Raw genomic sequence first — 62,575 nt, forward strand, 5'->3', positions numbered from 1 at the left:
CGGTTGGATAGTAATCCGTTAAAGTGCTTAAGTAATCTTTTAAGCGTCGTAAATAATATTTTTAGCGACACAATTTATTCTGCAAAGTGTCAGGAATATTTCCTCATGTTTTGGCACTTTATTAGTTAGCTAGAAGCTAGTATGTTGATAAAAGTGCTGTGTTTCGTGCTTAGAGTACGTTTTAGGCACATCCAATCATTACATCTTATTCCTAGAGACGCAGTTATCAACCCTTGTATCCCTACACACACTATGGGTGTAGTAAAATATTTCTGGCTCATATAGGCCTTTAGAGGCAGTGTCTGCCTGATGCTGGCTTTATCAGCATGTTCAATAGGTTATCCGTTCAAATGCTACTGTGCTTTTGTGCATCATGTTTGTCACTAGAGTTCAGTAAGTAAATAATGTAGTGACGGAAATCAAAGTATGATGCAGATATGTACAAGTATCAACAGTCAAGTAGCAGTTCATCAGCATTCAGTTAAGCACAGTAATTAAGCAACAATTAATAGTTAATTAAGTCGTACGGATACCTGGTTTAGTGAGGGTTGTCACATTCTCCCCCGTTAGAAAAATTTCGTCCCGAAATTTTAAGTTCTGCTTGTAGAAGCAGGGTTCTCAGGAAATAAGTGGGGGTATTTCTCTTTCATTCGGTCCTCACGCTCCCAGGTGAATTCAGGACCATGTCTAGCATTCCAACGAACTTTGACGAGCTTGACACTGCTCCGGCGGGTCTTGTTACTTTCCAATCCGTGACCTCAACAGGTTCTTCAACGAAGTGGAGCGTGTCATCAACATGAATTTCGTCGGTAGGAATGGCAACGTTATCTTGTGTTGGACTTTTCTTCAGATTGGATACATGAAATGTATCGTGAACACCATTTAGTTCGGCAGGTAGGTCCAACTTGTATGCTACTAACCCGATTCTCTCCAAGATCTTGAATGGTCCAATGTACCTCGGGTTCAACTTTCCACGTTTCCCAAAGCGTGCCACACCCTTCCAGGGTGATACCTTCAACAAAACCATCTCACCAACCTCAAACTCTAGAGGTTTCCTGCTTCGATCCGCGTAGGCTTTCTGCCTGTCACGAGCCCGCTGATACGGTCCGGATTTGCGCATCTTATCTGTGGTTTCCTGTACCATTTCAGGACCAACCAATTGTCTATCACCTGCGTCAGCCCAACAAAGCGGCGATCTGCACTTGCGCCCATATAAAGCTTCAAACGGCGCGGCACCAATACTGGTGTGGTAGCTGTTGTTGTATGAAAACTCAACCAGGGGTAAATGCTTATCCCAGCTACCGCCCAAATCCATCACACATGCTCTCAGCATGTCTTCTAACGTCTGAATCGTCCGCTCACTTTGACCGTCGGTCTGCGGGTGAAAAGCTTGCTCAGATTCAACTTGAGCCAAAGCTTCCTGGAAGGATTGCCATATCCTTGACACGAACCTTCCGTCTCTATCAAGAGATAATCGAGAGAGGTACTCCATGGCGTCGTAACAATCTCTTTCATGTAAATTTCGGCCAGTTTACTCGTATATCCTTTCTCGGGATAGGTAGGAAGGTGCTTGACTTCGTTAACGGTCCCACTATTACCCAAATAGTGTCAATGGCCTCTTGGCGTTCTTGGCAACTTCGTAATAAAATCCATGAGATTTGTTCCCACTTCCACTTGGGAATCTCTGGTTGTGCAGAAGTCCTGAAGGCTTCTGGTATTCCGCCTTAACCTTGGCGGCACATGTTAAACATTGCTCACATAAACTGCAACATCGCCTTTCATCCTAGGCCACCAATAATAATCTTTAAGATCCTGGTACATCTTATCCGCTCCAGGGTGGATAGAGTACCGTGACTTGTGAGCTTCATCGAAATAAACCTTCCTTAAACCCCACCAAACAAAGGAACCCAAATCCTGTTCTCAAAAACACAACGTTCCTTCCCTTGTTTTGGTACCAATAACTTCTCCATTCCCACGGAAGATACTCTTCTTCAAGGTTTCTTTCCTTGAGAGCTTCTTTCTGCGCTGCACGAATGCGCAAAAGAAAGATCGTTCTGAATAATCATTCCAAAGCCCTAACCCTTATGGGCTTGATTCTCTCCTTACGACTTAGGGCATTCGGCGACCACATTCCGCCTTCCCTGGGTGATACTTTAATCTCGCAGTCGTAGTCGTCAACAGCTCTACCCATCGTCTTGCCTCATGTTCAACTCCTTCTGGTTGAATTATGTGCTGGAGGCTCTTGTGATCTGTGAAGATTGTGCACTTCGTACCATAAAGGTAGTGTCTCCAGATCTTCAAAGCGAAAACCACTGCGCCTAGCTCCAAATCATGCGTGGTATTAGTTTCTTTTCGTGCACTTTCAGTTGGCGTGACGCGTAGCAATTAACCTTTGACGTTGCATCAACACACAACCCAATCCTTGACGTGAAGCGTCGCAATATACCACAAAATCATCAGTAACCTTCTGGTTCAGAGCTAAGATTGGCGCGTTACAAAGCTTATCCCTTCAATATCTGAAACTGCTTCCTCCTGTTTGATCCCCAATCAAACTTCTTATCCTTCTGCGTGAGGACTGTCAATGGTTGGAGCGATCTTTGAAAAGTTCTCGATGAACCTTCGATAATAGCCAGCCAAACCCAAGAGATTGCGAATCTCGGTTGGCGTCTTTGGCGTTTCCCAATCCTTGAATCGCCTCGATCTTGGTTGGATCCACGTGGATTCCATCTCCGTTTACCACGTGCCCAAGGAATTGCATTCCCTTAGCCAAAACTCGCACTTAGAGAATTTGGCGTACAACTGTTTCTTTCTTAGCAGCTCCCAAAATGGCTCTAAATGCTGCTCGTGCTCAGCCTTCGTCTTTGAATAAATCAAAATATCATCGATGAATACAATCACGAACTTATCCAAGTACGGCTTGCAAACTCGATTCATCAAATCCATGAACACTGCAGGTGCGTTGTCAGACCAACGGCATAACGAGAAACTCGTAGTGTCCATATCGAGTTCTGAAGGCTGTCTTTGGGATACTCTCCTCCTGTATCCGTAGCTGATGGTATCCAGATCGAAGATCGATCTTTGAATAGAAGCTTGAACCGTTGAAGTTGGTTCAAAGCAGATCATCGATTCTTGGCAGGGGATACCTATTCTTGATCGTCAGCTTGTTTCAACTCTCCTGTAGTCAATGCACATACGGAAACTACCGTCCTTCTTCTTCACAAACAAAACTGGAGCTCCCCAAGGCGAGAAAGCTTGGTCGGATAAATCCCTTGTTCTAACAACTCCTTGAAGTTGTGTCGACAGTTCCTTGCATCTCAGACGGAGCAAGTCTATAAGGTGCCCTTAGCCACAGGCGCGCGCCTGGAACTAAGTCTATGCGAAACTCCACTTGCCTTTGAGGCGGGCAATCCAGGCAAGTCTCTCAGGAAAGACTTCTGGTATTCCCTTACGACAGGGATGTCTTCGATCTTCGGGCTCAGCAGCCTTTTTATCCACAATGTGTGCTAGAAAAGCAACACATCCTTTCTGCAAACACTTTCTCGCTTTCAGGCAGCTAATCATCCTTAACGGCGTCTCACGCTTTCTCCCCATGAACAACAATGGTTCACCATCATCGGTCGGGATACGAATAATCTTCTCGTGACAAAACTATCTCGGCTTGTTACTCGATAACCAATCCATCCCTACTACCACGTCGAAGCTTCCCAACTGGACTGGTAGTAGATCCAGAGCGAACTCACGCTTCTCCCAATTCGATTACGCAACCTCGAATCACCTCGTTAGCCTCTACTAACTTCCCATTCGCTAATTCATCGAGTATGAATATCTAATTTACTAGCGGCTAACCAAGCATATTCTTAAATTCTAGCGATACGAAAGCTGTAATTCGGCACCCGGTATCAAACAAAACGGATGCATAGCGTTGGGTTACAGGGAACGTACCAGTGACAACATTGGGATCCTGGCGCGCTTCCCTTGCTTCTATGTTGAAAACTCTTCCGCGTGCTTGGTTTAATTCTGGCAATTCCTTTTGTAATGCCCAACATCACCGCAGTTAAACATCCGGGCCTCTGCCCGTTCCCACCATTGTTTCCGCTTGGTTGTTTCCCCTGATTTCGATTCATGGCGCCCGCTTGGTTAGCATGATTGGCACGGTTTCCATCACCTCCCCTGGTTTCCTTGTGGGCGTTCCCAGCACCACCACGGTTGTCCTATTCCCATATCCTCCTTGGCCTCCCCGGCCAGCAGTGCCCAACAAGTCTCCTTCAGGTGGCCAGCCTTCCCACATGCTTCACAAACCTTTAACCCACAACGACCAGAGTGATGTCGTTGGCATGAGTTGCACTTGGGTTGTGGCACCCATATATCCCTTACTTTTCTTTCTCCCACCAGCTGTATCTTGAGCTGGCGCATTCGATTCCCCTTTCTTAACCACCATCCCGGTGCCCTGCTTGAAATTTGAAAACTTCCCGTTTTTCCCACCTGACGACTCCACATGAGTCTCCTTCTTCTTGGGCTCGTTTCATCAAACTTGTTCAAACGAATTGCCTCTTCGGTGAGAGCCACACTCAAATCAATGGCTTCTGTGATAGTTGCAGGTTTGGAGGAGGTCACCATGCTGATATTTGAGGAGCCAATCCCCAAATGAAGCGTTCAATTCTCTTGAATCAGGTGTAACCATGTAGGGTACCACATGCGACAAGTCGTGGAACCTCTGAACATACTCTGCTATCTTAGAACCTTCCATTTTAGATGCCAAAACTCGGTCTCCAATCTCTGAATTTCAGCGTGAGAACATACTTCTTGCGCATGAGTTCTTTCAGCTCGGTCCACGTCAGTGCGTAAGCAGCAGCTTCGCCCAGTGTTTGGACTGTAGATTCCACCATGATAGGGCTCCATCCAAAAATAGCCCTGAGATGTAAGTGACTTGTTGATCCAACGCGCATTTGCTCATGCGAAGTACGGACTCGGTTTTCTCCAGCCCAGCGGACGAAAGCAACAAGCACCACCTGTGCCATCGAAGTTTACGGGCTTGCAGTCCAAAGAACTGTTTGTAGGTGCACCCATGCGGTGGATTGTTGTTGTTGCCCGTGTTGCCGGAGTTGCTTCCACTCATTCACTCCTTGAAGAGGCAGCATATTGAGCAATAGCAGCAGCAATGACTTGCTGTAGTTCGTCCTGAGTAGTAGGCATTTGGCTGAGGTTGACGTCTTGGCGGCATCTTCTAAGATGTATACGTCGGTCAGGCCATAGTAAGCATACGTATATAGTAATAGTAATAGCACATAACATCTCATGTTATCGATATATCACACACAACACTCCCATGTTACGATCATTATACACCACACAACATCCATGTCCCAACATCCCATGTCACAAGTATTATATACACAACATCCCATGTCCCAACATCCCATGTCACAAAATATAAATAAGCAATCAAGTGAATCAGATATGGTGAGAATACTGCGATTGCCATATATATCGAGACCACAATGTAGTAAGTGTATCAGTACATCACTGTGTCATACAATCATCAATCAATTAGGGGCTACATCACCCCTGTCCAAAAACTATATCATGTCAGTGTCAAATACATCAAGTACAATCAAATAAGTGTCAACAAAAGTCAGTATCATCAGCTGGTCTCCAAAATGCTGTGCAGTCACAATCGCTGTCGTCTCACCAACGTCTACCTATATAGCACTGATGAGCTCTAAGCGGATGGCGGGGGAGGAGGGGGAAAGTGAGGGTAAAGCAACGGCGTAACAGAAGCCAATCCTCCTCCATAGCCTGCTGAGTGCGAATAACAGAAGCAACCCTGCTGCTCTAGTGTAAAGAGACGAGCAGCAAAATCTGGGGGTAATGATCGACATGGCTGAAGAGGGGAGTGTATCTGACCATGGCATGAACATGGTGGCAGCTGAGCTCTCTCGAGCTCTTGGAGTCGCTGCGTGTGTGACTCATGCTGATGAACGAAGGACATCAAAACGTCCTCTATAGTGTGTCCAACATGAAACGAATGGTATGGGTCAGTAGGTGGCATGGCTGATGGCGTCGGCCAAAGCAAGGGCTCACTGGTGGGGTCGAATGGTGCCACATGAAATGGTGAAGTAGAGGGTGGAACAGATGACATCTGGGGCATGAAGGGAATAGACATCGGTACGTGCCCAAAAGGATGGGCTGAAGAACCCTCTCCAGGCCTCGCTGGAGGTACAAACTGAGGAACCTGAAAAGTGAAATCAACAGATCGTGTAACAGGGATCTGAGGGGGCAAAGGTGGGACGTCCTCGTCAGCAGGTATCCAACCGTGCTGAGCATCCTCATCGGGTGGATCCATGTGCTCTGCAAATAGTGCGTGCTCAGGCTCGAGTGGAATGGGATCAAATGGAGGAGCAACGACAGGGTCAACTGGTGCAATAGGATGGTCGACTGGTATATCAGCAACTAAAGGTGGATCAACAACAGGATCGATAGCAACAACATGATCACCCTCCGGATGATCGTCAACGGGGGGGTCAGCCAGAACGGGCTCAACTGGGATGCCAGCATGTACGGGGTCATGCTCGGGCATAGGATCTAGAGCAGCTGCCTGCTCAGGAGCCAAGGCAGGCTCATGGTCATCAAAAGCCATATCAAAGTCGAACTCAGGATCAATAGGGTCAACTGGATCAGCGGGTCCTCCATGGGCTGGTCCATCGGATAAACTCAATGTCGTGATCCGGGTCGAATCCCGGAGGGAAAATGGGATCAGAATCCTCTATGTCGTCATGCTCAAATGCAAAGCTCGGAATAGGTGCAGCAGAGGAAGCCTGGTCAGGATCCGAGTCGTGTGCAAAGTGCTGTGTGCTCACCTCGTGAGAAGGTGCGGATGCCACAGACTCAAAGGAGTCTGGGACCGGTGAATGTGCGGGTGAGTCCTCAGTAGGGGCGTCAGCGATCATCAGAAGATCGCCAGCGGGAAGAAGGGCTGCATCCGGAATCTCATCCTCAAAAGGCTCGTCCTCAAACAAATCGATATCGCCGTCAGCCTCGGCGTCGAGTAGCAAGTCATATGCGGGATAACAGCTAAAGGTATAGGAGCTGGTATCACAACTAGGGGTAAGTACTCAGCAGGAGGGTCATCAATAGGCTCATCAGCGCCATCGGGCAGAGCGAAGGGCTGGAAGTCATCGTCATCAGTGCTCGTGTAATCGGAGGTATGCACCTCGTGCTCTGAGGATATAATGTCGTCAGATACTATGGGTAAAGGTCCGGTGGTATCCGAATCACATACGCATAAACATGTCGCATGGCACGGGTGACTCATGATGTCAGTAACATAAACACAATTATGCACAAATAATCAGTAAATCAGGTAATCACATAAGCTACCAAATAATAATCACATAATCCTCCTAGTCCCACTAGCCTCCCAGACTGTCCTTCCTAGTCCCACTAGCCAATTTTTCCCAGCCTCCCAGACTGACTCCCTAGTCCCACTAGCAAATTCTCCCAGCCTCCCAGACTGACTCCCTAGTCCCACTAGTCAATTCTCTCAGCCTCCCAGACTGACTCCCTAGTCCCACTAGACAACTACCTCGACCCATTAGATCGAGCCTCGGCCTCCCAGACCGAGCCTCAGTCTCTCAGACCGAGCCTCAGCCTCCCAGACTGAGCCTAAAAATAATAAATAAAATGCGCTCAACATTTGTTTATAAAAAGGTTTTGGATCTGGACTTAAGTGGTATGCAGTAAAAATGTTTTCGTGAGAGCCCTAGTGATCATAGTCTAGACTCAAGAAGGAATCCTAGTTCGCTATGATCAGAGCTCTGATACCAAGCTGTCACACCCTGGCTTTGCGGAAGCGTGGTTAATTTGGTGTGACTTCTTAATACCATAGCTTAATCATAACAAGCTATATGAATTAAAATATGCAAGTTCATCCATTAAAATAAAAATAACAAAACATTGTCTTAACGGGTTAACACCCTATCAACCACAAACTTGTCCCACAAACATTACAATCCTAAACATAACATAACATAACATGATTCGAGGACTGTGACTTGTCCAGGAAAGAGTCACATTCCCCAAACCCTGGATGACCTCGGTGACTAATGCAGCGGAAAACATGCCATACCGTGCCAGATCTTTAATTCCCTGAAATACATGTAAGTTGAAAAATCAACAATAATGTTGAACGAGTTCATGCGAAAGTGAGTAAATAAACCATTGTATTTATCAAAAACCCTGGTATGTAGCAAATAAGGAAAAAGAGATCACCAATGGTTTGCAAGGCCATTGATATGTGTGAAATGCAAGTAGGAAGGCTCAAACCTAGCAAATTTATGCGTCGGGAACAAAGTCATCCCAAGGTCCGTTATGCTGGACCTGGGACTGGGCTCGCTACACCCAAATAGATCTACCGCTCCTGCCCCTCGGTCCTACCCTGAGGATTAATGACCTCAAGTTTCCACCTACCCATTCACATGATCTAAAAGTAACCCTCCTTACGCTAACCATACCATGTATAAAGTAATCATAATCATTGTAACATGTATTTCACCCCCGCAGTTTAGAAAAACTGAAAACAGTTAAGAGAAAAGGGGGACATGAACTCACAGTCAGTGCGTCGCTATACCAAGTACTCCGAATGTCAGGCAGCTGTGCAACGACCTACATGTGCTAATTCTATTAGACGGATGGCCGTGCCTTAGCTTTATAGTTTAAGTTTTGGGAAACAGTTAGACAACCGTTCCTTGTATATACTTGGTAATTAATTTCCTTCCCAAGGATGGGGGATTTAATACATGTGTATTTGTATCATATCATTAAGTCCCACTTAATATATTTTAACTTCTCATTCCAAAATATAAATATTTTTCTCAAAAATATTATATTTCTCTTCACTTAATACTTTCCAAAATAATACGTTGACAAAAATACGCGTTTATGAATATTTCCGTATAAAGCGTAAGTTACGTTTTAACGATTAAGTGGTAATAATAATTACCGATGTAAATTATATGTTCGTCGTGTAAGCGTTTGTATTATTTTGGGTTCGTCAACGTTTGTAAATATTATTTTTACTCTAAAAATAGTATTTATATATTTTCACAAAATAATCATAAACAGTGTGGTGAAAAGTATATTTATCGAATAAATATTTATCACGTTTAGTTTTTGTGAAAATCCCACCTCCGATTATTTAATAAATAAAGTCATGGCGAAATATATTTTGAAAACATCTCAAAATAGTTTAACACTTGTAAATAATTCTAAGTGTTATATTTTTAGAAAAATTTCGCCAGAGTTTCCCCTGTAACTGGAGGTGGCCACGCTTTCAAGCGTATCATTTTCTTTTACAAAATCACTTCAACAATTTCTTGATTCAATCAATCAATTTCCGACACATCAAACTAATCTCAACACACCAAACTTGCCGATTAGTATGTAAATCGCATTATTACATGAACTTGTAGTTATTCCGGAAACTATAGTGTAGATCTCCTTATATTTGGTGGATCTATGTGTAAAATAGTTTAATCTTGTAAAAACCCCGTTTTTAGAATAAATCATTCTTTACAACTTCCCGACAACTTTTATAAAAATTGTTACTTTGTCGGATCTTTCGTTTCACAAGTGTTTATACACTTGTAGTTTGTAAAAATCATATTTGTTAGTGTGTCATACGACTTTTATAAAACATGATTTTTTCGACACTTGGTTCTACGAATATACCACTTGCAGATCCGTAGATCCGCTAGTTTTAAATACTATTTTACAAGTCAAAATACTTTTACACAAGTTCATGTCTTTCGTGTGGTAGAGTTTCACCTTTTAACCCTTGTACCGATAGAAACAAGCTTATGTCAAGATCTATGATCTTAACAAAGTCGGGTTAAACGATGATCAGAGCCACCACAACGTAGATCGGGCCTCAATAATCAACATATTCAAACACTACAACTTTTACACAAGTCATGATCTTTTATCCAACAAAATTCAAGTTTTAGTAAACTTTAAAGATTCAAAAGATGGGTTTCCGCATTTTAACCGTTATAAATCATATTAACCACTTTAGATATGTTCGAGAATGAGTTTTAAACATTATACCTCTAGCTCGGGGCTAGGGAAGATTCTAGGCGAAAATGAGGTGGATAAAAGCGAAGTAATGAGGTCCTTTCACTTCCGTTTGCTTCAAGCCTCCTAATACGTAACCCGTGAAGCTTGCATATTCTTGGAATGAGTGAACAAGAGCCGACAAATGATGGATGGGGGTGGGGGGTCTTCGGCCGAGAGTGGGGAGAGCAAGAGAGAGTAGAGTGGAATTGGTGATTAAGTGTGTGTAATCTCATGTGTTATGTGAAGGTATTTATAGACAAAATCATGTTTATCGTCCAACAGATCTCGTGTCCCCTTGATATTAAACATACACCATTATAATAATCAAATGTGTACTCTCCTAGTTACAAGGAGATAGAACCGGCCCAGGGGGGGTCCTATGGTTCGATTTCAATTGTGTAGTTAGGACTTAGTTACGTTAAGTAGGTTAACTCTAGGGGTTAACTCTGTTAGTTGTATGATACGTTATAAAACGGGTGTTAGGGTAATCAGGGACCCTAACTGGCTCAGAAAAAGACCAATAATACTTTTGGCAATATTTTCATGTTCCGGGTACAGTCCGGTTGTTCGGTTGGATAGTAATCCGTTAAAGTGCTTAAGTAATCTTTTAAGCGTCGTAAATAATATTTTTAGCAACACAATTTATTCTGCAAAGTGTCAGGAATATTTTCTCATGTTTTGGCACTTTATTAGTTAGCTAGAAGCTAGTATGTTGATAAAAGTGCTGTGTTTCGTGCTTAGAGTACGTTTTAGGCACATCCAATCATTACATCTTATTCCTAGAGACGCAGTTATACAACCCTTGTATCCCTACACACACTATGGGTGTAGTAAAATATTTCTGGCTCATATAGGCCTTTAGAGGCAATGTCTGCCTGATGCTGGCTTTATCAGCATGTTCAATAGGTTATCCGTTCAAGTGCTACTGTGCTTTTGTGCATCATGTTTGTCACTAGAGTTCAGTAAGTAAATAATGTAGTGACGGAAATCAAGGTATGATGCAGATATGTACAAGTATCAACAGTCAAGTAGCAGTTCATCAGCATTTTCAGTTAAGCACAGTAATTAGGCAACAATTAATAGTTAATTAAGTCGTACGGATACCTGGTTTAGTGAGGGTTGTCACAATGTGTTGGACGAATGGTTTATTAAGGTATTTTATAATTTGTAATATCTAGGGTTTCTTTGTTCAACTGTTTGATATTGCAACTATTTTGGTTTTTCTTTTCTTCATTGATTTTTTTTTTCTGTTTTCAATTTCATCATCTTTGTTATTCAATTTTATTAGATTGTTCTTGATCAAATAAAACCAATTCACCATCAGTTTTGTTAGGTTGTTTTTCATTTATTTCAAATCTTAATCTCGCACATGTTAATCAGAATCAAGATAAATCGATTCACCATTGAATTTCAAAGGTATTGGTTTCCGTCTTTGACTTTCAATATGGTTTCATGGCCGTTGATTGTTACTGTAATGGATGCTTTCAAGTAGTGATTTTACAGAGTTCTAAAGTAGTAACCTTTTCAAATTCAAAATTGACATGTGACTTTCAATATGGTTTGTTGTGCTATCTTTGTCATGTATTCATATCGTATTTGGGACATTAAAATGATTCATCAATTTTGTGGTTTCGTTGAGTTTAGTAATGGATTCCTATCACTAAAATTTTTTTATGGTGTTATTCGATAGTATGTGTTTGAAAATTTCATGATGATTTAATGTTTGGATCTAAGCATTGGACGAAGAGCTGAAAGTAGTCTTAAAGTTGTGCACATGGGAACGTAATGAGTGGTATATATATGATGATGGAGACTTCAAAACGGACCCGTGGGACGTTTTAAAAGCTGATTCAGTGGTATATTCGTTTTGAACCATTTCACATTTTTATCCTTAATTCTCTTTAGGACCTTAAATGTACCTGTTATATTGTTGTTGTATAATAAAAGTAGTCATTTACCTATGTTTCTTTAAAAGTGCATCATTCAAATGTTTTTGTTCTTTTGCTGATTAGAAGTCTAACCCATATAATACACAAGATATTATTTGTTTTTTGATGCAGGTTATTCCTATTCAGTTTCGACATGAATACACCTTTCTACAGAGTTCTTAAGCTTTGTTCGACCAGATCCTTTCTACACATCTTTCCAGGTTGATCTCTTTTTCTTTAAAAGTTGGTTCATGTTAATTGGGTTAGATTATAAATCAGGTCATCTTAACTTCAAAACGTTTATGAAATATTATCTTTAACATGAAGGTTTGCATGAGAGAGGATGGAAAACAACAGGTTAGCATAGATATGACATTTTCCCCTATTCTGCTATGGTAGTGATGACGTGTCTCTTTTTATTTACACATTAGCATCAGATTTCCTTTTTTGCGTGTCTTTTGATCTTTCATCGAAATTGTTCATGTGCTTTGCTTCTGTAGTTCCATGAGCTACACTTTCGCCGAATTACGGTAGGTTTCTCATTTTGTGTCTCTGATTATTCATGCCTTTGTATATTTTATGGAGCCTCAACAGTCAACCCAGATTGGTGTGTTATATTGGTTGAGGGTTTAGTGTCCTGCAATTTCCTTTACATGTTTTTTTAACGACAAATTTGGATCACTGACGGACCGCTGAAGTATCATCGTGCCACCAGCGGAACCACCCGATCATATCCATCTCCACTAGGCATAATACCTATACACCAATTCAGGAGGAAACCCAATAAATATGGGAAAACCCCCTTGTGGGAATCGAACCCAGGACCTATTGGTCCAAAGCCTTATCCCACCCCCAAGATGCCACTAGGCTATAAAGCCATGGGCATTTGCTTTACATGTTGATGGCCTGTGTATTACATTTAGGGTCCAAATTGATAGTACTTATGGTTGTGGATTCATATGATAAAAACTGTCACTATTTGTGGCTGAACATTTATTAGAAATCAATTACAAAAACAATGTTTCATTTTATACCATTCTTATTTGATTCATGTTGCTTCTTTGAGTTGTTTAAAAAGCTTTTCTGATGATTATGGGTGCTTTGTTGTAACATCCCGAAAATATAAAACTTTATAATAATACATATAGTTTAAATAAATCAGAAATTACTCATCTAGAAATGTAGTAACTTGGTTAACTAACATGTCTAGAATTAGCCTACAATGGGGTTAAAACAACAAAAAATTGTTATGTTAAATAAATGGAGGGGCCAATCTATTAAAAATTAGAACTAGAATTACTAAAATAGTAAAAATAAACCAAACACCCCATTCAAGAGGTGTTTGGTCGATCAACAAGCAGGGGCGACAAGAGGGTTCTTCACCCAAACCCTAACTTGCAAGAAAATCACAAATTGAAGCCTTAAATCGGTTAGAAATCGAAATCCAAGCATAAAATCGTGATCACCTCGTCAAAGGGATCTTAAGGTATGTCAAATTAGGTCATTTAGATGCAACTCAAATTCTTACTCATGATTGAAATTGAATGTTAAGCTTAAATTGGTGATAGTAAACATGAAATTTGTGAGTAAGATGAGGTTGGGGAACAAACCCTAGATAAATCCTTGTCAAATCTTTGCATGATGGTTGTATGGATCAAAATCACTATAGTGGGTGATTACTATGTTAGTAGAACTTGATAAACACTAGGATTTAGGTTTTTACCTAGTGTAATTTGAAATTTTGAAACAATCTATAGGATTGTTGATGCTAATAATATGTGTATGTTGTAAAAATTGAGTGAATTGGAATGATAGATACAAGTTATGAAATTAAATTAGATCATGTAAAAAGTTGACCCGCTAGGTGTTCGATGAAACGCCTAAATTAGGGTCAAAATGTTAAAGGTTTGGTAAAACGCAGATTTGAATGTGTTAATTAAATGATGCGTTAAAGCTTAAGAAAGAGTTCTAAACTTGTTGTAAATTGAACTCTTTAGGCAAGGATTCCGGGACGTCGAGCGGACACGCCGGAGGAGATACACGCGGAAAAGGAGTGCTTTAAAGGTACGTGACTTTAGTCTCGTTGCATTTATGTAATAACGTTTAGTTTTAATGTCTAAATGATGTCGGATTGTAATTGATGCGTTGATGTATCGTTAAAGTGGCGAAGTTCACTAGATCATCAAACGGGTCAAAATAAACACTAGAGATTCGGTTTGGTATGATAATAAAGTGATGGCTTTCACTAGATAACCAAACGGGTCAAAATGTTGCTTGAAAACGGATCACATGGGCAGAGACTTAAAAGTCTCATATTTTGCAAGGTGATAGATAGTAATGCATCGATAAATTGGTTATGACATTTTAAGCCATGAACCCGGTATATCGGGTCAAACAATAGAAGTTGATAGAAGGTGTCGTTTGAAACGGGATGCTTGAATTCCGAGAAAACAAGTGTTTAGTTCAAAGAATACGCGAAGTCATGGTATGGCGTGTATACTCCAAGGTCATAAGCCCGTGAAGTTGGGTAACTATGTCTAATGTGTCCTAGGGATGGAATTATGGGATCATGTATCTTGATAATGGGTTGTAGATATTGAAACAAAGAAATTATGAGCCGAACGTCGGTATCTCGGTTTTCGAGATGTATAATTTATATGGTTGGGTCCGTAATCTTATTGCAGACTCGTAGGTGAAAGAATCGACGAAATCGGACTAACGAGTAAAAAGTTATAAACTTTTAAAGTTGAAAAATGGTTGAGAGGCAAGAATGCAGAACCCACCGTAACTTACGGCTCCACCGTAAGTTACGGTGGACATCAAAAGCATACGGTGTGAACCTCCTGATTTACGGTAGAACAAAGGACATTCCAGGTTCACCGTAACTTACGGTGACACCGTAAGTTACGGTGGAACCCAGGAAAATTATGTTTTGTTTGATGCTTTGTGTTATTAAGTTTCGTTTATACGTAATGTATTATTGTCAAAACCAATATTTTAGTGTTTGACCTTAGGTATGGATGAGTTTCCCTCGGATGGTGATCAAGCATGTTGTCAAGAACCGAACACGCGTTTTGAAGCTTCCGCACTAAATATAACCATGTCTAGAACTTTATTATGTTGTAAACACGTTGTTAATCATGTTTTAAATCCCTTAAAATAGCGATTAGTTACTAGTAAGGGTTAACTTTTAACTTGTTCAGCACTATTGTACAAGGTTTGGTAATTCAATGTTTTTGTATGATCCTTAAAGGATGGAAACTTTTTATAAACTCTTATTTGTACCTTAACTAACATAATTACTAATTACATTCCGTCCAAATACTAAGGGTGTTACAAGTTGGTAATCAGAGCTTAAGGTTGTCAACAAAAGTGTTCGGTTCAAGCTTGATCGATCGTCCGGTAAGAATTAACTTATTATGTTAACAAATTATGTCTTATATATGAATGAGAAGGAAATTAAAGTGCATGGGAAGAGTGTGTTAACACACTTAAACCCGGGAAGTGCACCAAATTTAAACGGTTAAAGCAAGTTGAGAACTTGACTAAACCAAAACAAAAGAAGCAATGTTATAAACGAAATGTTTAACGTTTAAATGTAAACATTTCAGTTTCAAAGATGACGGATAAGGGAAATGACGAAGCGGTGCCAAGAGTCACCGAACAAATGAGAGAAGTGATTGCTGAAGAGGTAGGAAAAGCAATCGAGAACAGCTTGTCGGGTTTCATCGATAAAATCCAAAACACGGTGTTATCAGTGGTGGATGAAAGAATAAAGAAATTGGAGGATAATGCCAATTTAGCTAAGGAGAAGTTGGGAGAGCGTAAGGGTTGCTCGTACAAGGAATTTATGGCATGTAAACCACCACTCTATCACGGAGAAGTGGATCCGATGGTGTGCCAAAGATGGTTGAGTGATCTTGAAGGGGTGTTCGAGAGAACCCACTGTGATACAAGTGACTTCGTAGCTTATGGCACGGGTCAACTGAGGGGCCAAGCAAAAGACTGGTGGGATAATAAGAAAAAGGAGATTGGTAGCGAAGAGGCGAAGGCGATGACATGGGACGAGTTTAAGGTACCATTCCTTAAACATCACAGTCCTAAAGCGGTTATCAATCGGATCAAGGAAGAATTTATCCAACTTAGACAGAAGGGTGAGTCTATTGATAAGATCACGGGAACCTTTCTTGACAAACTAAGGTTTTGCGATGAGTTGGTGACAACCGAAGAACAAAAAGTGTATTATTATTATTATAATATGCTAAGCGTGAAATATCGGGAGTTCATGACTCCCTCAAAATACGAAACCCTCACTGAAATCATCAACGCCGCTCGAGAAAGAGAAATAGAGTTAAAGAAGCAAATTGAAAGGGGTGAAAGAAGGGCACAAGAGGTAAATCCAAGCCCTATGAAAAAGGCACGCATGACTGACTCATCAAAGAAACAAGAAGGAAAGAGCAGTACGCCAAGTTGTAAAGTGTGCGGAAAGGGACACAAGGGTGAGTGTCGATTTAAGGACAAGCCGTGTCCTATTTGTGGGAAGACAGGGCACACGGCTGCATTGTGCCCGGGGAAAGTTTCGGTATGCTACAAATGTTATCAGCCGGGTCACAAGAAATCCGAGTGCCCGGAATTGTCTGGAAAGAAGGAAGACAAGAGTGCGCACACCGAAGCACCAAAAGCAAAAGCTAGATCTTTCTAGTTAACGGCAGTGGAGGCGAAAACGGAGCCCGATGTGGTCTCAGGTATATTTGCCATAAATTCAATTCCTGCACATGTGTTATTTGATACGGGTGCGAATAAGTCCTTTATTTCACATGGACTTATTCGACATCATTCCTTTGTACTAACAAAATTACCTATGCCATTAGAGGTAGAAATAGGTGACAACAAAAACTTCCTTGTATGTGATATATGTCGAGGTTGTAAGATAAGCATAGATGATGAGGAATACCCGATAGATTTAATTCCTATGTCCATGGGAGAATTCCAAGTAGTGGTCGGAATGGATTGGCTATCCCGACATAATGTGAAAGTCATGTGTTTCCGCAAGGAGATAAAACTAACATCTCCAAGTGGGAAATCGATTATCATACGTGGCGAGAAAGAAGGAAAACCTGTTATGTGCTCAATGATAAAAGCTTACAAGCTCATGAAGCACAGATGTAGAGCATTCATGATATACGCAAATGAACTAAACAAAGGGTCGCTAAAGATTGAAGACGTGCCGGTAGTACGCGAATACGCCGATGTGTTCCCGGAAGACCTACCGGGAATACCGCCGGAACGGGAGGTAGAGTTCGGGATCGAATTGATTCCGGGCGCGAAACCCGTGGCCAAGGCGCCGTATCGGCTTGCACCCTCAGAATTGCAAGAGTTAATGTCTCAAATTCAAGATCTCCTCGACAAAGGCTTTATTCGCCCAAGTGTGTCACCGTGGGGCGCACCGGTGTTGTTTGTTAAGAAAAAGGATGGGAGTATGCGTATGTGCATCGATTACCGCGAGTTGAACAAACTCACGGTGAAAAATCGATATCCACTTCCAAGAATTGACGACTTGTTCGATCAATTGCAAGGTGCTAAATGGTTCTCCAAGATCGACCTTAGATCGGGGTACCACCAGTTGAGAGTCAAGGAGGAAGATATACCGAAGACGGCTTTCCGTACGCGGTACAGACACTACGAATTCCTGGTAATGTCCTTTGGGTTAACAAATGCGCCCGAAGCTTTCATGGATCTCATGAACCGGGTCTGCAAGTCTATGTTAGATAAGTCGGTAATAGTGTTTATTGACGACATTTTAATATACTCAAAGGACGAAGCGGAACACGCAAGACATTTGTACGAAGTCTTGGAGACGCTCAGAAAAGAAAAGTTGTATGCAAAATTTTCAAAATGTGCCTTCTGGTTGCGAGAGGTGCAATTTCTCGGGCACGTCATTAATGCAAACGGGGTGTTAGTAGACTCGTCAAAAATAGAAGCCGTGGCGAAATGGAATCCACCGAAGAATCCTTCGGAAATCAGAAGCTTTTTGGGGCTTGCGGGTTATTACCGGAGGTTCATACAAGATTTCTCCAAAATTGCCATGCCACTGACCAAACTAACCCGCAAGGAGGAGAAGTTTATTTGGGGCGAGAACCAAGAAAAAGCGTTTCAAACGCTTAAGGAAAAATTGACACAAGCACCGGTGTTGTCATTACCGGATGGAACGGATGATATGATAGTTTACTCGGATGCCTCGCATTCGGGGCTTGGTTGCGTTCTGATGCAACGAGGCAAGGTTATAGCCTATGCCTCAAGGCAGCTGAAAACTCATGAAAAGAGATATCCTACTCATGACCTCGAGTTAGCGGCAGTGGTGTTCGCCTTGAAAATATGGAGGCATTATCTGTACAGGGTAAAGTTCACTATTTTTACCGACCACAAAAGCTTAAAGTATTTCTTCGATCAGAAGGAATTAAATATGAGGCAAAGGCGGTGGTTGGAGACTGTCAAGGACTTTGATTGTGATATACATTACCATCCCGAGAAGGCTAATGTAGTAGCGGACGCGTTAAGCCGAAAGACAGATTATGCGCCTATTCGAGTCCGATCGATGCAACTAATTGTGACATCGGGATTGCTCGACCAAATTCGGAAATCTCAAAGTGAAGCAATAAAAGAAGAGAATGTGAAAAAGGAAAGAATGGTAGGGCAGTTAAAAGACTTGGAGGACGGCAACCAAGGATTAAAAACTCGATTTGGGAAAATTTGGGTTCCAAATACATGTGGAGCCAAAGCACTTTTACTTGACGAGGCCCATAAATCTCGTTATTCGATACATCCGGGGGCGACCAAGATGTATAATGATTTAAAACAAAATTATTGGTGGCCCAGAATGAAAAGAGATATTGTGAAGTATGTAGAGAAGTGTTTGACTTGTTTACAAGTCAAAGCAGAGCATCAGAAACCATACGGCAAGTTGCAACCATTAGATATTCCAGTTTGGAAGTGGGAACAAATTACGATGGACCTGCTGACCAAACTGCCCAAGACCAGCCGCGGTTTCGACGCTATTTGGGTGGTCGTGGATAGATTGACAAAAAGTGCTCACTTCCTCCCGATCCGTGAGACTTATACATCTGAAAAGATGTCAGAAGTGTACACCAATGAGATTGTGGCGCATCACGGGGTGCCGATATCCATTGTGTCCGACAGGGATACTCGGTTCACTTCGGATTTCTGGCGTGATTTCCAAGAGCAAATGGGAACTAAGTTGTTTATTAGCAATGCCTACCACCCACAAACGGACGGGCAAAGTGAAAGAACCATACAAACGCTAGAGGATATGTTACGGGCTTGCATCATTGACTTTGGAGGTAGCTGGGATGTCCATCTACCCTTAGTTGAATTTTCATATAATAACAGCTACCACGTGAGCATAAAGATGGCACCGTACGAAATGTTATATGGTAGAAAGTGCCGAACCCCAGCGTGTTGGGGAGAAGTCGGTCCCCGCGGATTAGCTCATACCGATGTAATCCAAATTACAAACAAGAAAGTTGACTTGGTCCGAACTCATTTAAAAGCAGCTCAAGATCGACAAAAAGCATATGCTGATAAACGGAGGAGGCCAATAGAATTTCAAGTGGGCGATAAAGTAATGTTGAAAGTATCGCCGTGGAAGGGGATAATTCGGTTTAGAAAAAGAGGGAAATTGAGCCCAAGATTTATTGGGCCATTTGAAATCGTTGAACGGGTTGGAAAGGTAGCATACCGTCTCGAGCTGCCTGAGGAGTTGAGTGGAATACACAGCACATTCCACGTGTCACATCTCCGTAAATGTTTAGCGGACGAAACTGCTCGTGTCCACTACAACGATATCGAGGTGGATAACAGCCTCTACTACGCGGTAAAGCCAATTGCAATTCTAGATCGTAAAGTGAAGAGTTTGAGAAACAAAAGGATCAACCAAGTGAAGGTTAAATAGGAGCACAGGAAGGGTGTGGATACCACATGGGAATCCGAAGAAGAAATGCAGCGGCTCTACCCTACATTATTTGGTACGTAACTCGGTTTCGAGGACGAAACCCCTTTTAAGGGGGGTGGACTTGTAACATCCCGAAAATATAAAACTTTATAATAATACATATAGTTTAAATAAATGAGAAATTACTCATCTAGAAATGTAGTAACTTGGTTAACTAACATGTCTAGAATTAGCCTACAATGGGGTTAAAACAACAAAAATTGTTATGTTAAATAAATGGAGGGGCCAATCTTGTAAAAATTAGAACTAGAATTACTAAAATAGTAAAAATAAACCAAACACCCCATTCAAGAGGTGTCTGGTCGATCAACAAGCAGGGGCGACAAGAGGGTTCTTCACCCAAACCCTAACTTGCAAGAAAATCACAAATTGAAGCCTTAAATCGGTTAGAAATCGAAATCCAAGCATAAAATCGTGATCACCTCGTCAAAGGGATCTTAAGGTATGTCAAATTAGGTCATTTAGATGCAACTCAAATTCTTACTCATGATTGAAATTGAATGTTTAGCTTAAATTGGTGATAGTAAACATGAAATTTGTGAGTAAGATGAGGTTGGGGAACAAACCCTAGATAAATCCTTGTCAAATCTTTGCATGATGGTTGTATGGATCAAAATCACTATAGTGGGTGATTACTATGTTAGTAGAACTTGATAAACACTAGGATTTACGTTTTTACCTAGTGTAATTTGAGATTTTGAAACAATCTCTAGGATTGTTGATGCTAATAATATGTGTATGTTGTAAAAATTGAGTGAATTGGAATGATAGATACAAGTTATGAAATTAAATTAGATCATGTAAAAAGTTGACCCGCTAGGTGTTCGATGAAACGCCTAAATTAGGGTCAAAATGTTAAAGGTTTGGTAAAACGCAGATTTGAATGTGTTAATTAAATGATGCGTTAAAGCTTAAGAAAGAGTTCTAAACTTGTTGTAATTGAACTCTTTAGGCAAGGATTCCGGGACGTCGAGCGGACACGCCGGAGGAGATACACGCAGAAAAGGGGTGCTTTAAAGGTACGTGACTTTAGTCTCGTTGCATTTATGTAATAACGTTTAGTTTTAATGTCTAAATGATGTCAGATTGTAATTGATGCGTTGATGTATCGTTAAAGTGGCGAAGTTCACTAGATCATCAAACGGGTCAAAATAAACACTAGAGATTCGGTTTGGTATGATAATAAAGTGATGGCTTTCACTAGATAACCAAACGGGTCAAAATGTTGCTTGAAAACGGATCACATGGGTAGAGACTTAAAAGTCTCATATTTTGCAAGGTGATAGATAGTAATGCATCGATAAATTGGTTATGACATTTTAAGCCATGAACCCGGTATATCGGGTCAAACAATAGAAGTTGATAGAAGGTGTCGTTTGAAACGGGATGCTTGAATTCCGAGAAAACAAGTATTTAGTTCGAAGAATACGCGAAGTCATGGTATGGCGCGTATACTCCAAGGTCATAAGCCCGGGAAGTTGGGTAACTATGTCTAATGTGTCCTAGGGATGGAATTATGGGATCATGTATCTTGATAATGGGTTGTAGATATTGAAACAAAGAAATTATGAGCCGAACGTCGGTATCTCGGTTTTCGTGATGTATAATTTATATGGTTGGGTCCGTAATCTTATTACAGACTCGTAGGTGAAAGAATCGACGAAATCGGACTAACGAGTAAAAAGTTATAAACTTTTAAAGTTGAAAAATGGTTGAGAGGCAAGAATGCAGAACCCACTGTAACTTACGGCTCCACCGTAAGTTACGGTGGACATCAAAAGCATACGGTGTGAACCTCCTGATTTACGGTAGAACAAAGGACATTCCAGGTTCACCGTAACTTACGGTGACACCGTAAGTTACGGTGGACACCGTAAGTTACGGTGGAACCCAGGAAAATTATGTTTTGTTTGATGCTTTGTGTTGTTAAGTTTCGTTTATACGTAATGTATTATTGTCAAAACTAATATTTTAGTGTTTGACCTTAGGTATGGATGAGTTTCCCTCGGATGGTGATCAAGCATGTTGTCAGGAACCGAACACGCGTTTTGAAGCTTCCGCACTAAATACAACCATGTCTAGAACTTTATTATGTTGTAAACACGTTGTTAATCATGTTTTAAATCCCTTAAACTAGTGATTAGTTACTAGTAAGGGTTAACTTTTAACTTGTTCAGCACTATTGTACAAGGTTTGGTAATTCAATGTTTTTGTATGATCATTAAAGGATGGAAAACTTTTTATAAACTCTTATTTGTACCTTAACTAACATAATTACTAATTACATTCCGTCCAAATACTAAGGGTGTTACATTTGTTGGATGATTTCGTGTATTATTTAGCTGTAGATAAGTTATAGGGGTAAACTAAGTGTGATCTGGCCTCTTTATTTTTGTGAACAATCTGAATCATTTGCTTCATATATGAAAGCATCTATGAATAAAAAAGTTAGTCATATATATATATATATATATATATAACGTACAAATGCCCTTATCGTACATTACGTACGCTACAATCTCAGCCGTCCGATCATCTTCCCGCATTGAATTCGCATGTTTTTTTGTAACAATTTCGCATGTTGGTTTTTTAACATGCGATTTCATCAAATTATCACATGCGAAATTGTTACAAAAAAACAACATGCTATTTCATCAAAATTATCACATGCGAAATTGGTACAAAAAACAACATGCGAATTCATCAAAAATTATCACATGCGAAATTGTTATAAAAAAAACAACATGCTATTTCATCAAAATTATCACATGCGAAATTGGTACAAAAAAACAACATGCGAATTCATCAAAAATTATCACATGCGAAATTGTTATAAAAAAAAACAACATGCGATTTTAAAATGTGGGAAGATGATCTGACGGCTGAGATTGAAGCGTACGTAATGTAAGATAAGCAATATTGTACAGTACTCTTTACCTATATATATATATATATATATACCTTTAATTTGATCATCAACTGTTTGTTGAGATATTGGTTTGTATTTGTTTACATGAATGCTATTACTTTATTTAGTTAAACTCACAAGAATGTGTCTTTAGAATGAATACTTTTGTGATAGTTCGCTTATATCCGTTTATCATGACCTATTTGTATACAGGTTTCTATAATGAAGTTATGTTTGTGTTTTACTAAATGGAGTGACTACATGCGTCTTGAATGAAGTCGAACTTCTAGCAATTGTGTTGGGATAAAAGCAGTAGGACGTGCATGTATAAAAGCTCCCATTTTGTTGGGTATGTGCAATATGCGGTTGTATGCACTTGGATAACTTATGTGTCAAATGGGCCAGCTAATCTTCAAATGGGTTGCTAAAATCTTTTATTTATTAATATTGTTGCTCGAGTGCTAAAAACGTCATTGAAATTGTCACAAGAGTGGGTTAAAGACGTCATCTGTAGGTTTAAAGACGCCATCAAAATGGTCACAAGACTGGATGATTTGAGCTTCTCCTACGAAGAGTTTACAGCCGATAAGATCAGAGCAGGCACAAAAAACTTCTCAGGATACTATAGAATAACATGTTCTGATGATTTCATAAATGTGTATATGACTCAAATCAGCCACACCACAATAGTTGTCAACTTATATGGTTTTGGGATATAAGAAGTTTCCAATGAAGAATTTAATAATCAGGTAAAACTTTTAACGTTTCAATAAGCTGGCTTCAGCAAAAATTTTAGGTCGACCTACCAACTACAGTACACTTTCATTGTAGGTGAAGATGTTAGTGCGTGTACAACATCCGCATTTGGTGGCCATGCTTGGATTCTACATAGAGCTAAACTGCATCGTTTTTGAGTATATTCATCAAAGCTCCATTAGAAATATGTTTTTTCCCTAACAGTACAACCAACTTCATTTTTCATTTGGTTTTGTGATTTTCATTTGGACATAGGTTTACTACGATATACTTTTTGTAGTGTAGATTCTATGAACTAAGAAGGCGGAACCGAGTAGGAATTGGAGTGATAAGAGTTCAAGAGGTTTGGATGATTTGATTCCTGGATTTTGAAGCAGTATTTATGTGTCCAATAGCAGGTATGTAAATTTATCCAATTGTTGTTCATTTTCATAAAATAAAATCCTTTAAAGATTTTACTCAAAGAATTATGTTATTATCGTTAAACTTGGGTTCTTTAACCTGAAGCTAAAGGAACACAAAGCTATTGTGGGTCTGCTTGACCGACTCCTTACAAACATGATTTATTGTGTTTGACACCAAACACAACTACCCCACTTTAGAAATTATTGGTTAAAAAACTATGAACCCGTTAGTTTATTTAATCCACATCCTGTTAATCGACTACAGGATTTTGATAATTTTGATTGTGTTCTATATATTTTTTGTTGTAAGTAAACTAATGAATATTCTTATTTTACAAAATTGGTGCTGCTTTTTTTTGAGGTTAATAATCACATCGGGGTTCTTCATTCACACCATGTGTTTGGTAATTTGCTTAGCTGAATACCAAATCACATATTAAAAGGAACTAGATGTTATAATATGAGCTTTTTAATCAAATTTCCCCCAATTTTTATCTGAAGGCACTTCATGTATTACTGGTTGGTGGTCATGATCCCGTATCTCCTTTATCATCATCTGCAATTGGTTAGATGAAAAAGGAACTACAAGATTCCCACAACATCTACTACCACTGAATCTGATTTAAATCGCTACTTTGTTAAATTATCTTAAGACCACCCGTAGTGGGGGATTTTGGGGCGTTTTTTCCTAAAAAAAACGCCCCACAACGCCCAAGGACCGCCCTCTGGGGGAATTTTTTCAAAAAAATCCTCCTAGGCGTGCTTTTATCAATGCCTCTCTTTAAATTGTTTGGCCAATGAGATCATTCCAAATCAAATATCATTAGTTTTAAATTAAAAAAACAAGAAAATAATAATTGGGTAATCATTGATGGGGCATTATTGGGCATTATCCCACTATGTCCATTTGTGAAAAAACGCCACATAATGCCCCTTTGCTGACTGGGATAACACGTGTCACACAATGCCCATGGATGAGAGCATTATTCATGTGTACCACTTCGCATGGTGTAAGGCTTGGTTATTTCAAACCAATTTTACACTTATTATTTGTACTCAAATTCTCTCAATTTCATGGTGATACTCTACACTTTGTTCTTGCCCAAATCTTAAAAATATACCCACTTTCATTTTTTTTATAACTGAAAACTTTTTATAAGTGAAAACTATGTAAAGTATTCTTTTATTTTGTTGCAGGTGTTTGTTTAATGAACAGCCGGAGGTGGTGGAGGGAGGATGGGATGAAGGAGACAGAGAAGTTGGCGAGAGACTGGAATAACAAAATTGGCCAAAGGGTTGTGTATCAACTAAAATCAGACCTGAAACCGTAAAACAATGGGATAGTTGTTGACATGTGTGATTTGGTGTATATGTGTTTGTTTGTAGTAATTCTATTCAGTTTTGGACATGAAATTATGTCGTGTTTGATAAAGTTGATTCTATCAATATAACTCTGTTTACTCGAGTCATGAACCGGTCATGCTCATGCGGTTAGTATTAGATAATTAGTTGAATGCGCTAAGTCCTTTTAAAGTAAATAATGATCACTTTGTTTTAATGAGTTTAAATTTGTATATTAAAATAGTTATTTTTCTTATTAGACTAGTTACCTACATATACAAAAACCAAATGGGGGAATAGTGCCAGGCAGCTGCGTGGGACTCCCCCATTGGACCAACACGCTTATTGTTTTATATCCATTTTAAAATTACGTTTTTGTCCCCAGCTCAAAATAAAATTACGTTTTTGCTCCCAGCTCAAAATATAATTACGTTTTTGCCCCCAGCTCAAAATATAATTACGCTTTTTGTCCTCATCTCAAAATTACGATCTTGCCCTTAATTTCAAAATTACGACTTTGTCTGGCACTCTCCCATTGGGCCAACCAGTTTATTATTTTATATCCATTCTAAAATCACGTTTTTGTCCCTCTCTAAAATTACGGTTTTGCCCCCAACTCAAAATAAAATTACGCTTTTGTCCCTAGCTCAAAATTGCGAGTTTTTCCTCCATTCAAAATAAAATTGTGGTTTTGTCCTCAGCTTAGAATTACCTTTTCACCCCAGTTCAAAATAAATTTTTTTTGCCCCCACTTAAAAATTACGATTTTGCCCTCTGTTCAAAAATGTGATTTTTTCCCCGTTTAAAAATTGTGATTTCGCCCTCAATTCAAAATTACGTTTTTTCCCCGGTTTAAAATAAAATTATGTTTTTGCCCCCAGCTCAAAATTACGATTTTTCCTCGGTTCAAAATAAAATTGTGCTTTTGCCTCAAACTTAAAATTATGATTGTGCCCTTAGTTCAGATTTATATTACGTTGTTACCCCAAGTTAAAAATTACGCATTTGCCCCTGTGAAAATTAACAATTTTGCCCCAGGTTCAAATTTACAGTACTGCCATTACTTTAGCTTTTGTCAAATTACGATTTTATCCCAGTCAAAAAATACAACTTTCCCTTAGTTAAAAATTACAATATTGTCATTGTTTTAGTTTTTTTTATCAAAACTATAAAAGTGTTTTGTTTTAATTTGTTGACTCGATTTAATTGTTTTCCGTGTCAATGAACTGACTAACACTCGCTCATTATTCGGTCATCGCCCCGCAACGCGGGCGGGGCACCAACTAGTTTATGGTACAAACTACAAAGTATAATAAAATATGTTACCCCTCTTTCCAAGACATTGATACTTAGCTGGAGGGTGTGGTTGGAGCCCCTTAGGAGCTTTATCAAGCCACGTAGGATCTACATCAGCCATGAAGCTCCCCTTTAATTTGAAGGGTGTGGATGGAACCCCCTATTAAACAAAATTAAAAAAAATTGATTGGTTGACATGTTGTGGGCCCCACCTGAAACCTTCTAGTTTGGTGTTACCATGGTGGTGATGAAGGTATGACGCCCCCCCCCCCCCCTCTTCACTTGGAGGGTGTGGTGATGGAGCCCATATGGGCGCTATAGTGGCTGAGGTGGCGCCCCCACACCCTCCAGCCTTAGGGTGGGGGGTATGATGTGCGGGGAGTTAAGCGGGGAGGGGGAGTCATCGATCGGTGACCATACCCTCATGTTGAAGATATTCGGTGAGTGGGTGAGAGGTTACAAAAAATCGGTGTGTAATCACCGAATGTGATTGGAGAGTGATGGAGGAGAGAGAGAGAGGGGGGATAGAACAACCAATCAAAATTGAGAATCACTCAAACACCCTAGAGTGATTAACCATACCTAGTGATTGAGTGCAAAATGGGGAGTGAAATGGGGAGTTGACATGACATAATATTATTGGGTATGATTTCACTCAATCACCCTAAAATGATTAACCATACCCTCCACTAAGTAATATTCGGTTTAGCACCCCATAACGCGGGCGGCGCATAACTCTAGTTAAAAAACAAAAAACAAAATCCTTAACTCTTATATTAGTGGTGCCATAGAGAACATCGTAAAGTCTTGTTGAACTCTCGTGCTGCAATCAATACTTTTAAATAGTGTTCCTTTTCACCTTATCCATATTTACACCAAAATGGGAACTGTCTTTTGCAGCATGTCCATCCTTTATGCATGCCACATCTACATATGTTGGTCAACAAACTGACAAATTCGCAGAACATGGGGATGTTTTAAAATTTGGATTTAAAGATTGTACAATGAGTTAATTACTGTTTTAAACTAATGGACTGAAATGGTGATTCTTGACAAACCATATAGACGAAAATAGTAATTAACTCTTGTACAATAAAAGACATGAAAGAATCATATTTTGACTCTATGAGTAAATAAATCTTAAATTACTTTTTCTACATCAAATATTCCAAAATATTAAAGCTAAACGGTATGGTCTAGCTAGCGCCACCCGTCATCTCATCTTGATAGCATCGGTAACACCGGTCGAGGGACACCATCAAGGGGCGTTTCTCTCTGGTCCGCCAAGGTGACAACGACCATTACTAATGACCATGTGAGGCCCCTTTAATCCATCCAGTCAGATTTTTTTTTTCATTTTTCTTTTTAACCTTTAGTTAAACCACACCAAACTACCGGTCAGGGCCCGATATTTCAAGTGGCACGTTTTTTTATGAAAAAACTCGATATGTATATGTAAAATATTTTTTAATAGAGTACACCCATACAAACACCAACAAAGGTCCCCTTACAAAACTATTCTTATGGTTTAGATAAGTTATTAACCCATTTAGCATTAGCTTTAGACCTTTAGTGAGCCAAATACCCAATTTCGTTAAGGCCTAAGGGCACATCTTTTCGAGCTCGAATAGGGTATACAAATTCTTAGGGCCGGCCCTGGTGACTTGAAAAGAATGAAACATTTATTTTTGAAAAAAAAAACATTATAAGACTATATATTAGAAAACCTCATATTTAGGGTGAACGGGGCACCATGCGGGGAGGCATGCGGTGACCCAACTCCCCTAGAGAGAACACCGCCGCCATCAACGAGGAGAGTCAATTAGGTGAATGGAATCGGTGAGAGGTTACCGAATGAAGGAGGGAGGGAGATGGTGGGCCACCCTTTTTTCAACCAATCAAAACATTTTTTTTTTTTTGAATAAAAAAAACAAGTCCCCTAAGAGGGGAGTGCCGCCATCAAATTGAGGGTGTGAGAAGAGTTGACGTGGCGCATGCTGATTGGCCGTACGTAAGAGAGGGGACTCCCCTAAGAAGGAGTGCCCCGTTCACCCTTACAAATTTTATTGATGATTATGAAAAACTCGGCTGGCAACCATGGAAAGAGGTTGTCTACGCCTCTCCCTATGCATCATAAATTTTTCAACTGGATTGTCATTTGTCACCAACAACAAACATACAATGAAGTAATTCTAGTTTTAGTTTTTTACTTTTATTATATTGTGTTAGATTTTCGTTTTTTTTTTTTTGGTTAAATATAATTATCATGTATTAAGTTATCAAATTAATTTTTCTGTTCTCTCTTGCAATGCAACAAAACGTCAAAACGTACCTTGCTGTTGCACCTTTTGTCATTTTCTCCTACCTAACTTCTTTCCTTCTTCATATACTCATTTACTCACCTCACCTCCATTATCATACATCACCGTCTCCACCACCGGTGAACACCGTCGCCGCCGGACAACCGTGTTCTCAGCTTCCGCCTCCTCTCCGTAAGTAATACTACAAACTGCCATTCCATTAATAGAGAATAAAACTACGTACTACAATCATAAATCGAAACAACTTATTATTATTATTATTTATCTAACTTGTTTCACTTATTTCTTGCATCTCCGTCAATGCTTCAAGAACAGGCCGGGCGGGTATAGAGGAAGAACAGAATAACTTCACTGTTTCCAACACAACACAATCGAAATCAATCGTAAGTTTTTCTCCCCATTAATTTACTTATCAAATCGCAAATGTTCCATATCTTCTGTTCTGGGTTTCTTTAAATCTTCACCACTAATGGGTTTAAGTTTTTCATAAAACAAAGGAGGGAGTAGTTCATTTGGGTTTTTGGTTTCTTGAAATCTTCATGTTTATAACCCAACCCATATGGAATGTAGTAGTAGTAGAGTGTTTATACATGATGTTTTCGTATGGACGAGCAAATTGGACCCGGTACTGGTACCGAATTTACCGAACCGAGTACATTTTCGATACCGATTCGGTACCGGCTTTTGACATTTTCGGTACCGAACCGTACCGTACCGGGTATATTCGATACCGGTACCCACTTTTGAGAATTTTCGGTACCGGTACTTTCGTTTTCGGTACCGGTTCGGTACCGGTCGGTACCGGTTCGGTACCGGTCGGTACCGAGCTCATCCTTATGTTTTCGTGTATGTATTTTAGTAGAGTGTACTTCAAAATAGGGGTGTCGTTTGGGACGATCCAGCTCTGTTTTGTGGGTTCATATGAACCCACTTGATTTATAAAAAATCAGTAAGAACTTTGTATGATTTAAAAAAAAATAGTGAGAATCTATCAAAACAAACCCATTGAAACAAGTTTCCGAATCCGCCACTGCATGGGTGGAAATAAACAGGGTCTGCTCCATAGCCTTCACAAAGGGTAAGTTTTTATATAGTATATGTATGAGTCCCAAATAAATACATTTATTTCAAAACTAAATTGGTTTCATTGAAGGAACCTAAAATAAATATTGTTTAGCAAAATAGGCCAAGTTTCAAAACCAATTTAACCTTGATTTCCAACTATTAAAACCCAACAATCATCGACCTAATCATCAGCATTTAGGGGCCTAAAACCCCTAATACAGCCGCAATCATCACTCCCACTTCCCATCGCAACCTGCTTTTAATTTCTAGGCTATCGGCTATCACTAGACGAAAAAAGTAAGGGTAATCACCCGTGACGTTGGGATTGGAGGAGAGTTTATCGACGAAATTAGGACCCTTACTTCATAGTTCGCTTAGATTCTCAAAAAATTAAGGAACGGCCCTGAATAAAAATGACCCAGTAATATTGAATTATTGGTGTAGCTAATACAAATCTTGTCACATAATCATTGTTTATTTTTTCTATCTTTCAAATCAATGGGGTGGTGATCCATTGGCAAAGGCAAAACCTTTAAAACACTTAGGTTAGGAAGAGAAAAATCTTGAGTTAAATTCCCACAAACAAAAGGAGATTAAAGAAATTAGCCGTTCAAAAAAATCTATCTTCCAAGTGCCTTACTTCAAGATTATTTGTTTGAATATACAGAATTCACATGACAGATCAAGTCCCAATAATAAGCGACGTTATTTGTTTTTTTTTTTTTTTTTTTTTGAACAAAAAAAAAACAAAAAACCCTTTTTATTGCTGGTTTGTATTCCATATTCAACTATTATGTTTTTCATATATAGGTTAACATTTATTCTTTTTTCCAGGCCACATTCTAACAAAAAGGGATTTCTCCATCATCATAATACTCAGTAAATCCCATCAATAGCAAAGAAAAGGTAGGGTCTGAGGAAGGTAAGATGTAGACAATCTTACCTAAGCTGCTTCCAGTGAGACCGCCGGCTCGATTGTAGTTTTGCATCAAGCCTTGTACATAACACTCAGCAATCGGGACATTGACCGATTAGTACATGTACCCCTTTGTCTTTCAGCTATCAACGCCACCACATGATGCATGATTAACCGTCCTCAATTTTAACGGTATTTTCACGGAATTAGTAAAATAACATTAAAATTAGTGCACTTTCACTTTTGCCCCCGATGGCCCCCACATATATACATTATATGCGCATACCGCAAGCAGAGCGTTAAAAAGAGATTTTGATACTCGGTAAAAAATTATTATAAACAAAGTATTGAAACAAGAGAAAAACTCATGTGGCATTCTCCATGGCTCATATGCTTACGATCATCAATCGGATGAATGGCAAGAAGGACTTACGACTGTCACCTAATGCCATACTACATCATACTACGGAGCACGACATTCATCCTGATGATGCAGAAAAGATTATCACAACGAGTGGCCTTGAAGCATGCAAAGACAATGAACCTCTCATTATTGACGATCAAAAAGATTTTGAATATAGAAGTAATACAAGGTACACTGTCAAAAAATTTGATTCGTTTGCCGAGCTTGATATTGTAAAGGCATTGGTGGAGAACTTCGGGCAAAATGGAAAACGTTATCCAGCGTATGGAGGGTTACACCCCATGGGTCGTTTCGATGAGTATGGCGTCGCCGAGGACACGCATAAGAATTGGCCATTTAATTGGAGTTTATATAACAACCTTAGTGATTACTACACTTGAGCCACCACTAATCAAAGGCGAGTTACACCCGGTCTTAATTGCAGGAATTTACACATTGGTTGACGATCCTGAATGATTTGAGCACTTAAGCATCAAGATAAAGAATTCACGTGGTGAAGAATGGGGTAACGGGGGTTATGCGTGGGTCACCGGGGATAGTTTCCGATTTATCGCGATACCGGTGATGGATGATTGATGTGGACACGAGAGATTAGTTTGAATGGGCAGTATGCACCACCTTTTAGAAAGTTATTTATGTTGTTTTGAAATGGGTTTTGTTTCTGAATTAGAGAGTTAGGGCCTGTTTGTTTACCTCTTAATGAGACTGTTAATGGTTCAGACCTCTTACTGGTTCAGCACTTAATGGTTCAGACTGTTTGTTTCGCGAGCTGATATCTGAATGGTTCAGACATTTACCTTTAAATGGTTAAGCATTATAGTAAGTCTGAATGGTTAAGACCTCTAATCTGAATTGGTCAGACATTTGCCTTTGAACGGTTAAACATTATACTGGCTCTTAATGGTTCAGACCTATTACTGGTTCCACACTTAATGGTTCAGACCTCTTATTGGTTTATCACTTAACCATTCAGAAGTTGTCAAACAGCCCCTTAGACCAAGTTTGTAATAGCATGTTAACGTCTCTCTGTTTAAGTTTTTTATATTCGTAGTTACTCTTTGTAAGGCTATATGTCGATTGAAGTTCAAGAACGGTATCACAAACTTTGCTTAATAGGTTCTTTTAATTTTGTTAAGCATAGGTTTAGTAATAAGTGTCATGATCGTTTTAAGTTTAGAGCATTGCCAGAATTCAAGTTAACCGAAATATATCATTGAGAAGCTTTGTTGAAGTTTGACTATCTAAATCGCGTGTATCAAAGTTCAAGTTTGTAAGGTAAGAGGAAAAATAGTCTCTCCTGAGTTTTTTTTTGTCAAACGCGGGATTGAGGTTTTAGAAAATGTGGAAAAGGATATATAAATATGCAAGCTGGTAAAACTTAAAAGAATGATGTGTAAAAAAGTGGCTAAAGCTTACTACTAGACTTTTTAACACCTAATATTTTATCTTTTATTTAACTTTTTTAGTACTATTTATTTACAACACTTATTCAAATTAACTAGTTGATTTTCCGTCCGATTGTTGTGGCGGGGATCCGAGGACTACAAAAGGGGTGTCAGCAACGGCAAGCAAATACCGAATATAAAAACATAAATAAAAATGACAGGGTAAGAATAGTCACTCCGTCCTAGAAAAACTATTTTAAATAACCTAATATATAATAATAGGACCCACACGTCCTACACTTTAGAATTTCGTTTGTTTTCAGTTCAGTATTTACGGTGCTAACACGTTAAAATATGGATGAACTCGGTACCGATCCGGAAAATCATCGAAATTAAGCACCGGCACCGAAAATGCTCGGTACAATACGGTATCGTATTTGAAGGTAAAAATCAATAAATAGTGGTATGGTGCTAGACCGGTGTCGAACCAAAAGTCACGATTCTGAAAACGCCAAAAGGTGGGTACCAAATTGGTATCGAAAATGATTCGGTATAGTAAATTTGGTACCGATACGATACCGGTTTAATTACAGGATTTAATACGATTTGCTCATCAATATTCTAAATATCCAAGTTAATTTTACATGACATAATTCATTCATTACAGAAAAAAACAAAAAAGAAAGCAAAATAAGTTGTTGTGTATATAAAACCTCATTCAAACGAAATACAGTTTACTTACTGTGTGTATGAAAAGTAATCTAAACGGTGCAATTACTTGCATTGTTGTGTTGCTACAGGATTTAATGAGCTCGGTACCAACCGGTACCGAAAATACCGTTACCGAAATCCCCAAAAGTGGGTACCGGTACCGAATATATCTGGTACGGTACGGTATGGTTTAGTACTGGTACGGCACCGGTTTTTGCCCTTACGGTACGGTATTTGAGGGCAAAAACCGGTGAATACCGGTGCCGAACCGATACCAAAAATACACCGGTTTGATAAATCGGGTACCAGTACCTGATACTAATTACTCATCTGTTAGTGATGTTACTATTCATTCCATTCTAATCTATTATCTATTATATATAATAAACATGTTAAATAAGGGCTTATGTGTCAATTGATAAGAGCATGTAAAATGATGTGTCATTACCTTAGAGCTCCTCAATTCCATTTTCCCGCTCAAAATTCCGGGTTAAAATTAGTTTCTATGGATACCGCGTGTCTTGCTCCAAACCCGTTTATTGACCCGTGTATATAAGCAATCTGATAAACCTAAATAACTAAATCCCCCATTCGTCTTCCTAACCTGTCCGAGTCTTCTTCTCTTTTCCTTAATCAGAAACCCTAAATCAACCACATACAGGTCCTTCTTTTTTCCATTCAAGCTATTTGGATTCAACCATCGAATTGATATGTATTTTAATCTCAAAATGGCACTTAAAGTGAGGATTCAAGTCTAACACACGCGGAACCTTTTGGTCCAATGCAACGATTGAAAATCTTCCAGTAAGTTTTTTCGATCTATAATCTAATCCATGTATGTTTTTTCGTATAGAGATGGGTACAAACCTGAGGGTATATGATTAACCCATGTTTGTATAAACCCTAAGTCTCAAAATCGATCATCAAACCATACTTCTTTGCTTCAATAATTTACGATTTCAGAGTGTTGTGATGAAATCCTTCTTCTCTGATTGAATCATGTAGTTGTATTCCATTGCTGGATTTGCTGCTAATAATTAAAACCTAATTTCGTTATCTATTAGGGAAGTTATGGTAAACAACTTATTCATATTTGTAATTTAGGGTTTTCACAATTTTATTGAATTTAAGTTGCTTGACCACACTTATGTTACACTATTTATTAGTTGGCTTCTTCGGATTGATTGAGACTGAAATTAGTAAAAAACTAAAATGTGGATTTTGGTAGACATTTCCTTAGGTTATATACAAGTAATTGATTGAATCTATATTTTTTCAAAGTTTATTTATCTTGATTTCATTTGTTTCTATTTTGTTTTGGCATTCCTTCGATCATATTATCCATTTTTTTTATTTTTCAATGTTTGGGCAGATTGGATCACCGATGATAGCAGATTCTCTACAAACACTAATCAGTTGTTGATAAACAATGAATATTAGGGATAATAATAAAGATGAAAGGTCCGATAGAGATCTTTGAAACCGTTTATTCATACCGGCAGTTTGAAACCGTTTCTTAATATTAGTTGTATTATTATGACTTTGTAGCTTTAAGTGGTTATTGAAAGGCTAAACGTAGATTCTTTTTTTTTTCTTTAGATCAAGTCATATTGGTTCAGCACCTGTTTCTTCAAGGTTTTCATTGATCCCACTTCTTAACTGGTACTCATATCCCCTTTTATGTTTGTAACATTTTTTAGTTTATTTTTATCATTGATATAATAATAACTGATTTCTGGTTACTTGGTGTAATCAACAAGCATTAGGCTGCTTTATCAAGTCCACCTTTCTAATGCCAAGAAATCATCTGCCACAACTGAAATCAAACACAAGTTGGATAATGACAGCGGCAAGGACATTTTTAAGTTGGGGAGAAAAGATCTTCTTCCGAAAGTGAAGGGAACCAAAACAAAACAATAATTGGTGTTGGTATTTGCCTTATTTTTTAAATTTTGGGTACATAACATCTCTTCATCTAAACATTTGTTATTTAAATTATTATAGTTATGCTTAGTGTTATCTTTAGATAAAGCTATTCGTGTTCGGATGCTTGACGGTATATGTTTTATTAATTTTTAGTCTAATTCAGTTCTTCTTTGGTTTCACACTCAGTATATTGACCGATGAGAGCGTGAAAAGAGAGACCGGATTGATGCAAACGTTGTCGTATTGTTGCAGAGTACACCACTATAGTGTTGCTAACAATGGCAAACTTCAGGTAAAATATGTTGGTTGATTTTAGATACATTTGTAGTGGTAATTGGTTTAGATTTTGATTGGAATTTTAAGTTTTACTAGGGGTTTAATTTTGATTATTAAGACTGGGAGATGAAGGTGATTATGCATATACCATTACTGTGAGGTACTTTTTTTGTTTACAAGTAGTTTATTATGTGCATATTTTAGTCTCATACTAACAATGATAAAAATAGATTCGCCGATTAGCAATGGAAGTTTGTTACCTGGTGTCGACAGGACAAATCACTTCTTTGAATGGAGATTCAACTCGTATGTTATCTGGACTTTTGTATGGTTTTTGTAAAGATATAAGTATAGGGATGAGCACTTACCCGGTACCAAACCATACCAAGTATATTCGGTACCTGTACCGGTTCCCATTTACCAGTATCGGTACCAATTTTCTCCGTATTTCGGTACCGAACGGGTACCGTGCTCATCCCTATATGAGTATTCCATGATAACCTTATATTTACGAAGTTGTGTAGTATTGAGTACGCTTTGACATAGGCCCCTACCATTAAAATCCTCCTTTTTACCTGATATATTTTATTTAAAAAAATCTATTATCATAATTCGTATAAACTTATAAGCAAAATTTATAACCAAAGCCATTAGGACAAGAGCCTCTAAAGAGAACTCAGTTCATCAGAAACCTTTTGATTACATGTCCACATTTGATAGAATCTATACGAGTTTCGTATTTGGGCATACCTGGATTGTGTTTTTCTGCGTACAGATATTGATGATGACCATGAGTTGAAGTAGGGTCTTCAACAATTTTGTAAGGTAACATTATACTTTAATTTTTATGAAGTTGGAGTATTTTATGAAATTTAAACAGTAGTTACTACCATTTCAATTGGCTTTCATTTTTTTCATCTTCACTTAGATATGTTCTTCTCTTACCAGGCCAACCCATATTCACTTAGGTCGTTGGGAGGCTGTCATGAAATTCGGTTGGTCGGGTTTGGGTTTTTCAGGTATTCTCTAATTTTGGTTCGAGTAGCTTTAAATTCGGGTCGGGTTACGGGTTTTGTATAAAAATGGACACTACTCTTGACCACATTCTTATGGGTATAGGTGGCAAAACGAGCATGTTAGGTAACGGGTCAAAATAGATAAATTTTTATACTACTCAAATCATGTCAGGCTGACTTGTCAACGTTTTTTAATATATCAAAGATAATGGATAATTTCATATTTCCCCTTCAAAACTTGGTATAATATCATAATTACCCAACAAAAATCCATAATATCAAATATTCATAATTTTTAAATTTATGACATATGTCACACCCCAACCGATGGCGGAAACATCGGGATGAGACGAAATAGATTGCAAGAGACTTCATAACGCTATTTGTGTCGAGGATTTAATAATTACTTTTTTTGAATCGATTGAACTAGAATATAACAAAGTTGAATAACGACAAGTGTAAAAGAACTAAAATTTCATTTCATTAATAACGGTTTAATACAAGGCTTGGAAACAAAATACAACATGTTTGAAAATAAAATACAGTACAACAAGTATTAAAGTTTAAATGTGTTTCTAGGCAATCCTACTAGATTCCTTGCATCATCAAAATCCTGCAACATGTATTAAAAACATAGATCAATACAAAAGTACTGGCGAGCATACAAGTTTAAAAAAAAGATATGAGTATGAAAGTTTGTCTCAAATCCAACATGTCAACTTATATTCAAGTTGTAACTAGCATACATAAACAACCTAAGCATAACAAATAGCATGGATATACAAGTTGAAACTAGCATACATAAACAACCTAAGCATAACAAATAACATGGATATACAAGTTGAAACTAGCATACATAAATAGCCTAAGCATAATAAATAACATGTATGATGGATTGAGTGGTTGAATACGTTTGATTGTGTGTATTGTGAATTTTGTTAATTGATACATGTTACACCCAAAAATATATTAAAGCGTAAAAGGGTCAAGTATGCTTACTTTGATTGCGTATGCGATTTCTTGTAAGTAACACACGAGTAAGATTGGGAAATTCCAAAAGAACGAACAAGAGCGGTTAACCTAGATATGAATTACGTGAACGTCTTAGTTATTTATAAGTTAAATAAATAAATTATTTAGATATTAAACTTTATCTCATATTAACATTTAATGTTATAAAAAGAGTTAAAAATAACTTGATAGTTATTTAAGTTAAAATGAATTTAGAAGTATTAATTAAAACAAGAGAAAAGAATTTAAAAGTAAAGAACAACAATACTTTAAAAAGAGTTAAAACAGTAAAAAAAAATGCCCAATATTCGGACCAAAACCGGCCATAGCGGGACTCGAACGTACGTCATTTAACACATAAAATCCCGCTTATTGAAAATTAAAAATGTTAACTAAATTAGGTGACAAAAGAGAATCCAATACCACATTTTAACTTTTATAAGATTATACATTATATTCTACGGTTCTTTCATGGTTATAGAGCTATATGTAAATTCATATATAAAAAAGAATTAAATATTAAATAAAAAGAAAAACAAAAGTTCACCCATATGTAATCATGCATTTTGCATCTGGGTGTATATTTAGACATTTCTTTTCTTTAGAATTAAAGAAAATAAAAATAAGTATTTTTTTTTCTATTATGTAAAAAAAAATTGAAATAAACATTAACTTTTCTAGCCCTATATTCCTTCCATTCATTCATAACCCATAAATTCACGATGAATGATTTTATTCCCAAAAGGTAACTTACACTAATTCAGGAACAAAACATTAACCCAACACCCACTAGTTTTGAAATTTATCTTTGTGAATTGTTTGATTTACCATTTCATAACAAGGATCTTGTTTTATTAACATGTTATCATCCTCCTTATTGGAAAATATGAACTCGACAGAAATCCCAAACAGTTAACCATTTTCAGTTACTTGAAATCTTGAATTATTACATACACTAGGTGAAACTTGATTGATTTGGAAGAAATATTATAATACTTTTTTCATTTAACCAAATGGGTAACCCCTTTCTGTGTGTATATACATTGTGACTCCAACTGCCACCTTAAAATTCCTTATCTGTCCATCCATTTTTCTTTACAATGTATATTATTAAAATATATATGAGTTACTTTCTGTTGTAACTATGAAATCGAAAAGAAAATAATTAAAAAAAAGGTTCATTAATTTAGTAAATCCAAGCCTTCTTCTCCAACCAAATAACCCAACGACAACAAATTATAAAGATTTCCAAACACTTCGCCATTAACGTAGAAAAGTATAAATTTTTCGACGGAGGATTTAACGAAAATAAAGAAAGGGTATACCGCAACTGTGGAGTATCAATACTCGTCGTGGTGTTGTCGTCGAGCTCCGGTGACGCCTTCGAGTTTTCCGGTAGGTCTTACTTGTTCCGGCTTGTGCTCCGGTGAGTCCCGAGTCTACGACGATGGATTGCAGTGGCGACACGAGGTTCTTGTGGTGTGTTAAGGGAACTCCGTCGACATCTTCGTACTCCGACGAAGGTGCAAACTTGTGAGAATATTTGAGACAGAGGGAGGAGTGGTGATCAAGATGTAGCTAGAGGAAGTGATGAGGTGTTGTCGTGGTATGTCTCTTTATGAAACTAGAGTTTCACAATGTTGAAGATGCAATCTGCAGAGCAAGGAGTTTGAAAGGGAAAAAGGTGTGGTAGCGGCTGATGTTTACCAAAATAGGATTAGGGTTTTCTTTTTTTTTTTTTTCACTTAACACTACTTATATATACTAGGTTAGGTTAGTTGGCTTTGGGCCTGGGCCCAAGGCCAACACGCCCAATTCTTGTGTTTAAAGTGGCCCAATAAATTCTGAAAGTTGTCGTAAATTTTTGTTTTAAAAATTGAGAGACGTAAAAATGGCGTCGTTATCGTTTCTAGTCGGTTCTTCGATCCGATTTTCTAAAAATATAAAAATACGAAAATACGAAGCGTTACAGTCTCCCCTACTTTAGGAAATTTCGTCCCGAAATTTATTCAAGAGGAAGACCTTGGGGAAGAATGGCATTTTCGATGTGTGTTTTGGGTATAACCGAGGAATAGGTGGTGTGTGATCAAAGTTTGTATTCGATAAAGTCTATGGAAACACCAAATTTCTCATGGCACGTTTTTACGAAAGTTAGGTAATATGGCAGGAACACTTATATATAGGAAGTACCAGCGGCGTATCCACCATGTTCATATCATGTTACGTCCGTTTCGCGACTCGGTGTCATGTTACGTTCGGTGTTATGATACACAGTAGAACCTACTATGATTTTCATGCATCTACCACTATAATCATGTATGCATCCGTGATTATTTTGGTATGTGCATGATCCGCATAGTTTGTATTTACTAGTGTACGGGTCAGGGCACACTAACGTATGATGAATAAGAATATATGTGTATGATAGCGTGTATAGGTTTAAGTGTGTATCCATGAGTATATGAGAGTAGTATGAGTATAAGTATGAATATGAAAATGGATATGAGTGTATATCAATTTTGTATATTGTATCAATTGTATAAATAGCGTGTATAGGTTTAAGGTGTGGTAGCGGCTGATGTTTACCAAAATAGGATTAGGGTTTTCTTTTTTTTTTTTTCACTTAACACTACTTATATATACTAGGTTAGGTTAGTTGGCTTTGGGCCTGGGCCCAAGGCCAACACGCCCAATTCTTGTGTTTAAAGTGGCCCAATAAATTCTGAAAGTTGTCGTAAATTTTTGTTTTAAAAATTGAGAGACGTAAAAATGGCGTCGTTATCGTTTCTAGTCGGTTCTTCGATCCGATTTTCTAAAAATATAAAAATACGAAAATACGATGGGTATAGGTGGCAAAACGAGCATGTTAGGTAACGGGTCAAAATAGATAAATTTTTATACTACTCAAATCATGTCAGGCTGACTTGTCAACGTTTTTTAATATATCAAAGATAATGGATAATTTCATATTTCCCCTTCAAAACTTGGTATAATATCATAATTACCCAACAAAAATCCATAATATCAAATATTCATAATTTTTAAATTTATGACATATATATATCCTTTCCTTGAATTTGCATTAGGATTTAAGAGTTTGGAGTGTAAGGAGAAAGAGAAGTGTATAATGGTCATATTATGATTTTGATTTAATAGGTGGGTATATATGAAATTTGAAGTATTTTGAACGGGAATTTTCGACATTAGTTATTTGGGTTGAGTAAATTTGATATTATGCACGTTTTTAGGGGTATATATGGAGCTGCCCCAAGAACTGTATTTATTAAAATAATTTTCAAAAAGATTTTGGAAGCAATTTTAGACCTTGAAGGTTGTTTTTTTTTTCTTTTCAGGATTAGGTTTCGACATTGACGAGATAATACAAGCATGGCATGAACTGTATGAAGTGAAAAGATGGCAAAGTGGCGTTCGTCTTTTCGATTAGCGCCATTGTTTAGAAGACGAGTTTTTGTTATTGGTTCAAAGAAAAAAGTATTGTGGATGAAATTTAATATAAGGGTGAACACAACATACATGTTTTGGAGAACAGTTAGATGAATATATCCGGGTCGCTAGCTTGGGAAGTGGGACTCAACATACACAAACGTATATAACACTTATAATATGGTTGTTGTTTTTTTTTGTAGAGGGAACTCAATTTACTAAGAGAAAGGTTTTGGTAACTCGAAGGATATGCATCTTCAAAAGGACTCGACTATCTTTAAATTGTATATCCACTCTATCACTAATTTATGCAACATCAGACTTTGTATTTTATTTTATTTATGCACTTGATATTTATTTTAATAGTTTTCTCCAACCCGGGTGATAACCTAGTTTTAATCTATATATATTAATAAATGAGATGATGCGGGCTATGTGTTCTTGAATGGTGAAGCCATTTTGATTATGTGGCAACCATTGCTTTAGTGTAGTTTGATTTTGGGAGGGAATTGGTCCAATTATGTCTACACAAACCAAATTTCTGAATACACAAACCAAATCTAAAGATTTGGACGCGGGATCCGAATGGAGTTGGGTCGGGTTGTTGGTATGTTATTCGGATCATATAATTAGGTCAATTATTGAGACCCAAATCATATCTACTGAGCTCTCCTTTCTTTCTCTTCTCTTTCTTCTACAATCGTTCATCAACTCTCTGGATTTACAAGATTTGATCAACATCAAAGGTAAATATACCAAATCGAACCTAAATCTTTGTTATTTATATTATTTCATTCTATTTAAAGTTGATTTTATAACCATTGTTTCTAATGCTATTAACTTCTTCTTTGTTTAGATTTCTTTAGATCCGACCATAACTTGAAGGTATGTTGTTTTACTTTGTTGTTTATGTACTATTCATCTTTAATGTAAGCGATTGAACATTTTTAAATTTTTTTGTTGATTTTGTTTTTCATGTGAATCCCTAACTCTGTGATTACAATCGGAATCTCATCATTCGTTAAACAACAGAGGTTAGTTAAATGTTATAGTTCTTTAATCTTTTTTAAGTTTATGATATTTGATTTTATCCTTTCTGTTCAGTTTTTTTTAATTAGTAATATATGTTCTGAATCTTTTATTGTTTGTATTTTCTCATGGTGAACCCTTCAATCTTTTGTGAAATTCGGACTCGGACTTTTCGTCCACCAAAACAGGTTAGTTAGATGTTCTTCGTATTGTTTGTTTTTTGATATGTAAATTCTTTCCTTTTCTTAGTAAATTTTGTGTTTAGTGTTAATTTGAAACTTTATGTGATGTTATAGTTCTTTAATCTTTTTTAAGTTTGTGATATTTGATTTTATCCTTTCTGTTCAGTTTTTTTAATTAGTAATATATGTTCTGAATGTTTTATTGTTTGTATTTTCTCATGGTGAACCCTACAATCTTTTGTGAAATTCGGACTCTGACTTTTCGTCCACCAAAACATGTTAGTTACATGTTCTTCGTATTGTTTGTTTTTTGATATGAAAATTCTTTCTTTTTCTTAGTAAATTTTGTGTTTAGTGTTAATTTGAAACTTTATGTGATTATGCTTTGAAGTTCATATGGTTTTTTTTGGCAGTTATCATTTTTTCAATTTAGCTTTAAAGATACCTTTAATTTCTCAATAAAGTTGTTTTTTGTTTCTATAAATAGATTACTTTTTAAGGTTAATTTTTGTATTTGGAATTATAACTCGGTTTCTGTAATTAGACATTGTTTCTATAAACAGATTACATTTTTTTTTGTTAGTAATAAATTTTGTATTGTATTAATTACCAATCCATTAAAGATTTTGTTTATTTTATTTTATTTATGGTCTGATATGTTTTTTCCGGAATATTGGTTTTGTTTCTATAAATAAATTATTTCTATATTACATTATTATGTATTGTAAGTGTTTAATCCCAATTTTTGAAGATTTCTCTGTATTTTTTGTGTTGTTCTTTATGATATACATTATCCGATTAAATCACTGTTTTTTGCAAACAATATCAAGATCGGAGGTTTGTTATCATCATCTACATTCTCTGATTTATGTAATATCTATGAACGTTAATCATGTCTTGGGCATTTATCCAACTTACTGATTTTGGTTTATTTTGATTTTCATGTGAATCCCTAAATCTTGGATAACAATTGGACAAACGATCATTGAGCAAACAACAGAGGTTAGTTGAATGTTATAGTTGTTTTCTCTTTTTTAAGTTTGTAATATTTGATTTTATCATTTCTGTTCGTTTTTTTTTTTTCAAAAATTAATAATATATGTTCTGAATGATTTATGGTTTGTTTTTCTCATGGTGAACCCTCCATCTTTTGTGACAATCGAACTCGGAGTGTTCGTCAACCAAAATAGGTTGGTTCAATTTTTTTGGTGTTGTTTGTTTATTGATATCTATAGTCTTTGGTTTTAAGTTTTGTCTTTATGCTTTATTTTGAAAGTTTATGCGATTATCTTTTGAAGTTCATATGGTTTGTTTTATCAATTATATTTTTTTCTATTTAGTTAGTTGTTAATTCTTTAAGGATACCTTTAATTTTTTTTAAAGGTTTTTTTTTTGTTTCTATAAACAAATTACTGTTTTAAGTTTAATTTTTTTGTATTCGGAATTATTATTCGGTTTCTGTAAATAGACATTCTTTCTATAAATAGATTACCGTTATATTTTTTAAAAACATTGATTACTTCCTTTGTAGTTATGGATCCTAAAAACAACGCTCCTTCGTTGTTAAAGTTGATTGATACGATCTTATTAGTTGAACTTTATTTAACATTGTTACTAATGTGGACTTTTTATCTATAGTCGAAACACAAGGAGAAGCCACGTCATGTTGAAGAAAGTGTTGCTGGGGATAGTGTTGGTCACTTTCAACTTCCAAATTTTGAGTCTATTTTTAATGTATGTAACTATGTTTTAATATATATTAACAAACTTTAACAACCAGTACATTGTTGTATTCTTATATTTTTATATTTGTGATGTCTTTTTTTAGGATACTAACGACTACAAGTTTGATCGACATATAGCTGCTCTAATTGAGATGGAATATGCTAAGAAGCTGGTAAGTCTATACGTTCAAATTATTAACAGATCTTATTATATCTATTAGATAACTACACTATTAAATTGTGCTACTATTTTCTTTTATGTAGTTCAATGATGGTTGGAATACAAAGAATGATGCTTTGAAAGAGACTCCGTCTGCTACCTCTCAATGTCATGGAATATTTTTTTATAAGTTTGTTTATATCTTATATAGATGCTATTAATTACTTCATGTTATATTTATATGTTTCTTATTCACTGTTATGTTGTTGGACACCAAAGGGAAGTCAAAGGTTGTCTGTGGTGATGAAACTGTTTCTCCAAAGGTTTAAATGAACTAATACCATAATTTAATACTTTTTTTCAATATGTACATTGTATTTTTTTTATCATATTATGTGTTTTACTTTATCATAATTTTTTTTCTTTTGTTTTAGGTCAAAAGCGAGTTTGATATGGATCTCGATAATTTCTTGATACCAAAGAATAAATTTCGTGTACACGAGTTGTCCAAGAATTCTCATATCTCCTGCCGTACGCGTTCAAACGTTTCGAGGAAGAATGAGTGTGTTGTCATTGATATAATGAAGCCTTCTGAAAACATTACTGTAAGTACACATTGTATAATGTTTATTAATAAAATTCATTCATGAAATCATTATAGTTCTTTTTAATTATGATACTTATTTTATATCTTTTAAATATTTAGGTTAAATCAAAGCGTGAGGCTTACAGATCCACCATGGCGACGGCTGATGTTCGCCGTAAACGTACAGTCAAAAGGTTGAAAAACAATTCATTTTTAGAGTTCACCAAAGTGGTTGAAACCAGACTGGTATACGTTATGATATGATTATAAAATGGAAAATATGTGACGAATAAGGTTATTTAAGCATTATAGCATACCAGTTTTAACGATGATGGCTCTTCTAACACACAGAGACATGATGGACTCATTTTTGTATACCTGTAATATACCAACATTTGTTATTAACATGTACTATTGAACTTGAATGAATACATATATGTTCATAATGATAAAAAAAAATATGTGTTAAGGACCATTAGACGAACACCTTTTGTGAATATGCCTTTATCATTCTTATATTTTGAAAACTTATACTGATATAATGTCGATATTATTTCCATTATTCCTAATCCTAATTCATAATCTACATCAAATATGTTGTATACATACTTTCAATAACACAACAGACAACATCCATATATACAATACTAAATGAACTGTTTTCATATCATCTTATTTGAGTACAACTAAACAAAAATTCGTTTTAATCAATGAATTTATAATAACGTATATGTTTTCCTTTCTTTATGATTCATTACAAAATCCGAATATACCGTTTTCATTAAATATAAAATCCACAATGTAAATCATACGAAATATCTACATTAGATGACAAACATACCAAATTTATCAAAGCTTCAAGATGATTAAACCCTAAAATTCAATTTCATGTCTAACACCGATTTAGTCTCATATAAAACACCGTATCTTCTGCATATACTAACTAAAACATGTTTAGTTGCTGAATTTCACAAAAAAAATCAACCTTTAGCTAATCGGATTTTGGAAGGAAGTTTACCGGAATCCAAACGACGGTGAAAGGAGACTTTTTTTCTTGCAATAGAGATGATGAAGATTGGTGAGTTGATGGATGTGTTGATAAATGTAGATTGTAATGATGAAATATCTATTACCTATAAAGTTAACATTCATTTATTTATTTTATAATCTTCTAATACAAACAATTGCATTTTTTGTTGACTTTTAATTATAGTAATTATTTACATTTACTTATTAATGATAATTGCATCATAGATTTGTATCTCTATATTTCAAGAAATTTGTTAAATATGTGTAATAAAAGTTTAACAATTTACATTATATATGGAAAATAGAATAACCATGTTTTTACATATTATTTGTCTTTAAATAACTTTTTCTTACAAATATAGATAATACCTAAAGCATCTTCATCCAATTCAAAGTTTTATTATCAGTGAAGATGCTTAACTGTTTTTTACGTTTTCTATCAAACAACAAGATGAATTCTTGGGTATGTTGATGTTATAATTATTTTTATTTCTTTATTATATGTTTGTATTAATTCTTACTTTGCATATAGATTTTACCGAGGAGTTACCACAACTGGGTAGCTGATTTCAAGTTAGCTACTGATGGTATGGTTCAAATCGTTACACTTGATGAAAGAATTTTTAATGTCAAAATTAGAAAAGCAGGTTCTTCATACTTTTTTCACGACGGATGGTTCAATATGATTCTGTCACTACTATTACCAAAGAATTAATTGCTTATGTTTCAGTACGAAGGTAGTCTAACTTTTAGATTGATATACTTCTATCAAGATTTTGCACTTGCTCAAGGTGATTTCTTACATTGCCAAACATCACAATTCTCTGAACATAAAGATCATTTGGTAATTATTATTATTTTTTTTATGTTTGTACTATAGTGGTATTTGACAAATTTTACAAAACTTTCTTTAACATAAAATATATTTTTTTTGTACTTGCAGCTTATCGATAGATTTTTGTTCATCATAAGTTGAAGAACATACTACGTACGAAACATGTTACTATACCTCTTTTCCTAACCGTACATGGTTGGTTGTTATGAAAAAACATGGTGACAATTTTTATATGACTACCAGATGGGATCGCATTAAAGAAGACATGAAAATTGAAGATGAACACTTTATAATCTTCGATATGATTTCTGAGTCAAAATTTGATATGATGGTTTTTAGAGGGACAGAAGCTTTGGTCCGTATTTCTGAACGACATCTTGGACGTGTTAAAGTAGAAGTTAAAAAAGAAGTTAATGAAGAAGGTGCTGCTTAAATTGTTTAGTGTTCTTTATGCTATGATTATGAACGAATAAAAGAGAAGTTTGTTGTTCTCAGTATTACATTTTATTAATTTTTACTCATATAGACTTTCTTATCATTTATTCATCCACCTTATTCATCATGCAATTTTTCATTTATTAATATATATGTATGTATTATTTTTTTTACAAAGATAGATTAACAACCCGTGAGTATTCACGGGTTATAACCTAGTATATATATATATATATATATATATATATATATATATATATATATATATATATATATATATATATAGATATACTATTCATTCCATTCTAATTTTAATATAGAGTTAAATGCCCGGATAGTCCCTGTGGTTTAGCTTTTTTTCACCTTTAGTCCCTAACATTCTAAAATTACCACTATAGTCCTCAAGTTTTCAATTTTCGTTCCCGGATAGTCCCTGGCGCGGATGTAAGTTAGTTTTTGGTGTTAGGTTAGTGCGAAATGACTAAAATACCCTTTATATTAAAATAATAAATTAATTAGTTATAAAAATTAATGTGGGCTCTAGCTTTGTTATTAAATAAAATAATTTAACCCCACTTATCTTCTTCTACAACAACCCATCACCATCACCATCAACTAATCTCCAGCGACTTCCACCGTCTCCGACCAAATTTACCACCGCCACCATCATACACCACCCCTAATGAATTTAACACCGTGTGAAGCCCCTTCGATCGATAATGGATAATGGACAAAAAGGAATGAGATTAATATTTGGATAACATGTGGATAAAAAGGACTCAGGAAAATAACGACGTACAAAGGACATCGAACAACCGCTGCACTTTTACTCCTACTGGCCTCTTTTTTATTTGCGTAGCATTTTCATCTTCCATGGAATTCAGGAGGGTAAATTCCCCAATGTTTATCTATAAAAAAGTTTAAACTTCGAAATTCCAATTCAACACCAAATCCAACGATTATTAGTCCACCTGCAATAATTTAAACTTTGAACGCCACCATCTGCCACCGTAGAAGAGTGGGTGTTGCCACTGACTCTCATTGACTTCATGCGGCGGTGGTGGTTGTGGCAGAGGGTGATTGTGGAAGTGGAGAAGATGAAGTGGGTGCGGTGTTAGTGGTTGTGACGGAGGATGGTTGTGGCAGTGCGATGCCGACGGTGGTGGTTGTGGCGGGGTGGTTGTGGCAGTGGTGGCTGAGTGGTATGGCAGTGAAAGACGGCGAGGGCGATGGGTTGGTGATAGAGGTGTTGACGGTGGGGTTTTATGGTGGTGGTGGTGGAGATGAAGGTGATGATGGTTTAGATAGAGAGGAAGGGATGATGAAGATTGAGTGTGATGGGGATAGAGATGAGTTTGGTTTTTCTATTTTTAGAAAAAAATATTTACATCAACTTAACTGAGAAAACTAACCTCTATCCGTGCCAGGGACTATCCGGAAACGAAAATTGAAAAGTTGAAGACTATAGAGGTAATTTTAGAAAATTAGGGACTAAAGGTGAAAAAAGACCAAACCACAGAGACTATCCGGGCATTTAACTCTTTAATATATAGGTAATTAATATGGGTTAGGATCAAATACAAAGGATAAAATAAATAAGAAGGGTAAGAAGGATTCTAGTCCATTGATCTTAGATTTGGATGACTGAGATTAGTTGTAGGGAAAAGAAAATAATAGAAGGGCATAAAGGGAATCCTATATTTATGGATTTTCTCTCTCCACATGCAAGGCACATGCCAATTCCCCCATCGATTTAAAACGTCCATAACTTTTTCATACGACATTTTTTTAAAAAAAAAATTTTTTACCATAATAACGAGCGTTTTTTTATCTTTAATATGAGTACCATATTATCATATAAAAATAAAATAAAAAATTTCATTTTTTTTTTGCATTGTGTTAAAGGTTCATGTCATTGTGTCTTTTAACTGGGTTTTGGTCAGTAGAGTTTCTATACATTGTGTTATTATCAGAACCTATAACACAATGTTTATTTGGGTTTTATCCATTGTGTTTTTATAAGAACCTATAACACAATGAAGATGGTATTTTATCTGGGTTTCTATAAATTGTGTTATTAGTTCAGGTCATTGTGTTTAATATGTTATTCATTGTGTTTTAATATGTTGTTCATTGTGTTTTAATTATTTGTTCAATTTTTTTATTATCTTTGTTCATTGTGTTTTAGTTTGTTGTGTATTGTGTTTTTGGTTTGTTTTCCATTGTGTGTTCATCTGCTCTCCATTGTGTCTTTTATCTGTTGTCATTAATTGTGTCTTTTATCTGTTGTCACCAATTGTGTTTTTATTTAGTCTGATACTTATTGTGTTATATGTTATCGCCATTGTGTTATACGTTATGGTCATTGTGTTTTAGTATGTTGTCCATTGTGTCTTTATCTAGTTGTCATTGATTGTGTTTTTGATCTACTTTACAATGTGTTTTACATCATGTCCATTGTGTTATTATCAAAACCTATAACACCATGTTAATTTGGGTTTTATCCATTGCGTTTTTATAAGAACCTATAACACAATATATGACACAATGAAGATGGTGTTATATCTGGGTTTTCTATAAATTGTGTTATTAGTTCAGGTCATTGTGTTTAATATTTATTTATTGTGTTTTAATATGTTGTACATTGTGTTTTAATAATCTGTTCAATTTTTTTTATTATCTTTGTTCATTGTGTTTTAGTTTGTTGTGTATTGTGTTTTTAGTTTGTTTTCCATTGTGTCTTCATCTGCTCTCCATTGTGTCTTTTATCTGCTGTCATTAATTGTGTCTTTTATCTGTTGTCATCAATTGTGTTTTTATTTAGTCTGATACTTATTGTGTTATATGTTATCGCCATTGTGTTATAAGTTATGGTCATTGTGTTTTAGTATGTTGTTCATTGTGTCTTTATCTGTTGTCATTGATTGTGTTTTTGATCTACTTTACATTGTGTTTTACATCATGTCCATTGTGTAATATGCAACTGGGTTTTTGAATTTTTTTTTAAATATAACAATATGGTACTCATATTAAAGATAAAAAACGCTCGATTTTATGGTATAATTTTTTTAAAAACAAATGATGTATAAAAAAGTTACGGACGTTTAAAAATTGAAGGGGAAATAACATGTGACTTGCATGTGCATATTCTCTTTCCTCACAAAATTACCTTTTTCATTTAATTACTCATATGACACTTGTCACTCTCTGGTGGCTTCTTACCCTTCTTATTTTTAAATACTTTGTATTATAGCTCAACCCTTAATAAAGCACGAAACTAACATTCATGATTCATCTATCGAGTCATTATTTAATTTTTAAATATTAGTTTAAGTTCATAATTGTACCAATAAAAAAGTTTATTTTATAATTATACTAGGTTATAACTCGTGTATTACATGGGTTTAATAAATAAAAAATCAAATAATTAATAACGAAGATTTAACAATTATAAGACGATATTTTTATATCCGAACAAAATTTTGTGCCATTTATGATTAAAACCTGTGATGTTTGTCAAGTTTATAAGTATGATTGCATTTGAACAATCGATTAGAAGACAAACTGTATCATCGAGTTTCTCACGAGTTTTAACAGTCATATGAACATACATTTAATAACTCAAGTTTTATTTAAATAACAGCGGTCTTAATTTATTAGTTCTAATGTCATGCGTAATGGGGCGTGATGGGAGCATTTTTTTATCTATAGCGCCCACCACACCATTACAGGAGGCGCTAAGGCGTCTTTTCTTGACTCCAGCGTTATTAATATAGCGGCGTGAAGGATTTGCAAACCTTTCCCCCACTCACACACACACACACATATATATATATATAGACATACATATGTATGTATAATTGAATGGGTTATTAATTAATTGAGTAGTGATGAGGTAAGGGCTTTATGACTACGAGCTATAGTGATATAACGCTCCATAAAGCCCCTGTGTGACGTGCCACGACACGTGTTGCATGACGCCCACAAAGGAGCAAGGAGCTTTATGACTACACATGGCCTAAAAAGTTGTTGAAATATCCAGATTAGGCATATAGCAATTAGCCAATTAGATAAACTTATAGCTAAAAATAATATTTATATTAATTAGATAAATATAAATTATCGATAGTTATTAAATTATATAACTTTAAAATCTAAATATCTGGACGTGAGTTGCATCTTAAAAAGATGGTTGTTTTTAGATAAATTTATCAGTATGATAAATGTAGTTATTATTCCTCTTGCATTTTAAATACATTTAAAAAAAAGATAGAATATATTAAATATCTCCCTTCCCAGTTCACGATCCGACAACGATCCCTGGCATTAAATACCCTTGCCAACTTGATTGGGTTGAAGAGCCTGGAGTAACCAACATTTTAAATATATTAAGTAAATAAATAATTTGTTAAGCAAGAAAATCGTTCCCTCCACCCTCGTTATGATAATGCTCGATATTTGTTTCAATTATTAAGATATAATTTCTAATCTAGTAATTAATATAAATAACTAATAAGATATTTCATGGAACTTTATCTGTATATCTTAATTGTTTGAAACATATATTAAATTTAATAATTTAAATTAAATAATAATTATCAACAATTAAAAAAAGGGTAGTTGCACGGTACCCCTGACCGCGGAAGGGATCTCCCTTCCCAGTTCACCACCCGACAAGGATCCCTGGCGGAAAATACCCATAGCCATCAAAGAGGGGTAAGAAACATGTTTCGAACCCGAGACCTCGAGTGTCCTCGGTCCGGCTTTAAAGCGGGTGTCGGTGGCCACCAAAGTGGCACTAATGGGAATTGAACTTGGGTCTCCATTGGAGAACCCAAGTCACTCCACCACTAGGCCACTTGTGGTGGTTAATTATCAACAATTAAGTAAGAGAGAAAAGCGAGAAAAACAAAGAGTAGATGGTCTAGAATAATGACACGTGTCACTGCATTGGTTTATTTTATTATACTAGCGGTAAGACCCGTGTGCAAACACGGGTCGTTTCTTAGAAAACCATGCATAACACATTTTGATAGAAAGTATAAATTTTAGGCATCGGTTCCGTTATTCTTTGGCTATGATTTTAGGCTATCAAAACAAATAGCTAAACTGTGAATAGAGAGCTTACAAATAGGCATCGGTTCCCTTATTCTTTAGATATTTGTTTTAACTACACCAAGATTAACACCACGCAATCCATACCTGTTTTTTTCTGTAATAATGAACGCCCAGATGGTAAGCAAATTAAGAAGGAACTCATAGCCTTAGGGTGAAAGCCAACTATTCCAGCACTCTTTTAGTGGTTTAAAAGTCTGTTTGACCAAAGTCAAACCAGTGTTTCAACCCAATAGTGGTTTGAAACATCTGTTTTATCTACAAAACACTGTTTTAACCCAACAGTGGTTTCAAACCACCGTTTAAACCCAACTGTGGTTTCAACCACTGTTTTTACCATAAAACACTGTTTTAACCTAACAGTGGTTTCAAACAGCTATTTTTCATCCATCTGCTGACCCAACAGTAGTTTCAAAAGTGGTTTCATTACACTGTTTTAACCCAACAATGGTTTCAAACACTGTTTTATTTTCTAACATAAACAATCGATTGCAAGAAACAGACAAATAATCCTAAATATCTCGATTTCAAGCCCTATCTATACTTTATATAAAAGGGCAAATCACGTTGTTTTCGTTAATCAAAACTCAATCACTTTAGTTAAATACCTACATCGGTGTACATACATTACTCTGTAAATCTAACCTGTATCATCATAAAAAAGTATACAAATTGTGTGCAGAATTGATTTAAAAATCACTCATTGAAATAGATTTAAAAATCAACAACTGAATTGCGCGCAGAATTTAACATAGTTCATTTGTTTGACAGAATTAGTTTGTCCATTCACTGAGTTTGCATAGAATTACATTTGCATGTAAAATTTGTCTTGTTGATTCGCTAACAGGTTCATTAGCTTTCGCCGAAAAAAAACACTATCCGTTTGGTGTTTTGTGCATTTGTTGTTATACATTCGTTGCAGATCAGCATATATCTATTGCAGAATACATTCGTTGCTGTTATACATTGTCCGTTTGGTGTTTTGATATTTGGTGTTTGTCGTTGGTTCATTTGCTAAATCGTTGTCATTCGCAGTGTAGATATCCATCGCAAAAGTGTTCAGCAGTTGTTTAGTTCGTATGCAGATTTGTTCATTTGCTGAAACATTATTAGTCTTCGTTTTTTGTTCACTTGCTGTCCAAAATTACTTAAGTCCACAGTCCACACACAACTGAAGTTCAGCAGCAGTTTGACCTTCATGCGTATTTCAATTCGCTGATCTGTTATTCTCTGCAAAAAAGTATACAGATTGTTCAAAAACGAAACCAAAATAGGCACCAAATTTCATATCCATTAATATTTTTCTAAATATGACATTATATGTTGCTGATGCGAGCAGCCTCGAGCCAGCCTTTGCCTTTGGTTTGTCAAATATTAATATATATATATTTTTTAACGGAAAATTTAGATGACTGATAAACACTGGTTTATCGTCGTGTCACTGGCGAAACCATTCAATCATATTCATCTCCACTGGCCAATAATGCTTATACAACATTAACATTAATATTTATTGTTTCTCTTTTGTTTTTAAGTATACACATGTTCACTTGTTCTTTGTTTATCTTTACTTTGTATTCTTTTAGAAGTTAAGAGTGTTTCTAATTAAATAATTGTACTAATTGGTATGACGCTTTCAGGCTTCAGCCATATCAACCTTTTAACCCCCTAAACACTGGTTTAGGGGCGTTAAAAACGGGCACTAAGGGATCTCTTGTGAGTGAGGTAATAGGAATGAGAGTATGGGTTGATGGCAGGGTTTCCCACCAGGGGGCAGAGGCAGAGATAGTGTGTTAGCAGCGGTAGCACGCGCTATCCCTCAACCCCATCTCCGTAGTGTAAAAATAACTCTTACCTTCGTCTTTGCAGCTACATAACCCTCATTTTTTGTTCACTTGTTGTCCAAAATTACTTCAGTCCACAGTCCACACACAACTGAAGTTCAGCCGCACTTTAACCTTCATGCGCAGTTCAATTTGCTGATCTGTTATTCACTGTAAAAAAGTATACAAATTGTTCAAAAACGAAACCAAAATAGGCATCAAATTTCATATCCATCAATTTTTTTCAAAATATGACATTATATGTTGCTGGTGCGAGCAGCCTCGAGCCAGCCTTTGCCTTTGGTTTGTCAAATATTAATATAGATATATATATATATATATATTAACGGTAAATTTAGATGACTGATAAACATTGGTTTATCGTCGTGTCACTGGCGAAACCATTCAATCATATTCATCTCCACTGGCCAATAATGCTTATACAACATTAACATTAATATTTATTGTTTCTCTTTTGTTTTTAAGTATATACATGTTCACTTGTTCTTTGTTTATCTTTACATTGTATTCTTTTAGAAGTTAAGAGTGTTTCTAATTAAATAATTGTACTTATTGGTATGACGCTTTCAGACTTCAGCCATATCAACCTTTTAACCCCCTAAACACTGGCTTAGGGGCGTTAAAAACGGGCACTAAGGGATCTCTCGTGAGTGAGGTAATAGGAATGAGAGTATGGGTTGATGGCAGGGTTTCCCACCAGGGGCAGAGATAGTGTGTTAGCAGCGGTAGCACGCGCTATCCCTCAACCCCGTCTCCGTAGTGTAAAAATAACTCTTACCTTCGTCTTTGCAGCTACATAATCCTCGTTTTTTGTTCACTTGCTGTCCAAAATTACTTTAGTCCACAGTCCACACACAACTGAAGTTCAGCCGCACTTTAACCTTCATGCGCAGTTCAATTCGCTGATCTGTTATTCGCTGCAAAAAAGTATACAAATTGTTCAAAAACGAAACCAAAATAGGCATCAAATTTCATATCCATCAATTTTTTTCAAAATATGACATTATATGTTGATGGTGCGAGCAGCCTCGAGCCAGCCTTTGCCTTTGGTTTGTCAAATATTAATATATATATATATATATTAACGATAAATTTAGATGACTGATAAACATTGGTTTATCGTCGTGTCACTGGCGAAACCATTCAATCATATTCATCTCCACTGGCCAATAATGCTTATACAACATTAACATTAATATTTATTGTTTCTCTTTTGTTTTTAAGTATACACATGTTCACTTGTTCTTTGTTTATCTTTACTTTGTATTCTTTTAGAAGTTAAGAGTGTTTCTAATTAAATAATTGTACTTATTGGTATGACGCTTTCAGGCTTCAGCCATATCAACCTTTTAACCCCCTAAACATTGGTTTAGGGGCATTAAAAACGGGCACTAAGGGATCTCTCGTGAGTGAGGTAATAGGAATGAGAGTATGGGTTGATGGCAGGGTTTCCCACCAGGGGGCAGAGATTGTGTGTTAGCAGCGGTAGCACGCGCTATCCCTCAACCCCGTCTTCGTAGTGTAAAAATAACTTTTACCTTCGTCTTTGCTGCTACATAACCCTCGTTTTTTGTTCACTTGCTGTCCAAAATTACTTCAGTCCACAGTCCACACACAACTGAAGTTCAGCCGCAGTTTGACTTTCATGCGCAATTTAATTCGTTGATCTGTTATTCGCTGCAAAAAAAGTATACAAATTGTTCAAAAACGAAACCAAAATAGGCATCAAATTTCATATCCATCAATTTTTTTTCAAAATATGACATTATATGTTGCTGGTGCGAGCAGCCTCGAGCCAGCCTTTGCCTTTGGTTTGTCAAATATATATATATATATATATATATATATATATATATTATTGGTTATTCAGTTGAGTTTGTGTTTGTTAATATATATATATATATATATATATATATATATTAACAAACACAAACTCAACTGAATAACCAATAATAACCTAATCTAATAAACCACTGGAATAAAAAATGAGCTCGTACGTACGAATGAAAAAGCTCGAACAACGTACGAAGGGACTCGTAAAAACTTATGCATAGAAACAAATTCATCAAACAATAACACATCCTTCAATAGTAGTCATGAAAGAGAAGATTTATCATTGCAGATGAGTTGTGTGATATAAAGATATTACAAACAACAAACCTATGCAAGTGACTCGAGATCTAGCATGATAACCCAACATGATTGTTGCTCTGCATCCCTGTTTAAGAGCAAAACTATTAATTTCTCAACTTGTTCATGACAAGAGAAAGTCCAGCTGCACCATCCAACAACAAAACATAACTTTCTCAAAATTTCATTAATTAAACATAAATTTAATCAATTATAATTTTTTTTTATTTAAACATGGATGTAAAAATAACAAAGTTGAATAAAAGTGGTAGTAGAAATACCCCTATCCAGCACGATCAGCAGCGTCACGACATTCTACTTTAAATTTTGATAAGTGGCTGCTAACTTCTCTAACTATTTCCATCTGTTTCTTGGCTAATGAAGAACTAATTTCTACTGAACTACAGAAAAATAATACTTCGTCACAAGACAATAAATCTAAAGAACTAATTTCTATTTAGTAAATATGATTTCACAAACTATATTTGAAATATATTTATGAAATATCAAAAAATTAATCATTCATGTACCTTATGAACATATAGGAATATATTTATTGTTCAATCTTTGTAAAAAAAATTCTCCAGATCCAAGCAATATATTCAATTCCAAGAAAAAAAAACAATTCTAAAAATGAGATTGAGTTTTTCTTTAGAATTATTAATTATAAAAAATAAAAACGTATTTGGAAAGGATCGACAAACAAAAATAAAGAATTTAGATGAACTGAAACAAAGAAAACTCACCGCAAATGAAGGCAACAATCGAATATTATACCTGTGAATAGAAAAGCCCTAATTCACAAAACAACTTATAAAAACCATACTTAAATGTAACAGAAACAGACCTTTGATCTCAGCTCTGGATTCATAACGGAATCGTAACTCATGATCGCTATACCTAATGATCGAAAAAAATACAAATTAGAGAGAGATAAAGTGAGTTTTAGAGAGAGAGAGAGAGAGAGAGTTGAGAGAGATATTGATTAGAGAGGGTAATTGATTGAAAAAGATGATATGTTATATATCTGGAGCCATAATTTTGAATTTTGAATTTGGAGCCATAATATTGAATCGTCAGAAGTTTTGAAGTTTGAAACTTGAATCATTAGTGGTCTGATTTTTGGAGTTGGCCAGTGGTTTGGATGAACATCATTGGTTTGCCTTTTTATATGAACATCAGTGGTTTGCCCTTTTGTATATGTGGGCAGACCTTTGAAAAGGTGAATATGGGCCACCTTTGAATTTTAAAGTGGGGCAGTAGTTTGAATTTATGATGTCACCATGCTCTCTCTTTGGCTTCCACCTCATTGTTGATGACATAAGAAAAGCCTTGTTGGACATGCTCTCTAGCTGACACATAGTTTTTCTTATGTCATTGGGATTTCTCCTTTTATAGAAAGTATAGATAGATATAGATATAGATACGAATTTAATTATTTATTGTAATTATTTATTCTTTTGAATAAAATTAAGTATTTAAGTTAGTCTTTGCCTTTAAAAAGTATTTAAGTTGGTCTTTGCCTTAAAAAAAATACTTAAGTTAGTCTTAGCCATTACACAAAGCATTTAAGATAGTATATATTACTTTGTTTTATTATATATATATATATATATATATATATATATAGAAAAAGTATATCATACATTACGGCTTAACGTACTTCATGTACAACAACGTGTGTGATTTGTTTTATAACATGCGTGATTAATGTTTTCAATATGCGTGATTATTGTGTTTCAACATGCGTGATTTTGGATTCTTGAGTTGTCACGCCCCAACCGATGGCGGAATCATTGGGGCATGGCACTGAGCGAAACAGATTGTCCAGAAGTTTCCATAACAACTATCATTACCATGCAATTTATGTAACACGTCCCATACCGTGCCTCAAATGGCAAACCAAATTATTACAAATAACATCTAGTCAAATACTCTGTTCCGACAACTCAGATTTAAACAAATAATATAAATATTGTTCAAATGCTTCTAAAGACCCGGTCGGACAAGATCTACAGACAACTATGCTCTAGACGTTTGTTCCTGACAGACAACTATTTGTTGGGGGCTCTAGAGCTTTATTCTAGCCTCGCTTTCCTAGCAAGCAAACATCTTAAACACTTGTCACATACGTTAAAAGAAGTCAATACATATAATGTAAAGGTGAGCATACAAGTTTGATAATAGCATAATAGAGTTCGAATAGTTTACGCATAACCAGCACGTACACAGAGGAAAACGAAGCATGTTAATTAACGACATGGATCTATCGATACCAGTAACTGCGGGTTGACTGTCCAAGACAGTTCGCAATACATGATTACCACCGTAATCCATGCAAGTAATTATCCTTAACAACCCCCGTGTGAACGGGTGCTGAGTCCAAACTATAGTACTACGTCGATAAGGCAGGTAGACAGCATTCCACGTGTAAACAAAACAACAAACATTCATTTAGTCACGTAATACATGCGAATCGGTTAGCGTTCAAATAATTGATTAGTGTGTTCGATTGTGATTTTGATAAGTAACGTATGTAACACCCAAAAGTGCTAAAGCAAAAAGGGTTCGAGTATACTCACAGCGATTGATTGATAGATTGAAGGGAGTGCTTGGGAGTAGGGTTAGCCTTAATAGTTCGATAGCATAACGATGAGCAACACGTAAAATGGAAACAAGTGATGATGGGTCGAACAGCCTGGTTGATCGAACAGTAGGTTCGATCGAACGGGTTGTTCGTTCGGTTGGACAGTCCGTTCGGTCAGCCTATTCGATCGGCCGGTAGGCTCAATCGGTTGGACTGTTCGAGTGGATTGTTTCTTCCTTTGAGTAGGATGTGTTTGTGTATGATGGTTTGACCTTTTGAAGTTTTCGTTGTAGTATTTGAGAACACTGAAGTGTCCTTACGTTTCAGGTTGATGGATCGAACGGCCTATTCGATCGGCCGGCTTAACCGATAGGTTAGGAACTTCAAAAGTGGGTCCTCAGTGGGATGTCACCTGATCGGACAGCATGTTCGATCGGGTGGCACTCCAATACGTTAAATGAGTTTAAAATCGATTAAGGGTTGAAGCATAGTATCTCATGATCCGAAGAGTAATGTTGACAAACAGCTGTTCGATCGAACAGTACCTCGTTCAATACCATACTTCATGAAATTTGTCAAAGTGTGTGGGGCCATATGCTAGCCGATCGGCTAACCTGGTCGATCGGCTGACATGTCCGATCGGCTAGGCTGTCCGTTCGAACAGCCTGTCCGATCGGTCAGCATTCTGACCTGGTCGGCCTGTTCGTCTAACACTTGGCTGTTCTGATTATTTGACGTTATATTGAGGTAGTTTGACAACGAGCTGAACCATGGAACTTTCGTTCTAACTTGTTCCTCCTGCTCGGACAGGAATCACCCAAGTCCGGCCGGTGAACGGTTCGGAACGGTGGTTTAACGTTTAACCCGAAATCGGTGAACCTCGTAGATAGAATCCGAATCTTGAACCATACAACCATTAGAATGACTAGGGAGTAGGCTCAAGTTCCGTTTCTACCGTGAAGGGGTATGGTCCCAAAACGACCATTACCCGCATCAAACAAACCCCTACCAGTAAGCAAACCGCACCCATGCGGTCACATCCTTCGAACCCATTCGGTTCGAAGATAAATAGCTTGACCCAAGTACGAAAGAAGATGAACATATCGATGCGGCTGGCACCGCATCATATGGCCATTTTCGTCACGACAAGGGAAGCGAGCAAATAGTCTCCAACATACGATGATGCGGCCAACACCGCATCTCGCGTATTTCTTGATCACAAGTAGGAGACGCGGTAACTTCAGACGTTACCACATGCAGCGATGCGGCTCGCACCGCACCCTGCATATCCAGCAAGTGGACTGACACGCCAGGCAAGTGGCTGACACCACGAGGCAAGTGGCGCCGGCGACAGTCCCCTGTCAGAGCTATTAAAGCAATGGGCTGACGTGGCGTAACCCCCACGGCTGGCGAGACTGACACACCTGCAACGGTGCAGCTCGTCGTCAGCCCATCCATCAATCTCCTCCTTCACTCCTCGGCTATAAATACCGACCCCAAACCAGGTTTGAGGTATCTCTTCACAACTCTCTAACTACTACTATAATCTTGCTTTGCTTCCCAAGCAAACTACTGATTCTCACGCCGGAGAGTGGTAACAAGGAGCACCCCCCACCCCATCCTCCTTGTTACGAGTCACGGCTTGTTTCCTTGTGCAGGAGATCATCCACCGGTGACCCAGCCAGCGATCTCCGAGAGGAAGGGATTAACCCTTCTTGACGAGACCAGTGTGTTAACCCTGCCCGGTTAACCATTGTTTCATCATACCGGTTTGAATGCATTGAGTGTAAAAGAGTTGAAAGAAAGTCGGAAATCATTTTTTCAATCCTTCACAACATGTAAATGTTTAGATCTTGTGATAGATCTTAGTTTGTTTATGTGGAAATCGGCTAGATCCAAGTGATTCTTGGTGGATTGAGGCCAAAACATGATGTTCTTGAAGAACACCATGATGACATCATCCTAGAATGCTTAGATCTTGATGATTTCACGGTTAGAAATCAAGGTTCGAAAGATAGAAAGGTGTAGGAGTGTGTATTGATTAAGAAAGTACAAGATTTAGGATGAAAACTTACCGGAATCGGAAGAAATCTGAGAAAAGAGGAGGTGCACGAGCTGGTCGGTCAGAGAGTTTCCAAAAGTGGAAAGAATGACAATGACAGACCTATTTATAGGCTCCAAAAGAGGAAAGGGTTGGCCGATCGGCCAGGCATTCCGATCGGACAGCCTGCTCGATCGGACAGTCCGTCCGATCAGCTGGGCTGTTCGATCGGCTGACAGCCTGATCGATCCACAGCCTGTTTCGAGTGTTCGGTGCGACGATTTCTGATATTTCGATTTCGATTGAAGACGATATGAATACGATAGAGTTTCCTATTCAAATTACTTTTAGTCCCAACCACTATATCTACATACAAGCATCTACATTCCATATTCGATTTCGATTTCGATTGAGTTCGATTGAGTTTCGAGTTTCGATTCAATTGATCACCACACATAACATAAAGTAAGCACGCACAAGTAACACATAAGGCACACACACACGTATAACAACACCAACTTCGCATAATTCGAGGTTCGAGTTCGATTGGTGATTCGATTAGCTTGATTATTGATCGATTAACTTTATCGCATTGTTACTTCCTACTATTCACAGTCGTAAGTCGGTTCGGGTCGATTAAACATTCGGTTACTTCGATTTATTCTGATTAACAACACTTACTCCACATAATACAAATAGAACATAAAATAGACTAATTATAGTCAAAGAAAGTCAAAGTTGACTTGGACTTTGACTTTGACTTTGACATTCGAAAACATGGGGTGTTACAGCCTCCCCTTGTTTAGGTAATTTCGTCCTGAAATTAGGTTCGAAGCTGCACAGCACCGTGAATGATGTTACCAATTTCTCGCTTGAGATCTTTATTCAAACAATTGCGGGTACTTGGCCTTCATGTCGCTTTCGAGTTCCCAAGTGAACTCCGCGCCTCGTTTGCCTTCCCATCGGACTTTCACAATAGCGATGCGCGAGCGTCTGAGTTGCTTGGTTTGGCAATCCATGTTTTCGACAGGCTTTTCCACGAAATGCAGCGTTTCATTGACTTGAAGATCGTCGAGAGGTACAATCAAATCATGATCAGCTAGGCATTTTCGGAGGTTTGACACATGGAAAGTCGGGTGGACATTACTAAGTTCCTCTGGTAGCTCAAGTCTGTAGGCGACTTTTCCGATTCTTTCCAGAATCTTAAAAGGTCCAACATATCGAGGCGCTAGTTTCCCTTTCTTTCCGAATCTGACCACACCCTTCCAAGGTGATACCTTTAGGAGTACGTAGTCGCCAACGTCAAATTCAAGGGGCTTGCGTCTTCTATCGGCGTAACTTTTCTGTCTATCCCTGGCTTTCGACAAGCTGTCTCGAATTTGGATAATCTTGTCAGTCGTTTCTTGTAGTAACTCGGGACCGGTTAATTGCGAGTGACCAATCTCGTGCCACACAATGGGCAAACGACATATTCTTCCATATAAAGCCTCGAATGGTGCCATTTGTATGCTGGCATGATAGCTATTGTTGTACGAAAATTCGACTAACGGTACGTATTTGTTCCAACTACCACCGAAGTCTATGACACACGCACGGAGCATGTCTTCAAGA

General features: G+C 36.9%; 1 protein-coding gene, 2 long non-coding RNA genes and 1 other non-coding gene across 12 annotated transcripts; 2 read left to right on the forward strand and 2 right to left on the reverse strand.

Moving 5' to 3' along the window:
• Positions 1-15,657: 15,657 nt before the first annotated feature.
• Positions 15,658-16,740, forward strand: LOC110880632. The gene has a single exon (XM_022129116.1). It carries the CDS (start codon positions 15,658-15,660, stop codon positions 16,738-16,740), a length of 1,083 nt encoding a protein of 360 aa, XP_021984808.1.
• An 18,424-nt stretch (positions 16,741-35,164) lies between these two features.
• On the forward strand, positions 35,165-41,583 carry LOC110884065. 2 transcript variants are annotated; one of them, XR_002560902.2, is made up of 9 exons: positions 35,165-35,256; positions 35,355-35,523; positions 35,707-35,812; positions 35,884-35,956; positions 36,027-36,102; positions 36,572-36,621; positions 36,745-36,815; positions 41,177-41,429; positions 41,471-41,583. It is a non-coding gene; the product is annotated as an uncharacterized LOC110884065 (long non-coding RNA). The 2 variants fall into 2 exon arrangements; XR_002560903.2 differs by having other exon boundaries at positions 35,178-35,256; positions 35,361-35,523.
• Positions 37,270-39,543, reverse strand: LOC110884066. The gene is made up of 3 exons (XR_002560906.2): positions 39,149-39,543; positions 37,812-37,892; positions 37,270-37,425 (listed from the first exon to the last, which is right to left on the reverse strand). It is a non-coding gene; the product is annotated as an uncharacterized LOC110884066 (long non-coding RNA).
• An 11,467-nt stretch (positions 41,584-53,050) lies between the features above and the next one.
• LOC110867551 lies at positions 53,051-57,473 on the reverse strand. Of its 8 annotated transcripts, none has more exons than XR_004890711.1 (8): positions 57,184-57,473; positions 57,083-57,113; positions 56,618-56,732; positions 56,367-56,481; positions 55,745-55,883; positions 54,985-55,123; positions 54,218-54,356; positions 53,051-53,592 (listed from the first exon to the last, which is right to left on the reverse strand). It is a non-coding gene; the product is annotated as an uncharacterized LOC110867551 (transcript). The 8 variants fall into 8 exon arrangements; XR_004890709.1 differs by having other exon boundaries at positions 56,618-56,737; XR_004890710.1 differs by having other exon boundaries at positions 56,367-56,424; positions 57,184-57,469.
• Positions 57,474-62,575: the final 5,102 nt, after the last annotated feature.

This window comes from Helianthus annuus, chromosome 4 (genome assembly GCF_002127325.2).
Source record: "Helianthus annuus cultivar XRQ/B chromosome 4, HanXRQr2.0-SUNRISE, whole genome shotgun sequence".
Taxonomy (NCBI): Eukaryota; Viridiplantae; Streptophyta; class Magnoliopsida; order Asterales; family Asteraceae; genus Helianthus; species Helianthus annuus.

What these genes read in the sequence shown, in the direction of transcription:
- LOC110880632 (XM_022129116.1), top strand. Translation starts at nt 15,658, where the DNA reads ATGACGGATAAGGGAAATGACGAAGCGGTGCCAAGAGTCACCGAACAA.